Source organism: Dendrobates tinctorius, unplaced genomic scaffold, assembly GCF_039654945.1.
Source record: "Dendrobates tinctorius isolate UK_male_01 unplaced genomic scaffold, ASM3965494v1 ptg000013l, whole genome shotgun sequence".
Lineage (NCBI taxonomy): Eukaryota > Metazoa > Chordata > Amphibia > Anura > Dendrobatidae > Dendrobates > Dendrobates tinctorius.
The window spans coordinates 1,732,511-1,804,599 of record NW_027361681.1 but is presented as its reverse complement, the minus strand read 5'-3'; the positions used below and the strand labels follow the sequence as shown (position 1 = coordinate 1,804,599).

General features: G+C 46.4%; 1 protein-coding gene across 5 annotated transcripts; it reads right to left on the bottom strand.

Annotated features, from left to right (window-relative positions):
• Positions 1-17,579: 17,579 nt before the first annotated feature.
• Positions 17,580-68,554, bottom strand: RNF208 (ring finger protein 208). Of its 5 annotated transcripts, none has more exons than XM_073558253.1 (2): positions 68,534-68,554; positions 17,580-20,034 (listed from the first exon to the last, which is right to left on the bottom strand). In XM_073558253.1, exon 2 carries the CDS (start codon positions 19,372-19,374, stop codon positions 18,577-18,579), a length of 798 nt encoding a protein of 265 aa, XP_073414354.1. In that variant the 5' UTR covers positions 19,375-20,034; positions 68,534-68,554; the 3' UTR covers positions 17,580-18,576. The 5 variants fall into 5 exon arrangements, with proteins under 5 accessions (XP_073414354.1, XP_073414351.1, XP_073414353.1 ...); XM_073558250.1 differs by lacking the exon at positions 68,534-68,554 and adding an exon at positions 32,167-32,309; XM_073558252.1 differs by lacking the exon at positions 68,534-68,554 and adding an exon at positions 31,829-32,137.
• Positions 68,555-72,089: the final 3,535 nt, after the last annotated feature.

Sequence of the window (72,089 nt, the reverse complement as noted above, 5' to 3'; positions counted from 1 at the left end):
AAAATATAAACCTGTAAATTGTGACATGCACTTGTATTCCGCCCCCAAGTCAATACTTTGTAGGACTACCTTTTACTGCATTACTTCTGCGATTCTTTTGGGGTCTGTCTTTACCAATGCTGCACATGTAGAGGTGATATTTTTGCCCTTTTTTTTGCACACTCGCTATAGCTCAGTGTGATTGGATGGAGACATCTGTGAATATTCAATTTTCAAGTCTTGTGACCAGTGGGGTACCGTAGGGGTCGGTTGACACAGTAACATATCGATGTTTGCAGATGATACAAAACTATGTAAAGCATTCAATACAAGAGAATATGGATCTGGATAAGTTGGAAACTTGGGCCGAAAGGTGGCAGATGCGATTTAACAATGATACTGTAAGGCTGAGTTCACACGTGGCGTTTTTTTTCGCATTTCCGCGGCGGTTTTAACCACGCGATTTTGCCACGAAAACGCGAAAAATAAGCATCCCATGCATTCCTATGGGATTCCGCAATGCTGTGCTAATGCTGCGGTTTTTACCGCGGCAGAATCGCTTTGCGGTAAAAACCGCAGCATGCTCATTAATTTTGCGGAATCGCGGCGATCCCGCACCCACAGGAATGCATTGTTCCGCTTACTTTTCGCATGTGGCTGTGCCCACCATGCGAAAAGTAAGCAGAACAATTGCGGATGGTACCCACGGTCCGGAGGAGAGGAGACTGTCCTCCGGGCTTTGGGTACCATATCCCTGTAAAAAATAGAATTTAAAATAAAAAATATTGTTATTATCACCTTCCGACGTCCCGCGCAGCCTTCCCGCCTCTCTCCACGCTCCCATTCCCAGTAAGCCTTTGCGAAAATGCCCGCGATGGCATCCGCTCTCATGGGATCGCGAAGCCTCACGGTCATTCGAGCGACGTCATCGCGGGCATTTTCGCAAAGGATTACTGGGAACGGGAGCGTGGAGAGAGGCAGGAAGGCTGCGTGGGACGTCGGAAGGTAAGAATAACACCTTTTTTTTTTTTATTATATTTTACATTTTATTTTTTACTACTGAGGCCACATAGGCGGCCTTAGTAGTAAAACGTTGGTCACACTTGTCAAACACTATGTTTGACGAGTGTGACCAACCTGTCAATCAGTTCTCCAAGCGATGCTACAGATCGCTTGGAAAACTCTAGCATTTTGCAAGCTAATTACGCTTGCAAAATGCTAGCTTTTCCGCGGGGAAATCGCGGGAATTTAAAATGTGATTTTCCTGCGGAATGGAATTCCGGAACTCTCGCGGTAATTTCCGCGAGAGTTCCGCTACGTGTGAACCCAGCCTTAATGTAAGGTTATGCACATGGGAAGAAGGAATCAATATCACCATTACATTATCACCAATATCACCATGGAGAAGGATTTTGGGATCTTAGTTAATGATAAGCTTACCTGGAGCAGCCAGTGCCAGGCAGCGGCTGCCAAGGCAAAGAGGATCATGGGGTGCATACACATGAAGAGAGCATTATAATGCATCCCTGGTTAGACCACACATAGAGTATTGTGTACAGTTTTGGGCACCGGTGCTCAGGAAGGATATAATGGAACTAAAGTGAGTACAAAGGAGGGCAACAAAATTAATAAAGGCGATGGGGGAATTACAATACCCAGAGAGATTAGCAAAACAAGGATTATTTAGTCTAGAAAAAAGATGACTGAGGGGCGATCTAATAACCATGTGTAAGTAAATAAGGGGACAATACAGGTATCTACAGTTGTGGCCAAAAGTATTGACACCCCTGCAATTCTGTCAGATAATACTCAGTTTCTTCCTGAAAATGATTGCAAACACAAATTCTTTGGTATTATTATCTTCATTTAATTTGTCTTAAATGAAAAAACACAAAAAGAATTGTCCTAAAGCCAAATTGGATATAATTCCACACCAAACATAAAAAAGAGGGTGGACAAAAGTATTGGCACTGTTCGAAAAATCATGTGATGCTTCTCTAATTTGTGTAATTAACAGCACCTGTAACTTACCTGTGGCACCTAACAGGTGTTGGCAATAACTAAATCACACTTGCAGCCAGTTGACATGGATTAAAGTTGACTCAACCTCTGTCCTGTGTCCTTGTGTGTACCACATTGAGCATGGAGAAAAGAAAGAAGACCAAAGAACTGTCTGAGGACTTGAGAAACCAAATTGTGAGGAAGCATGAGCAATCTCAAGGCTACAAGTCTATCTCCAAAGACCTGAATGTTCCTGTGTCTACCATGCGCAGTGTCATCAAGAAGTTTAAAGCCCATGGCACTGTGGCTAACCTCCCTAGATGTGGACGGAAAAGAAAAATTGACAAGAGATTTCAACGCAAGATTGTGCGGATGTTGGATAAAGAACCTCGACTAACATCCAAACAAGTTTAAGCTGCCCTGCAGTCCGAGGGTACAACGTGTCAACCCGTACTATCCGTCGGCGTCTGAATGAAAAGGGACTGTATGGTAGGAGACCCAGGAAGACCCCACTTCTTACCCCAAGACATAAAAAAGCCAGGCTGGAGTTTGCCAAAACTTACCTGAAAAAGCCTAAAACGTTTTGGAAGAATGTTCTGTGGTCAGATGAGACAAAAGTAGAGCTTTATGGGCAAAGGCATCAACATAGAGTTTACAGGAGAAAAAGAGGCATTCAAAGAAAAAAACACGGTCCCTACAGTCAAACATGGCGGTGGTTCCCTGATGTTTTGGGGTTGCTTTGCTGCCTCTGGCACTGGACTGCTTGACCGTGTGCATGGCATTATGAAGTCTGAAGACTGCCAACAAATTTTGCAGCATAATATAGGGCCCAGTGTGAGAAAGCTGGCTCTCCCTCAGAGGTCATGGGTCTTCCAGCAGGACAATGACCCAAAACACACTTCAAAAAGCACTAGAAAATGGTTTGAGAGAAAGCACTGGAGACTTCTAAGGTGGCCAGCAATGAGTCCAGACCTGAATCCCATAGAACACCTGTGGAGAGATCTAAAAATGGCAGTTTGGAGAAGGCACCCTTCAAATATCAGGGACCTGGAGCAGTTTGCCAAAGAAGAATGGTCTAAAATTCCAGCAGAGTATTGTAAGAAACTCATTGATGGTTACCGGAAGTGGTTGGTCGCAGTTATTTTGGATAAAGGTTGTGCAACCAAGTATTAGGCTGAGGGTGCCAATACTTTTGTCTGGCCCATTTTTGGAGTTTTGTGTGAAATGATCAATGTTTTGCTTTTTGCTTCATTCTCTTTTGTGTTTTTTTTCATTTAAGACAAATTAAATGAAGATAATACCAAAGAATTTGTGATTGCAATCATTTTCAGGAAGAAACTGAGTATTATCTGACAGAATTGCAAGGGTGTCAATACTTTTGGCCACAACTGTATATGAGGATCTGTTTATACCAAGGAATGTGACAGTCACAAGGGGGCATTCTCTGCGTCTGGAGAGGTTTTTCCACCAACTGTAGAAGAGGATTCTTTACTGTTAGGGCAGAGAGAATCTGGAATTCCCTGCCTGAGGAGGTGGTGATGGCGAACTTAGTTGAGGGGTTTAAGAGAGGACTGGATGTCTTCCTGGAGCGTAACAATATTGTATCTTACAGTGATTAGTAGAGTTGAGCGAAACGGGTCGAAAAATTTCAAAAGTCGCCGACTTTTGGCAAAGTCGAGTTTCATGAAACGAAACCCGACCCTAGGATGAGGTCGGCCACGAGGTCGGCGACTTACGCGCCAAAGTCACGTTTCAAAAGTTTGTTTTGCGCTCTTTTTCAGCCAATCAGGATCCACGGACACTGTGGGCAACGTGATGACATAGGCAGGGGTCACCACCCTCTTTGAGAAGGGCATGCAAGTGATTGGCTTGCTTTGGTGGGCGTCACAGGGGTTATAAAAGGGCGTGCACGCCGACCGCCATCTTACTTCTGCCGATCTTAACACAGAGAAAACCAAAAGCAAAACACAAAAACAATATCCTGGAATAAAAAAAGTAAAAAAATATATTGCAAAAATTGCATGAAGGTAGTAATAATAGTAATAATAAGGGTATTTAGTTAACATAATTTTGATCAAAATAATGTAGAAGCCATCCCGCCACGTCACGGCAACCCTTGTGGGACAGTCCTAACTCTTGTATTTGCTTTTTCTGCTCAGACCCAGTTTCTCTTCTGCCGATCTTAGCATAGGGAGAGGTTGCTGCTGCTGATTCTGTAGGGAGAGCGTTAGGCAGGGAAGAAGAAAAAAAAACTGCTTCTGCTGCTAGCGATTTTGCCTGTACAACACACCAGTCACTGTGTGTGCAGTGCAAGGGGAGGCTATATAGTGGTGTATCAGTGGTGTTGGTTGTTAGGCTGCCTTCTAAGGCTTCCTGACAGCTGCTTTGCTGTTTACCCACTGCTCTGCAAACTGCTTTTTTAAAAGCAATCCCAATTTTTTTTTTTTTGTCCTGCTGAGGTACTGAGCGTGCATTTTTTCACACCATACAGCTGTGTACGCTCCTCACACAGTACCGTGTAACGGCTGTTATCACAGCCACAGTGAAGCTATCTGTGTGTCACTCTGTGAGAATAAGTCGAGGACATGTTCCGTTCTTACAGACCTGCACCTACTAGTTTTGTCTAGCTTTCAAACAGTTAAATATATTTGCTGTTTGATCACATTCAAAACTATAGAGAGACAGCGTGTGTCAGTCCGTATACTTAAAAAACACGGAGCTTGACAATTTTACGTACACCGGACAGCCGTGTACGTGCACGCTCCTCTCAGTACTGTGTAACGGCTGTTATCACGGCCACAGTGAAGCTATCTGTGTGTCACTGTGGAAGGATAAGTGGAGGACTTGTTCCGTTCTTACAGACCTACACTCTAGGGAGATTCCTATTCTGCCCAATTCTACATACACCTTGTAGTTTGTGATACACTAGCCAATTTCTGCCTGTGACATAGCACTCTGATATTCAGTGGGCCTCACACAATCCAAAAGTGTCCGGTGTCCACTAGTTTGTGCAGAAATTCAAAATCTCTGTGATCCTGTAGTCACTTTTTTAACACCTGTGCCATCGAGCCTGTGACATAGCGCTCTGATATTCAGTGGGCCTCACACAATCCAAAAGTGTCCAGTGTCCACTAGTGTGTGCAGAAATTCAAAATCTCCCTTATCCTGTAGTCACTTTTTTCACACCTGTGCCATCGAGCCTGTGACATAGCGCTGTGATATTCAGTGGGCCTCACACAATCCAAAAGTGTCCAGTGTCCACTAGTGTGTGCAGAAATTCAAAATCTCCCTTATCCTGTAGTCACTTTTTTCACACCTGTGCCATCGAGCCTGTGACATAACGCTGTGATATTCAGTGGGCCTCACACAATCCATAAGTGTCCAGTGTCCACAAGTGTGTGCAGAAATTCAAAATCTCCCCTGTCCTATAGACACCTTGTACCTTGTTTTACATTACTATATAGTTTGTTGGATTTTGTCTACATTTCTACAAAAAATGAGGAAGGCTGGTGGAAGAGGCCGTGGAATTGGGCGGGGGTTGGCAGCTGGTAATGATGGTGTTGGTGGTGGATCTGATGGTAATGGCAAGAGCAAAATAGGACCGAATGCAGGAGGTGTTGAGCCTGCGTCATCGTCTGGCTCCATAAGGCTTCGAAGGCTTAGTTTTCTAGGAGTTGGCAAACCGCTTTTAAAGCCAGAGCATCAGGAAAAAGTTTTGTCTTACATTGCTGACTCAGCCTCCAGCTCTATCACCTCCTCTTCTGAAGTTGTAAAAAGTAAAAGCACTGAGTCGTCATTGGAGGCTCATGTTCATGAACCACACCTTTCCTTGTGTCCTTCACCCCAACCAAGATTGAAGGATGATGCAGGCCATACTACTGATTACTCCATGGAGCTGTTTTCACATACCATGCCTGGATTATCAAGTGAAATGGTGAATTACCCAGGCCAAGATGAATCTGACATGGAGTGCACTGATGCACAGCCGCTGATAGATGATTCTGCTGGTACATTCACTCAGAGCACTACATTGTCCTCGCAGTGTACAGAGCCAGATTCTGACCCTGATGAGACTCAGGTGCCCCTTCCCACACACTATACCACCATACACGGTGACACAGAGGAAGGTGCACATGACATTGAAGAGGAGGTGATGGATGACCCAGTTGTTGACCCAGATTGGCATCCATTAGGGGAAGAGGGTGCTGCTTCCAATAGCTCAGATGAGGAGCATCCACAGCAGACATCGACATCGCAACAGCTGTTATCTGGCAGGCCCGGAGCACTCCAAAGACAGGTTCCAAAAATCAAAAGAGTTGCTGGACAGCTTGTCCAGAGGGTCAAAAGATCACAGCGTGCTAGGCTGCAAAATGTCTGCCAAAGTAGGAAGAGTGCAGTGTGGCACTTTTTTGAACAAAATCCTCATGATCAGGCCAAGGTTATCTGTAAGAAGTGCGCAAAGACCTTTAGCCGAGGGAAAAATCTGAAAAATTTGAATACCAGTTGCATGCTTAGACATTTAACCACCATGCACTTGCACAACACCAAACCTCAAGTGCCACATGTGCAACTGATCACAAAGAAGGTAGTCAGCAACGCTACATTGTTTCCCCCACTGTAAGCCCACCGGTTAGCACAGCAGCAAATGTTGAGGTGTCGTTGCAAGGCCACAGCAGTCAGGGAATCCCACTGTTATATCAACAAAATACTGAATCTAGGCCATCAGAAAGAACACCAACTCCATCACCATCATCAACCCTCTCTCAGTCCGCCCTGTCCACCGCTACTTCCACCATATGCAGCTCTCAAGTCCAGCTCACCCTCCCAGACACTATGAGTAGGTCAAGAAAGTACTCAGTCTCTCATCCGCGTACACTGGGTTTGAACGCCCACATTGCCAAACTAATCTCGTTTGAGATGATGCCCTATCGGTTGGTGGAAAGCGCAGCTTTCCGCGAACTCATGGCCTATGCAGTACCACGCTATGACCTACCCAGTCGCCACTTCTTCTCTCGCAAAGCCATCCCAGCCCTCCACCATCATGTAAAAGACCGCATTGTCCATGCACTCAAGCAGTCAGTAAGTGGAAAGGTGCACCTCACAACTGATGCATGGTCCAGTCGGCATGGCCAGGGCCGTTACGTGTCCATCACTGCGCACTGGGTTAATGTGGTGGATGCAGGGTCCACAGGGGACAGCGGTGGTGGGACAGTGCTGCCTAGCCCATGGTATAGGAAACAGTTGGCTGTAGGCGTTCGACCCTCCTCCTCCTCCAGAAGCGAAAGCTCGTCCACAGAGCGCAGTCGTACGAGCACTCCATCTGCAGCTGCCACTGTTGCACACGAGGTGTCCCCCTATCGAGCAGCTAGTGGAAAGCGTCAGCAGGCTGTGTTGCAGATGATGTGTTTGGGCGACAGACACACCGCCGAGGTGCTGGCCTAGTACTTGAAGCGACAAACTGAGTCATGGCTGGGCAGTGTACATCTTGAGGCAGGCAAGGTAGTTAGTGATAACGGCCGTAATTTTGTGGCAGCCATAGCCCTTTCAAAACTCAGCCACATACCTTGCTTGGCTCACACCTTGAACCTGGTGGTGCAGTGCTTCCTCAAAAATTATCCGGAGTTAACAGCCCTGCTCCAGAAGGTGCGAAGACTGTGCGCGCACATCCGCCGGTCGCCTGTACACTCCGTTCGTATGCAGAAGCTGCAGCGATTGCTCCACCTTCCCAACCACCGCCTCATTATCGACATTGCAACAAGGTGGAACTCCACCCTGCACATGGTTGAGCGGCTGTGCGAGCAGAGGCAGGCCATAATGCATTTGTGGGAGGATACACGGCCAGGCACTTTGAGAGCAGACATGGAGTTGACAGGTGTGCAGTGGTCGAAGCTGAAAGACCTCTGTAAAGTCCTTCAGTGTTTTGAGGAATGCACACGGCTGATAAGCGCAGACGACGCCATCCTAAGCATGAGCATCCCACTTATGCGTCTGCTCATGCAAACTTTGACGCATCTTAAGGAGCAGGCGTCTGCAGCCAATGTTGATGAGGAGGAAGAGGAGGAGGGAATCCTTGATGACATTCAGCCATTGTCTGCTCAGGGACCTCTCCTGGACGAGGTGGAGGAAGAAGAGGAGGAGGAGGATGATGATGGGGATGATTACTTAGGGGAGGAGGATGCATCTCGTGGGGCAAGTGAAAATGTTGGCGTGGCAAGGTCTGGTACAGGGTTTGTGCGTGACTGGAGGGATGTGGATTTGCCAGAAAGTGCTCCTCCAACCAGCACTCGCAGTGCATCATTGACACCGGGAACATTGGCCCACATGTCAGATTATGCCTTGCAGATCCTAAAAAGGGACCCCCGCATTGCCAAAATGATGAATGATGACGACTACTGGTTGGCCAGCATCCTGGATCCACGCTATAAAGGCAAATTACAAAACATCGTGCCACAGGAGAACCTTGACCTAATATTGGCTAATAAACAAGCAACTCTGGTAAATCGGTTGCTTGAGGCATTCCCAGCACACAGCAGCGGTGATGGTTCTCACACGAGCCGTACAGGCCGGGGGCAGCTTGGCAGAGGTGTTCATGGTGCACACAGCAGAAGTGGCGTTGGAGACAGGGGTTTCATGACAATGTTGTGGACTGATTTTTCAAATACCGCTCACACAACTGGTAATACTGCATGGATGGAAAGTGACAGGAGACAGCAGTTGTCAACTATGGTTACAAACTACTTTTCCTCCCATATCGATGTTCTCCCACACAGGTCATTCCCCTTTGACTATTGGGCCGCTAAACTGGACACCTGGCCTGAATTGGCACAATATGCCCTACAGGAGCTCGCTTGCCCAGCTGCAAGTGTGCTATCGGAAAGAGTCTTCAGTGCAGCTGGATCAATCCTGACAGAAAAAAGGACCCGTCTGTCAACCCAAAATGCGGATGATCTAACCTTCATTAAAATGAACCATGCATGGGTTTCCAAGGATTTTGTCCCACCTTCCCCTGATGACACATAGGGTGACAGAAAAATGGCTTGCTTTGGTCCACCTCTTCCTGGGACTTGACCTATTTCGCCTTTTGCATCAGCTGAATGTCCAACATCAACATATGCCACTTTCTAAAACTCCCTAACTGTGCTGCCTCCCCCCCCATGGCCGGGGTCACCACCTAGCGCACGACACCGTGCGAGTGCCGTTGCCCTGGACAGGTGGGTAGGCCGACTCTTGGGTGCGGGCACTGGCACAGGGTCCCTCATAGTGCAATCAAGTGTCTCTGACGGTGGTGGTGCACACCCACCGTCAGACACACCGCTGTACTATGAGGGGCCCAGTGCCAGTACCGACGCCCACCAGTGGGCCCCCCTTGCTTGGGCAGGGCCCCAGCATTTGCAATCTTTACCTCTCCCTGCTCCTCCGCTGTGTAGTCTGGGCCGTCAAATCCATACTGTGCCTGACACCGTCTGAGCCTGCCTCCTGATGTATAGACATATATTTTGAATGTGTACGCTATCCATACATGTTATCCGGGGATACGGTACCCTTTCTCACCTTTGTGCAATCACGTGCAATCCATACTGGGCCTAACACCGTCTGAGCCTGCCTCCTGATGTATAGACATATATTTTGAATGTGTACGCTATCCATACATGTTATCCGGGGATACGGTACCCTTTCTCACCTTTGTGCAATCACGTGCAATCCATACTGGGCCTAACACCGTCTGAGCCTGCCTCCTGATGTATAGACATATATTTTGAATGTGTACGCTATCCATACATGTTATCCGGGGATACGGTACCCTTTCTCACCTTTGTGCAATCACGTGCAAGCCATACTGGGCCTAACACCGTCTGAGCCTGCCTCCTGATGTATAGACATATATTTTGAATGTGTACGCTATCCATACATGTTATCCGGGGATACGGTACCCTTTCTCACCTTTGTGCAATCACGTGCAAGCCATACTGGGCCTAACACCGTCTGAGCCTGCCTCCTGATGTATTGACATATATTTTGAATGTGTACGCTATCCATACATGTTATCCGGGGATACGGTACCCTTTCTCACCTTTGTGCAATCACGTGCAAGCCATACTGGGCCTAACACCGTCTGAGCCTGCCTCCTGATGTATAGACATATATTTTGAATGTGTACGCTATCCATACATGTTATCCGGGGATACGGTACCCTTTCTCACCTTTGTGCAATCACGTGCAAGCCATACTGGGCCTAACACCGTCTGAGCCTGCCTCCTGATGTATTGACATATATTTTGAATGTGTACGCTATCCATACATGTTATCCGGGGATACGGTACCCTTTCTCACCTTTGTGCAATCACGTGTAATCCATACTGGGCGTGAGAACGGCTGGCGAGCTGTTAAGCAAGCTACAGCACCTGTGATTTGCACACGTAAGTTTTTCATTTTTTCAGGAATGACGGTTAGGCCTAATTCCGGAACTGCGGTTGACCTGCACTTACTGGGAAATCATCGTTCGCGGGTAATAATTGTAATCAGTGATCCCCATCACTAACGTTGTTCAGCGGGTTATCTGCACCTGTAAGCGACAAACGCTGGCCTTTTCAGTGTAGCGCACATGCAGCCACGGACATGTAAGGGCATGACACACCAGTTATTGGCCAATCTCATGTGCCAGAGCCTCACGTGTCCCTCTAGTAAGCCGGACTCGGACCGCGGGGCATGACGGAGTCTCGTTCGTTAACGGAATTAAGCTTGCAATGTGTGCATCTTTTCTGTAGCTGGCATGGTTGAGGTTTCCCAGGTGGAGTCGAATTTAACCGTAGGCTCCACTCCTGGTGGTGCCCTTCTGGACATTCCTTTAAGGTTCAGCTTTGCAACCATACTGCCCACGTGAAACAAACACTTTGCCTTCATGAACGCTGTTTGGAAGGTCATGACTCGTGGGAATAACGCCGCCCAATCAGTTAACCTGCTAGAGAGATCCTTCGTTGCTCCCAAGCATGACATCACACTCCCTAGGAGGAAGGTAATGCCACTGTGGCGACCGTACTCCTGGGGGCGACACAAGTGCACTGATGCCCAGCCACTGCTCGATGAATCTGCTGGTACATTGACCCAGACCACTACATTCCCCTAGCACGCTACACGGCCTGAATCTGACCCTGATGAAACTCAGGTTACCCTTCCCATATACAGTTCCATCTTACACGGTGACAAAGAGGAAGCTGCAGATGAAAGTGCAGGTTCGGCCCACCCGCCATCAGACACACCACCGTACTATCAGGGGCCCTGTGCCAGTGCCGTCGCCAACGAGTGGGCCCCCCCTGCTTGCTCAGGATCACAGCACTTGCAAGGTTGAAATACTGTGCAGTGAGATGGAAGATGGGGACGACGAGGAGTCCAGACTAGTACATGGATTCCCTAGCGAGGAGACTTATTTGATTGTTTTCAATGTTGGGACAGCAATTTTTGGGGAGCACTATACTCTGGAGAATGATAGATGGGGCCCACCATACACTGGAACATTCCAAAGGTGGACATCAGACACTGGAGCAGCATTTACAGGGCCCATTATACACTAGAGCATTAGAAATGGGGCCCATTATGTTTGGAGCATTATTTGGGCCCATAAGACAGTGGAGCTTCATCCATGGGGACCAACATATACTGTAGCATTATGTGGAGCTCATCATATACTGTTTCAAACATTATATGGGACCAATGATTCTGTATGGAGAAATAGATGGGCCTCGTCATGAGATGTAAAAAGTGAAGTATTTTTCATTGTACTATACCGCTATTTCTCTGCCGTATCGGAGCATGATGAGTTGTGGTATATGTTAAAGGGGCGCTCTTTCGCCCAGGGCACATGAAAACCTGGAGCCAGCCCCCCCCCCCACAACTTTAGCCAAATAACCCCCATTTTTCAGTGCGTAACTTGTATTATGAAGTTAATTAAGGTTGACAAGCTTAAGTAAGAAGAATTGATGCTTTTGGCATTCAAATGGGCACTGTAGGTGTGTTTCCTGTCCTCCACTCACTGCCGACTTTTATTCCCCATTGACTTACATTGGGTTTCGTGTTTCGGGACGTCCCCGACTTTTCCCTATAATCGGCCGATCTTGCTCGACCCGACTTTTGGAAAAGTCGGGTTTCACGAAACGAAACTCGACCCTAAAAAAACAAAAGTCGCTCAACTCTAGTGATTAGGTTATTTAGAAGGACATAGATCTGGGGATTTATTCTGACGGAATATAGGCCGAACTGGATGGACAAATGTCTTTTTTTGGCCCTGCTAACTGTTACTATGTCACAGATTATCACAGGGATTTCAGTCTGAACTGTGTCTGGGCCATTTACGCCCATGAATATGCTTTAGTCTAAACAATCCATTGTAGCTCGGGCAGAATGTTTAGCGTCGTTGTGCTGCTGGAAGGTGAACCTACACCCCAGTCTCAAGTCTTTTGCAGCATCTAGCAAGCTTTTTGCAGAATTGCCCTGTATTTATCTCCATCCATTTTCCCATCAACTCTGACCAGCTCCGTTTCTGCCGAAGAGAAGCTTCAGTTTAGGTGGATGGCCATGTCTTGGTAGGTTGTTGCAGTTGTGCCATATTCCTGCCATTTATAAATAGTGGATTGAACAATGCTCAGTGAGCTGTTCAGGGCACTGACTATTTTTTTTAACAACCTATCCATGATTTAAGGGCCTGTTACACTAAGCAATATCGCTAGCAATATCGCTATAACGTCACTGGTTTTGTGACGCAGCAGCGATATTGCTAGCGATATCGCTATGTGTGATACTTACCTCCGACCAGCTCCCCCGCTGAGTATCGCTGATCGCGCGAGAACGTCCTGGGCCATTTCTCGTCGGCCACTTCCTGCTGGGCTTCCTGCTGTGGCGACGAGCCACGCGTGGACGCGGGCGGGAGGATGTCAGGATCGCCTCGCCTGACAAGTAGCAACCGCCGACCGCTGCTATGTCGCTGGTGAGATCTGCCTGTTTGGCAGCTCACTAGCGACCACTTAGCGATGCACCAGCGATCCTGACCGGGTCACATCGTAGTCGGGATCGCTGGTACATCGCTAAGTGTAACGGTACCCTTACTCTTCTCCACAACTTTATCCCTGACCTGTCTGGTGTGTTCCTTGGTTTTCATGATGCTGTTTGATCTCTAATGTTATTAAACAAACCTCTGAGGCAAGACAGCTGTAGTTATACTGAGGATAAATTAACCATGTGGACTCAGTTTACTAATTATGTGACTCCTGGAGGTAATTGGTCAGTCAGGATTTTACTTTGGGAAATCATGCTACAGATGGCTGAATATAAATGCAGGTTACAATTTTCAGGTTAATATTTTTAAATAATTAGAAAACTATTTATCCTTTCCTTTATACTTCACAAATACTTGCTAGTTTGTGTTGGTAAATCACATAAAATCCCAATAAAATATATTTTTAGGGTTTATGGGGGTATAACATGAAAAAAGTGGAAAAGTTTAAAAGGTTAAGAATACTTTTTCCAGGATCTATACAGTGATACATGATAGATTCTGGCTACAGACACTGCTAGGGGGAGATCCATGTACAGTGAAAAACAAAAGGGTACCAATGTTTTGGACTTTTGACTTTGAGGCTCCATATCTCACCATCCACGTGAGACTATCATCATTTTATAGACAATCGTTTTGGCTATCTCATACTTAAATTTGACTTGCAACTATTTAGCATATAATTAGTTATACATATTCTTGGCAGGTCACCTAATTGTTACTGTTTTGCTCCAAAAGATCTAAATTTCATGATTCTCTCCTTCATGTAAAATAATCTCTGGAGGCAGAGTTAGCTTCCAAGCAGTGTACTCTCCATAGCCTGAAAGAGGTCATTTATAGATAAGAAAAACTTGGATTTTTCTGGAATAAGACATCAGATTGCAGATATTAAGGTATCGTTTTATTCAGCTTACTATGACCTACAAGCCCATATAAACGGCTTAGGAGGGCTGATCCTACTGACAGACTCCTCTAAGAGCACATTTATGTTTTGTCCTGAGGGCTGATAGTCCATACTGCAGATAGAAAGCCATAATCATCAACATTAGCCGAAATAAACATGTGAAATAGATCACTCTGTGTGTAATGACTCTATATAAGAGTTTCACTTTTTGTATTGAAGAACTGAAATAAATTAACTTTTTGATATTCTAATTTTGTGAGAAGCACTTGCTTTATTTTTGCCCAGAGGTCTTTCTTCAGTCCATCTTTGGGTTGTAGTTGCATAATTTAAGACTTTGCACCTGCCATCTATTCACATACAGCTTCCTGGCCATATTGTTTCACACAAGGCTGACATATGAAGCCCGAGACAGGAAGTCATGTCACCGTTGCCCCCGTCTGCTTGCAGACCACAATGGTTACAACCTTAGTCTGGGTCTACAATGAGAACTTACGAGTCTTTTGTATTAAACGCTTCTCATGCTGCGTTCACGCTCGCTGCCACAAATTGCTCCATCTGTTAGTAATTCTTATGGGTTACAGTAAATTCCTAATTATTAGTCAGCAGCACAGTGTGATACCCAACATTCCCTCTGACTAACGGTGAGTTCACCGCCTATTGTTATGAGCTGTCCTGACTATTGTCCGATGATGATGGGGGTTGTAGGACATCAGGGTCTTCATGGAGAAGACTACACTTGCAGCCCATCACTTCTCTGTTTGCTGAGCAGATGAATACATGCTGTTGACTGCTGATGTCAATTTCTCCCCAGCCTAAAGCGGCTGCTGATGGAGCAGAGTCTGCGACCAAATGTGACATTTGTTTTTTTTAATTTTTTTCAAAATGAGTGTTTTTTTTGTTGCTGCTGTAACGACCCGCATAGTGACATCTGACATAAGGGCTGGGTAACTGTGTTTAGTATACTCGCTGCCTCACCTCAGACATGTTTGTGACCGCTTGGAAGGGATTTATGTTCATCTTTTTATTATTTTGCCTTTTTTATGTCTTTTAGTTTCATGTGGTACTCTCCCCACATAACGTAAAAAAAGAAAATTTTTTCAGCTCACCCCAAAGAAGACAGCTATAAGTCCGATCGGTGCACGGAATGTGGAAACAGGATCCCTCTGCAGCAAAACGTGATATGGAAAAAATTCCAGCATCCAGATCAGTAATTAGATTAAAAAAATTTTTTATTCCTTTATTCCAAAATTTAAAAAAATCATAAGATTCTCCATCATGATAAGAGACGCATCAGGACGTGTAGTTGGACGCGTTTCGGACAAAAAACCAGTCCTTATTCTAAGACCAGGTCTTTATTTTTTAATCTAATTACTGATCTGGATGCTGGAATTTTTTCCATATCTCCCCACATAACGGTATTTGTTATCGAATGGGGAACAAGATTTCTTTTTAATTGGCAACAAGTAAAATAGAAATCCCTTTAAATAATAAACTACCCAGAACCCCTGCTATTCTCCTAAAACACAGCGGGACATCTCATTCCTTCCCACCAGACATTTGCTTTATGGTACACGAACCAACCCTTCATTATATGGACCATCTCAAACGATGCAGACATCACAAACTGTTCTCCATCCGCCTTCATGTGGCATCAACATTGTACAAGATTAAGAAAACATGGCTGCTTCCTTCCAGAAACAGCACTACATCAATCTAAAGGTTGTGTTTGGTATGGCAGCTCAGCTGTATTGAAGTGAACAGCTGATAGGATCACCAAGTGAGGTGAATCCACCAAGCCCGAGGTCGAGGTGGGCACACGGGACACGGGCAGATAGGTGGGGCATCCGGGACATGGACAGCCGAGATGTCCAGGAGATTGATAGTAGGAAGGTGAAGGGCAGGAAACCGCAGGTAGGCAGAGTGGAGGAAATTGCAGGCAAGGAGGAAGACAGCAGTAGACTGCGGGCAGTTAGGTGGAGTGCAGGAAACCGCATGCAGGTCGGTGGAAACCACGACCAGGCAGCAGAGCAGGTGAAGGTGTGTAGTGCAACCAGAGTATAGCAACACTGAAGTCTTAATTCCAAGACCCAGGTATGTGACTTGGTGAGTCCTATATAGGCTCGGGCGTATGCTCACATGGGATCACGCCAGGCAATCTGCAAAGCCCAATGTGGAGCATAACAAAGTCTAGAGGACCTGGGTGAGCAAAGTAAGACACGGATCCGGGACTGGCGCATAGCAATGGGGTTGAGCTGAAATACCATAAACAAACTGTGGACAGAGGTGGCACTATGTTTGGAAGAAAGCATCCATGTTTTCCAGTGCTGTGATATTACATTAAGTATTAGACATGTTAGATGAAGGTATTGGAGGGGTCCTGTGAGGTAAAACTCCCACTGATCCCTAAAATCTTAGTAGACCACAGGGGCATGGCATCCTACATGATCTTAATAGCCAGTATTTGCATCCCTGATCATTGGTGCCGAAACTCACTAAAAAAGGCAACTGCATCGGATACAAATACAGTCGGTTTATCAGTTGAGTGGTGTTATTTGTGCACTGAATGGCGGCAGTAATCATGCATAGTATGGTATGATTATTGTATACAGTATGGGACACTATACAGTAGACAGCAATGAGTTCTGCACAGATTACCACTTATCTTAAAGGCAGCTCTGAGGTACGCGCATGGGAAGCAGGTAACCTTGTCTAGTATCAGCATTGAACATAATTACTAGGTCTCATCTCCATGTTAAACAGGAAATTTTTGCCAACACACCTGAATAAATTTCCTTTACAAGTTAAGCTGTCGCTGAGGGTCACAGGTTGTCCCAAATCTATCTCCTTCATAGAGTGGACAGAACCCCTAGCCTGCTCTATAAAATGGGGTCAGAGCTGATGGCTTATGTCCTAGATGTGGTCAGGAAGATGCACACCTTATTCATATGGTATGTGATTGTACGAGTATAGTGGAGTATTGGAAAGGAATTTTTATCTGAATTATAAAAGTATACAACATTCTGTTACAAGCAGATCGCAAAATTTGCATTCTGGTCCCTTTGAAAGTAGGAACTGATATGAATTGTGTATCAGGCCAGCAATCTTCTGACCTAGCACTGGTGAGCTGGTACTCCCCCGACCATCAGAGAATTTAAAACTAAAACGAATAATGAAAGAGGTGTTAACCTGAAAAGGAATGCTCTACATAAAGTTTATAAGATATGGGGTATGTGGAGTGACACCCTGGGCCCACCATCCCCTATCCTACTTCATGATAAAATAATGGATTAATTCATACTGCTTACATGCAGATGTGAAAGTAAAGGACAATAGTTTCTTGGTAATAGTGTTTAACTATATTTTCAAGTATCTTGCTGCTTTGGCTCTGATCTCCGATACGAAGATTAATAAGGATGGTTAATTGAAACGCTGGAAGGTTTCTTGATGCATTCAACATGTGATTACTTTATGTAAGCCTAAATTATTTTACTTCCTATGTTTAAATGTTTGTATCTTAAAAGTTGGAAATTTGGGGTCTCAGCTCAACACCATGTCAGAGGTATCAGAGTGCACTTTCCCTTTAATTAATGTGCAGACAAAAAAAAACAATAATCAAATCGAAAATAAATAAGAGAAGACAGCAGAGCCGAGTTTGTTGTAGCCATTTATGTAGTTGATGGTTATTTCAGCTGAAGAGGAAGCTTAGCTCTAGCAACAACCGTCCCCGGTCAGCAAGCTATTGAATAGCAGGGTTCTTTGTAAAAAGATCAATACACAGCCTTCAACATAAACGAGAAGTAGACGTCTCCCACTATGATTCTCTCATCAGGACAAAAGTGTTATAAGAAAAATAACCACCCCCTCCGCCAACAAGGTTTTCATCATATCGCACCGCAATACAACGTAGACCTCGCCAACACAGGAGAGGTTAAACTGATGCAAGAGGGACCTGCAAAGTGGTTAACGCAGTCACAGTATTTTTTTTTTTTTTTTTTACATTTTTCAATAACACATACAATAATTTAAAATATATAATTTCTGTTTCAGCGACTGAAATAATAATAATAATAGCTTTGGCAAAACAATTTAGACAAAAGGGAGGCGTCGGATGATGCCCACCGCCCACTGAAGATAGGGGAAAGGTAGATCCAGATCGACCAGCAGCTTTAGCCAACAACCTGTGGCTTTGCCATCCACCATTTATGGTCAGAAGTTGAGTTGTGCTTGGTGCTTCAATTATGGGACACGGCTGGTTGTAACAGACCAGAGTCCACCAATGTGTCCGTTCCTGTACCCGTTCGTCATGCATATTTACATTACCACTTAGAAAAGGTTGATAAGAAAAAGAGAGACACAAAGAGAGAGATCAAGAAGGATCAGGTTAAGGTTAGACAAGAAGGTGCTCGAGTAGACAAAACTACAGGGGGATGCAAGAAGTCACCAAGACGGATAGAAGGAAGATGTAAGCGATGGCCAGTCGGTGCAGGTGTCGCCATCGATCAGTATCTATAATCGCTGATACTGAACATTGTCTGGATATAGAAATGGCTAAATCTGAGAATTGCTGCCCCGGATCCCACATCTCCCACCATCTGTGATAATACTGCACAAGTAATACCAGTTCTCCAGGGCAATCCCAGCTGCAAAGCTACATGATGGTACAGGAAGACAGTGGATTGCGGATTTGACAGCTACAAGCTGCACCACAGTACTGGCGAAAGGTCTGGTAGCAACTACGGTCTGCTTCACTGCTCCATTGTACAGGGTTAGCCGACAGCGCCTCAGTTGGCAGCCTGTTGAGAATGCTGGTGTTCACAGCAAGGGCTGCAAGGCCATAGTCTGTAAACAGCACAGTTTCCCTCTTGCAGGTTGGGCATGAAATGAATTTGTACTTGGGACACGACTCGTAGAGAATCTGCAGGCACTCCTCACACACTGAATGGAGACACGATAAGATCCTAGGCCTCTTGTTTGTAAAATTGTACATGTGGCCACAGGTTGGACATTCCAATGGTTCACATGGGGTAGATGGATGCAGCACATACTGATTTACGATCACTTCATCGGAAGGGGTTTTACGATGGTAACAGATTTCGCTGCTAGCTTTCCGTTGACCCGGGTAGATTTTCTCCCGCCGTGGTGGTGGAGGTGTCCTTGGAAGACCCAAGGTGCTTGGGGTATTATCTAGACTGGGCATCTCCCCGCAGGCCTGATTGACAATAATCTCTGAGTCTGAGGGCCAGGCACGTTTGGCAACTAAAGGAGGTTCCCTCCTCGATGGAGGACCATACCGCGGCTGAGAGTTCTGGCATTCCGAGAACTTCTCGGCCTGTATGATCTTCATGGCCTCCATCTTGATTATGACCTGCTGCCCTTTCAGACAAGACATAAGAATTTTTTTCACATTACTGTCCGCAACTTTGTTTTCTCCTAGAGCCCCCTGCATGTGGCTTGAGAAAGGTTTCCAAAGCTCTCACTTAAAAGAAAAATTAATTAATTTGGCAAAGCCTTAATTTTGGAGTTGTGTAGCTGGATTCGAGTGCAGATGTCCATCATCTCCTACAAGATAACCCAATCCAGAGGGAGACTTTATATAAAGCAGTGTATAATATCCAAGAGCTTTGTATGCTTCAGATCTCAGGAAAATATGATAATTCTCAGCAAGACAGCTGCAGAGTATGTCGAAATTTTACAGGAACACAGTACAATCCGTGCAGACAGGCTGAGGTTTACAATATCTCCACATCAAGGGCATTGTGTACCTTGAGAACAGGTGTTCCACCTTTTTCCTTGTTGTTGCGGTGCGGGGAGGCTGGAGCAAGGTTGTAGGAGGTTTTTTTTTTTTTTTTTTACAAATTCCTTTGTCCTGACTTTTCACTCACTCCCACTAACAGGTCAGTTGCATTCCAGCAGACCGATGATCACTGTACAAGGCTGGCAGAGGTCAGACATACATCCAAACAGATTGCTTTAATGAGGCCTCTTAAGAAGGGGAGGAGGAGACTTGGAACGTGGTTGACTTTAGGAGATGAGAGTTGGGTTTATGTAGATCAATGATTACCACTGGTTTTGCTGAGTTCCCACGTATTGGACTATCTGGTCTTACCTGAGTACAAAATGAAGAAAGCGGGGGAGTTAGTAACTACAATGAAAAAGACAACAACAACATTTTGAATAAACACTTTTTTGTGATAATTGATATCATTCAGGAAAAAAATACAGTGAGGCCCAAGGCAATAGTGTAAAATCCCCCCCATTGCCCCTATGTACAAGAATGTAACTACTATAAGGGATCACTCACACGAACGTAAAACACGGCTGAGTGCTTTGCAATGTTTTATCACACAGCACTCATACCATTGTTATTCTATGGGACAGCTCAGATCTTTGAATTTTTTCTCCTGCCGATTCAGCTTTAGAGCACAATCGCAGTATGCTGCAAGTGCATCTGGTATTTGGATCGCACTCACCCATTCAAGTCTGTGGATGCTTATGAAATATCATCTGAGTGCAGTCTGATTACTGCGGACCCAGGCAATGGAGAAGATGGAGAAATTAATTTATCCATTTATCCAAACTTTGACAGTTTGCTCCAAGTGTCATTAGCATAATCGGCCCCGATTTTCTCAATTTTCTCGCATGAGAGAACATACACTCGTGTGACCCTGGCCTAATACTGTTACCTATGTACAAGAGACTATAAGTTGAACCGGACCATAAGACGCAACTAGGTTTTAGAGGAAGAAATTAGGAAAAAAAATTGAAGCAAAAAATAAGGTCAATTCTGTACTTAATATCCCCTATCCTGCTATACATGGTCCCCTCTTCCCCATCCTGATACACATGGCCCACTCATCCCTACCCTTTTATGCATGGCTCCCTCATCCCTATCCTGGCAGGAATGATTGCCCTCATCCCTATACTAGTAGGCATGGTCCCATCCCTATCCTGGTATGCATGGCCCCATCCCTATCCTGGTATGCAAGGCACCCACCTCATCCTAGTATGATGGACCCATCCCTATCCTGGTATGCAGGGCCCCCATCTCGTCCTAATATGCATGGCCGCATCCTTATCCTGGTATGCAGGGTACTCAGCTCGTCCTAGTATGCATGGCCTCATCCCTATTCTGGTATGATTGGCCCCCATCCTGATCCTGGTATGCATGACCCCCTTATAATTGGCCCCCACCCCTATCCTGGTATACATGGCCCCATCAGAAAACTTTAAAAAATAAAAAACATTACACTTACCTACAAGGTGCTCCCTCACAGCGTCCTGCTCCGGTGCCAGCAACCACATTATGCTTGTAAGCAGCGCATGGCAGGGACGTCATGCGCTGCTCACAAGCAGAGCACAGCTGCCGGAATACTCACCAGGACTGTGCACACATAGAGCAGTGAGTATTCATTGCTTTTCAGTAACGAGCAGTGTCAGCCACCGGCTTCCTGCTGCTGCCGGCGGTCACGTGTGCCACTACTTAAGGAAAATTAATAATCATGAACATTCATATTATATTAATTTTTCTTAAGTAGCGGCACACGTGACCACCGGCAGCAGCAGGAAGCCGGTGGCTGACACCGCGCGCTACTGAAGAGCAATGAATTCTCACTGCTCTATGCATGCACAGTCCCGGTAAGTATTCTGGCAGCTGTGCTCTGCTTGTGAGTAGCGCATGATGTCCCTGCCATGCGCTGCTTACAAGCATAAAGCGGTTGCTGGCACGGGAGCAGGACGCTGAGAGGGAACGCCTGGTAGGTAAGTGTAATGGTTTGGTTTTTTAACGTTTTCTGATGGGGCCATGCATACCAGGATTGGGGACAATTGTAAGGATGGGGCCATGCATACCAGGCCCGGGGTTGGGGGGAAATCATACCAAGATACTATTATTAAAGAGAAATTAATATTAATTGCCTTCCACGCCCATGGGCATGAAATGCAGTGATTAATCATTTCTCTTTAGCAGCGGGAACAGGAGTTAGCCGCATTTGCCGGCTCCAGCCTCCTGTGACCCGCTGCTCCACCGATGCTGTTCCCCCACCTCCCCACCACAGCCAGAGCTGGTTCATCCGGACTATAAGACGCACCCCCCCATTTTCCCCTACATTTTTGGAGGAAAAAAGTGTGTATTATAGTCCGAAAAATACGGTAATAATACTGCTCTTATGTACAGTCATGGCCGAAAATGCTGGTACCCTTGAAATGGTTCCAAAAAATGAAGTACCAAATTTCTCCCAGAAAATTATTAGAATTACACGTTTTGTTATACACGTTTATTTTGATTGTGTGTATTGGAACAACACAAAAAAAGGGAAAAATGAACATAATTTCACACAAGACCCCAAAAATGGGCAGGACAAAATTGTTGGCACCTTTCCAAATTTATAAGCAAACAACTTTGTGCATGCGATGCTCGATCAGTCTCACCTGTGGCAAGTGTAGGAAATATGAAAATCACACCTGAAACTTGATAAAAAGAGAATTTGACTCAATGTTTGCATTGTGTGTCTGTGTGTGCACCACACTAAGCATGGAGAACAGAAAGAGGAGAAGAGAACTGTCTAAGGACTTGAGATCCAAAATTGTTGAAAAATATCAACAACCTCATACTGCCCCCATGTACAAGAACATAACTATTATAATACTGTCCCCTATGTACAAGAATATAACTACTATAATACTGCCCCTATGTACAAGACTACTACTATAATACTGCTCCCTATGTACAAGAATATAACTACTATAATACTGCCCCAATGTACAAGAATATAACTACTATAATACTGCCCCCAATGTACAAGAATATGACTACTATAATACTGCCCCTATGTACAAGAATATAACTACTATAATACTGCTCCCTATGTACAAGAATATAACTACTATAATACTGCTCCCTATGTACAAGAATATAACTACTATAATACTGCCCCAATGTACAAGAATATAACTACTATAATACTGCCCCCAATGTACAAGAATATGACTACTATAATACTGCCCCTATGTACAAGAATATAACTACTATAATACTGCTCCCTATGTACAAGAATATAACTACTATAATACTGCTCCCTATGTACAAGAATATAATTACTATAATACTGTCCCCTATGTACAAGAATATACTACAATACTGCCCCATGTACAAGAATCTAACTACTATAATACTGCACCCTTGTGCAAGAATATAACTACTATAATATTGCCCCCTATGTACAAGAATATAACTAATATAATGCTTTCTATGGTCATGAATTTTGCTTAGCATATGAGAGAATTGTCTTATGACTGGATGTGATGTGACTCAGTGACCATAATTAAATGTTATGGTTTGGATATACATATATACAGTACATACCAAAAGTTTGGACACAGCTTCTCATTCAAAGAGTTTTCTTTATTTTCATGACTATGAAAATTGTAGATTCACTCTGAAGTCATCAAAACTATGAACTGACACATGTGGAATTATATAATTAACAAAAAAGTGTGAAACAACTGAAAATATGTCTTATATTCTAGGTTCTTCAAAGTAGACACCTTTTGCTTTGATTACTGCTTTGCACACTCTTGGCATTCTCTTGATGAGCTTCAAGAGGTAGTTTGTACTGTATATTTAATAAATATCTAATATATCTATTTTATAGGCACATCTTCTTGACCACAACAGGCTATACTGCCTGTGTTGCCCAAAGCAACCAATCACTAAGCATATTTCATTTCACCATAGCTGTTTAAAATAAAGCTGAGCTGTGATTGGTTGCTATGAGCAACAGTTTTCCTTGTAAACAGTTGTGGTAACTGAGGCCTATTATTCTTATCATTTCTATGGTGTTTTCGTCCTTCTGTAAAGCTGGAAATAACACAATTTTTTACCGTGCCGACCCAGACCACCCTCTGACACAGACTGCAGGGGGAGCCCAGAATCAGGAACTTTTCTTTGTCTGGCATGAAGCATCTCATTAACTTAAAAATTCAAACACAGATTTAAAAAAGAAACACAAGATGGATTTCTCCAACCCAGGTATCATTTTAATCGGTGTAACAGCGCCAACCTGACAATGCCTGGTTCGCCTTAAACTTATTTATACAGCTACAACTAATGGCACTCTAAATGAGTCTTTCTTTACAATTTCTAACTCAATGGTATTACACTCCCACAAGGTTGAAATCTGCGTTCTCTAAGAGAAAAGCTGTATTACGCCTCAATGAGCAAGACTTACAGAAAGACGAAAGGGAGCCAAGACTTACAGAAAGAAGAAAGGGAGCCAAGACTTACAAAAATGAGTACAGAAATGGAAGAAAGGGAGGCAAGAGCTGCTTCCTCAAGGGCCACTGAAACATTACTGCGCCTCCACCATGTATAGACGGAAGAGAACCTACGAAACGTACAGATATATACTATATACAGGGGAGATGACATACAGGTATATACTATATACAGGAGAGATGACATACAGGTATATACTATATACAGGAGGAGATGACATACAGGCATATACTATATACTGGGGGAGATGACATACAGGTACATACTATATACAGGAGGAGATGACATACAGGTATATACTATATACAGGAGGAGATGACATGCAGGTATATACTATATACAGGAGGAGATGACATACAGGTATATACTATATACAGGAGGAGATGACATACAGGTACATACTATATACAGGAGGAGATGACATGCAGGTATATACTATATACAGGAGGAGATGACATGCAGGTATATACTATATACAGGGGAGATGACATACAGGTATATACTATATACAGGAGGAGATGACATACAGGTTTATACTATATACAGGAGAGATGACAGATGACATACAGGCATATACTATATACAGGAGGAGATGACATACAAGTATATACTATATACAGGGGAGATGACATACAAGTTTATACTATATACAGTAGGCGATGACATACAGGTATATACTATATACAGGAGGAGATGACATGCAGGTATATACTATATACAGGAGGAGATGACATGCAGGTATATACTATATACAGGAGGAGATGACATACAGGTACATACTATATACAGGAGGAGATGACATACAGGTATATACTATATACAGGAGGAGATGACATACAGGTACATACTATATACAGGAGGAGATGACATGCAGGTATATACTATATACAGGAGGAGATGACATGCAGGTATATACTATATACAGGAGGAGATGACATGCAGGTATATACTATATACAGGGGAGATGACATACAGGTTTATACTATATACAGTAGGAGATGACATACAGGTATATACTATATACAGGAGGAGATGACATACAGGTGTATATACTATATACAAAAGGAAATGACATACAGGTATATACTATATACAGGAGGAGATGACATACAGGTGTATATACTATATACAAAAGGAGATGACATACAGGTATATACTATATACAGAGGATACTATGCCCGGCCGACGCCGGGCTCTTCAGCGAGTTATTTATATGAGTAAACACTTTAATGAAAAAAAGTTTTTGTTCACGTTTCCTTTAATGTTAAATCTTGGGAGTCATAAAACTATTTTCACTTTTCCCTTTCATTGATGATATTGGGGCAGTGTTATAGTGATGGCGCTGAGGAAATATGGACGGGAGGAGCTCGGACAGAATGGAACGTCCATGTACCGGATCACAATGGGAACGTTCCGAGCTTTCTGGAATGTTGCCGGAAATGTATGTGCCTGCTTCTTGTTCAGGAATAATAGTCACGTGACTACAGAGGAAACACATTTGATGGGTTGTTCTCGCCCATAAACAATTACTAAGCATCGTTATAGTAACCTAACCCCCTGTACGCTATGTGGACACCCACCTGCTGCAAGAAATACAAAGCTATAAGGAGAAGCAATCCTGAGGCTTGTAGTGTTCCATTTTTTATATCTAGTCTTTATTAATCTGCTTTCTTACACACACAGATGTAGTGGAGCCGAGAATATCTTCTGGCAGGACCCAGGATAACACATTGTTATTAGTGAGTAAAGAGACTTCAATACCTCAACTCGCTGTTATCACATATGACAAATATAGCTACACGTGACACGTAGAATGGATATTGCCTCTTACTGCAAGACACAATCAGGCCCCACGTTGGGCGAAGCACAGTGCCCTGTAACACAGCAAACCACAAAATGTCCCTATAAGAGCAGATGGTGCCCATATCTGATGAACTAAATACAGTCAACCTCCATAGGAGACAACCAGTGCCCCTGTAGGAAATCGGAGGTGTGTCGCTGTGTTTTTCATAAAGAGACAGGATCCAAAAATGGAAAAAAATCAATGAGAAGTCGCTCTGGTGTCTGGACCATTAACATCCATTATATCGGCCTCACTTACTGGAATAAGGGATGGGAAATAATAGCTATGTGCTGGGCGTCACGCTGCCACAGTAAAAACAACCGTCAAGTAAAGATACAATGGTGTGTAATCATTACAGTGTGCCGCCACATGGAGACAGCAACATTTACATAGAGCTATACACTTAACTGTAGTTTATTGCTTCCGGTTATCAGCCATTTTAGACATACTGATAGGGAATTTAGATTGTGAGCCCCATCGGGGACAGTGATGATAATGTGTGCAAACTGTAAACGCTGCGGAATATGTTAGCGCTATATAAAAATAAAGATTAGTATTATTTTAGGCAGGGGAGGCCGACTTCATTTACACCCACAGCTATCATGACCACTTCATGGTTACACTTGGGCAATACCATTACAATGTACAGTATAGGGAAGTTTAGAATTTTACAAGCGGTGTTTGCGGTTTTGCTATCATGGAATTGCAGAAACGTGCAATGATGGAATACTGAAATGTGTAAGGCTATGTGCCCACGTTAGCGTTTTTAAACGCTCAGAAAACCGGACTCCTTCCCAGAAACCGCGTGTTTTATTTCCGCGCGTTTTTTGCGCGATTTTTGCACAAAAACCGTGCGTTTTTTTCCGTGTGGTTTCTGGGAACATTGGAAATGGCTAAAAACGTGGAACAATGAGGAAAATAATGAGCATGCTGAGTTTTTAGCTGCTTAGCGTTTCCTGAGAGGAAAAAAACGCAGCATTGGCACAAAAAGACCAAAATTCATTAAGTTGAATGGGAAGCTTCTTTTAAGCATTTCTGCAGCGTCTGATCCGGCTCAAACGCTGCGGAAACACTTAAAAAAAACGCAACGTGGGCACACAGTAATGGGCAGTTATTATTACCTGCATGTCCCCCGTTCTGGTAATTGCCCCCATTAATGCCTTGGGGGGTAGGTAAAGTAGAACGCAGCGATCCACGACCAGTTGTATTCATGCAGTGAATTGGGATTTTACGCTCTTTGTGCGCCTTCAATGGCAGCACGTGGCCACGAATACAAACTTGCAATATTACAATGCGCCCGTTCCGAATACTGAAACACATTTCAGTCTTCCCTGACAACCTCTGCCAGCGTGTACATATATATATATATATATATATAAACATATCACCCTCTGACACCCTGCCTGGTGTACACCCAGACAATACAACGATGGGGAAACAATAGATTACGCAGCTGTAGTAAGAAGCACGGAGCGGCAGGGAGGGGGTGATGGCGATGAATAGTTTTCATCTTTTACTGGAAATACATTTTCTATCAGACGATGCCTATGCTGAGGACAATGAAGCATTTTTCCTCAGTGACCACATATCACAGGAAGGATCCGTGACTAATCCACCTTGGTTCTCCACACTTCATTTGGTAACGCTCGGCAGCCAATCAAATTCCAGCTCCGGTGTGGTCATTATTTAATTCCTATGTATTTTATCAGGATTCAAAGGGGTTGAACAGGATGAGAAAAGCATGGCTGCTTTTTTTCCCAAAAACAGCGCCGCACCTGTCCTCACGTTGTGTCTGGTATAGCCCCAATCACTTCAGTGGAGACAAGCTGCAATACCAGACACAACCTGTCCACACGGGTGGCATTTTATTAGGAAGAAGGCAGCCTTCTCTTTATCTTCTGAACAACTGTAAAAATGTATATTCACATGTCCTGAGTAAAGGTGTCGCCCAACAGGGGCAGAGATGGAAATAGTAACACCACAAATCTTTAGGACGTGTGTGTGTATGTGTGTATATATATACAGTGGGGCAAAAAAGTATTTAGTCAGTCAGCAATAGTGCAAGTTCCACCACTTAAAAAGATGAGAGGCGTCTGTAATTTACATCATAGGTAGACCTCAACTATGGGAGACAAACTGAGAAAAAAAAATCCAGAAAATCACATTGTCTGTTTTTTTTTCATTTTATTTGCATATTTTGGTGGAAAATAAGTATTTGGTCAGAAACAAGCAATCAAGATTTCTGGCTCTCACAGACCTGTAACTTCTTTAAGAGTCTCCTCTTTCCTCCACTCATTACCTGTAGTAATGGCACCTGTTTAAACTTGTTATCAGTATAAAAAGACACCTGTGCACACCCTCAAACAGTCTGACTCCAAACTCCACTATGGTGAAGACCAAAGAGCTGTCAAAGGACACCAGAAACAAAATTGTAGCCCTGCACCAGGCTGGGAAGACTGAATCTGCAATAGCCAACCAGCTTGGAGTGAAGAAATCAACTGTGGGAGCAATAATTAGAAAATGGAAGACATACAAGACCACTGATAATCTCCCTCGATCTGGTGCTCCACGCAAAATCCCACCCCGTGGGGTCAGAATGATCACAAGAACGGTGAGCAAAAATCCCAGAACCACGTGGGGGGACCTAGTGAATGAACTGCAGAGAGCTGGGACCAATGTAACAAGGCCTACCATAAGTAACACACTACGCCACCATGGACTCAGATCCTGCAGTGCCAGACGTGTCCCACTGCTTAAGCCTGTACATGTCCGGGCCCGTCTGAAGTTTGCTAGAGAGCATTTGGATGATCCAGAGGAGTTTTGGGAGAATGTCCTATGGTCTGATGAAACCAAACTGGAACTGTTTGGTAGAAACACAACTTGTCGTGTTTGGAGGAAAAAGAATACTGAGTTGCATCCATCAAACACCATACCTACTGTAAAGCATGGTGGTGGAAACATCATGCTTTGGGCTGTTTCTCTGCAAAGGGGCCAGGACGACTGATCCAGGTACATGAAAGAATGAATGGGGCCATGTATCGTGAGATTTTGAGTGCAAACCTCCTTCCATCAGCAAGGGCATTGAAGATGAAACGTGGCTGGGTCTTTCAACATGACAATGATCCAAAGCACACCGCCAGGGCAACGAAGGAGTGGCTTCGTAAGAAGCATTTCAAGGTCCTGGAGTGGCCTAGCCAGTCTCCAGATCTCAACCCTATAGAAAACCTTTGGAGGGAGTTGAAAGTCCGTGTTGCCAAGCGAAAAGCCAAAAACATCACTGCTCTAGAGGAGATCTGCATGGAGGAATGGGCCAACATACCAACAACAGTGTGTGGCAACCTTGTGAAGATTTACAGAAAACGTTTGACCTCTGTCATTGCCAACAAAGGATATATCACAAAGTATTGAGATGAAATTTTGTTTCTGACCAAATACTTATTTTCCACCATAATATGCAAATAAAATGAAAAAAAAACAGACAATGTGATTTTCTGGATTTTTTTTTCTCAGTTCGTCTCCCATAGTTGAGGTCTACCTATGATGTAAATTACAGACGCCTCTCATCTTTTTAAGTGGTGGAACTTGCACTATTGCTGACTGACTAAATACTTTTTTGCCCCACTGTATATATTTTAGTGCGGCTTTCATTTTTGAACCAGCACGGGTAGAATGAAGCTATATTCTGATTGGCCACTTTTTCCTTTGGGCTTGAAGGCGCACAATGCTCATTTCAATAAACTTTATTTATAAAATACAAATTGTAGAAGAGCAAAATAGAAGTAAATGTCACATTGAGCTTCCCCCGTGTTGGCAGCCGACACATCATGCTTCTCCAGATTGTATTATGTTGCACCTCCTGCCGCTCCACAATCTGTGAATAACCTCATTTCTCACAATTTTCAGAATTCAGTAAATAATATTTTTAGGGATCTCTAGCTCTGCCCTATCCTACCCCTTACAGCCCCGTTGCCAGCAACAAAAGCGGAGAGAGAGAGAGAGAGAGAGAGAGAGCTCCGTTTGGAAATCTTTGAGGATGTTGACGGACAGCAACATTATGGCGGATCCTCACAAAAACGGATGCAACGGACGGCAATCAGTCAGGATCCGCCAATAATGAAAGTCAATGGGGAAAAAAACGGATCCGCAAAGAAAAATGGCGGATCCGTTTTTTTCTAATTTGGTGGATCTTCAGGATCCGTCTGAAAACGGATCCTGTGCCATCCGTTCACATCAGTTGACAACGGATCCGCTTGTCCGCCTTTTTGGCGGATTATAACTGATGCAAAAAACTGAAGTGTGAAAGAGGCCTTAGGCCTCTTTCACACTTCAGTTTTTTTGCATCAGTTCAAATCCGCCAAAAAGTCAGACAAGCGGATCCGTTCTGAACTGATGTGAACGGATGGCACAGGATCCGTTTTCAGACGGATCCTGAAAATGAGGAAATTTAAAGAAACCGGTGGCGAGAGAGAGAGAGAATTTTTTTGTCCGGCACCCAGAAAGAATTTCGCGTTAAATGAGTGTCTGGAGGATCCGCCAGAAAAAAAACGTTGCAAGGTCCGTTTTGAAATCTTTGAGGATGGTGACGGACAGCAACTTTTGGCGGATCCGCAAAAAAACGGATGCAACGGACGGCAATCCGTCACAATCCGCCAGTAATGGAAGTCAATGGGGGAAAAAACGGATCCTCGAAAGATAATTGAGGATCCGTTTTTTTCAAAACCTGGCGGATTGTGACTGATTGTAAAAAACTGAAGTGTGAAAGAGGCCTTAGCTGACAGGCATAGCCCACCATGGTGCCTCCACTGGAGCTGGGCAAACCGCTCTTACCAGGCCTTACGTGTGTACCGGGCTCTTGGGTTACCTGCAGGCTCTCCATTTATTTCTTATACAGACTGGCACCACAGTGTGTACCTCAGATGAGACGTTTTTATTGTACTCTCCAATGACAACAGACACCAAATGTGTTGGCCCCAAATACTGGACAAGAGGAGAAACAGATGGGGTAAGCAACAAAGGAAGACCAAAGATGGTGGGGGGTGAGCAAGACTCCATCATCTGGCCATAGATATGGGAAAGTTGTGGGCTGGATGATCATCCAATCGACGACTCTCGCCTTCCACTGGCCAATCAACGTCTGCTCCGCTTTGCCATACAGGCCTGTTCTTTCTATAAGTAGCTACCGGACGACATTACTTTCTAGAGGCCCCGTCACCCAAAGCATATATTAGATTGTAAGCTCTGCGGACCAGATCACATCCCCAGATAAATCTGTAGCCATAACTGAAAAAAATCTCACTCATCCGTAACGAAAACTCACCACTAAGGGAGAGTATAACATCGGGAGCAAGACTCCAGAATGCCCCCCTCATTCTCCTCGCCTGGGCATAGGTCCAGTTCAGGTTCTGGAGGCCCCTCCATGAATGGAATGAGATTGGCTGAAAGGCTCCAAGCATCAGAGCAGCGTCCATATTGGAGGGATGTCTGGATACGTGCATGTACTTTACAATATGAGGGGCACACACCTCCTTCCATCCCCGCAATGTAAGCCATGGCCCCCTCCTCCAGGAGCATGCAGGGTGGGTATGGCCCCCATGGGTTTTGGGAAGGCCACATTTTGCAAAGGTTATCTGAAAGACAGATAGATGCACCGTGCTCTGTCACTGCTCCCCGCCCCCCATCTTCTGCTCACTCATCCTATACAGCTCCAGGCTCATACAATCCCACAGAAACCCCATAAGGTCACCCCTATTTGCATGCAGAAAACAAGAGAAAGATCTAAAATACCAGATGTCAATCACCTCCATTGCGATGAGGTATCACGGGAGAAGAAAGCATTAAAGGCTTGTGTAGATGTCTGCCAGGATCCTTCTCTTATCCTGTAGTAATCCGATTGCAAAAATGGGAAGTTTCCAAAGAGAAACATCGTATTTCTATGGGCTGACATGTCATGAAAGCCTCTCAGAGGAGGGGGAGATGATCAATCCAAGATGGGTGGTCATACAGATGTCATTGCACAAAGAAGCCCTCATCCCTGATGCAAGACCCATGCAATGAGGAGACCCTGCCCCCTATAAGGTGCAGGATCCAGAACCCTCTCCCTGTGACACCCAGCAAACACCTACCAGCTGCAGCTCCTTGGTCCTCCCTGTCTGCAGTGGGCTCTGCAGTGATGCAGGCTGCTCCTGCTTCTCTCAATCAGTTAGCACTAGCCCAGTGGGTTGCAGTAGCTCAGGGTCCACCCTCAGTACAGAACCTCCTCCCCAGGCCATACCCCTTCCCATTCATCCTCTACCTATATGAGCATGCTACAGTCTATACTGCTCTCCCTATGCAGCTGCTGCTAATGACCAGGGAGGGGAGGGGGCTGCAGACACTGAGGCTTTATATATGCACCCCCTCCAGAACAAGCACAGTGCTGTATCACAGGGAACAGGATTCATAGACTGGCCAAACACATTTACAGATGTAGCAGAGCTCATCTAGTCCATTCTGTAAAGCAGCTTTGTTTAAATGCACATCAAATAACAATCTCGCCATAAAATGGAGCAAAAGACCAATTCAGCTCTGCTACATGTGCAGAAGAAGCTGAGGCCCAGGTGCAGAGCATAGGCAGTAGTGAGGGGTGATGTACTGTCCTGGGGAGGCCGGGGGTTCCTGACATGATGAGCCTTCTGGAACAGTGGACGGCATTCACATAAGATCAGAGCCGGAGAATGGAGTTTTAGTTTGGGCCCTTCGGCCAACAATGGTCACTACCGAGCCAAATGTCCCCAATCTGCATCATAAATAAATGACATGACAAGATGTGACACTGCGTACTGTATATGGTAGAGATACAGATGTGAGGCGGCCATACACCAACATCTGGAGGCAGGGCCGGACTGGCCATCTAGCAAATGCCAGAAGGGCCTGTCTGGTCATGGGCTGCCTTGTCTGCTACGTTGTTAACAGAATTGGTGTACTCAAGACCCTCATACTGTTAAGAGTTGTGATGGAGCACAAAGTCACTGACTCCGTCACTTACCCCAGCAGGCCACGGGTATCATTAGAAATATTGGTCTTGTAGTAAATCTTCCTCTTCTCCATCCAGGGTAATATTAGTAATATAGCCCATCGGGTTCATGGGCCTGTGTGATTTCAAATGCCAGGACTGAATTTCAGCCCCAGTCCGTACCTGTCTGGAGGATTAAAGAGTCAGAACATCAACATTTCCTGTGAATCTTACATGGGAGTAGGTAACTAATGCTCCTATCATACAGGAAGGGGAAGGGGCCAAAATACAAGGAACAATATATTATCTACACCGTTTCTCACTAACAACATAAAAATGAATTACAATAATTCTAACATGCAAGAATAATGACATGGACACTTGGGGTACAGGCTAATGACGCCGACACTCAGGGTACAGGACAATGACACTCGGGATACAGGACAATGACACAGACAGTAGAAGTACAGAATAATGACAATGACACTCAGGGTACAGGATAATGACGCTGATTCTCAGGGTACAGGATAATAATGCGGACACTTGGGGTACAGGATAATAATGCGGACACTTGGAGTACAGGATAACGACACTGGGAGTACAGGATAATGACACTGACACTCGGGGTACAGGGATAATAATGCTGACACTCGGGGTACAGGATAATGACGCTGACACTCGGGGTACAGGATAATGACGCTGACACTCGGGGTACAGGATAATGACGCTGACACTCGGGGTACAGGATAATGATGCTGACACTCGGGGTACAGGATAATGACGCTGACACTCGGGGTACAGGATAATGACGCTGACACGCGGGGTACAGGATAATGATGCTGACACTCAGGGTACAGGATAATGATACTGACACTCGGGGTACAGGATAATGACGCTGACACTGGGAGTACAGGATAATGATGCTGACACTCGGGGTACAGGATAATGATGCTGACACTCGGGGTACAGGATAATGATGCTGACACTCGGGGTACAGGATAATGATGCTGACACTCGGGGTACAGGATAATGACGCTGACACTCGGGGTACAGGACAATGACACTGACACTGGGAGTACAGGATAATGATGCAGACACTCGGGGTACAGGATAATGACACGGACACTGGGATTACAGGATAATGACGCTGACACTCGGGGTACCGTACAATGATGCTGACACTCTGGGTAGTGTACAATGATGCTGTCACTAAGGGAAAAGGATAATGACGCTCAGACTCGTACAATACGTATCGTACAATAGCACTGACACTTGTGGAACGGGTTAATGACACTGACATTTATGGTACAAGATAACGACACTAGGAATACCATACAATGACACTTGGGGTACCGTACAATGACGCTGACACTCATTCAGCTGTACAATGAAGTGCATTTTAGGAGAAAGAAGAGTACTCAGGTAGAAGTAATAAAACCAAAATATTTTATTAGAAAAATATATGAAAGAAAAATATATGAGAGTAAACAAGGAAACATATATAGTGTAACATGACACTGAACAGAAAAAAAAACAGATACCAGGGTCACCAAAGGGATGTACAGAAAACGGTGTATTATACACACAAAACGCGCGTCGGGGCTTTATCACCTGGCTCAGGGTCTTTCCCCCTCCCCTCCTACAATCGGTAAGCACCATCCTCTGTTGTAATTACTCTGACTACTTTTTCTTATGCTGTTACCCCTCCGGGGGGGGTGCTTCCACAGGCTTATTTATTACTTCATTGGCACCTTATACACTTATGGGATATGTGCAATGGATTTGTTGTGGGGAGTGGTGACCCTGGTATCTCTGTTTTTTCTGTTCAGAGTCATGTTACACTATACAGTATACACTCACTGGCCACTTTATTAGGTACACCATGCTAGTAAGGGGTTGGACCCCCTTTTGCCTTCAGAACTGCCTCAATTCTTCGTGGCAGAGATTCAACAAGGTGCTGGAAGCATTCCTCAGAGATTTTGGACCATATTGACATGATGGCATCACACAGTTGGCGCAGATTTGTCGGCTGCACATCCCTGATGCGAATCTCCCGTTCCACCACATCCCAAAGATGCTCTATTGGATTGAGATCTGGTGACTGAGGAGGCCATTTGAGTACAGTGAACTCATTGTCATGTTCAAGAAACCAATCTGAGATGATTCGAGCTTTATGACATGGCGCATTATCCTGCTGAAAGTAGCCATCAGATGTTGGGTACATTGTGGTCATAAAGGGATGGACATGGTCAGCAACAATACTCAGGTAGGCTGTGGCGTTGCAACGATGCTCAATTGGTACCAAGGGGCCCAAAGAGTGCCAAGAAAAAATTCCCCACACCATGACACCACCACCACCAGCCTGAACCGTTGATACAAGGCAGGATGGATCCATGCTTTCATGTTGTTTACGCCAAATTCTGACCCTACCATCCGAATGTCGCAGCAGAAATCGAGACTCATCAGACCAGGCAACGTTTTTCCAATCTTCTACTGTCCAATTTCGATGAGCTTGTGCAAATTGTAGCCTCAGTTTCCTGTTCTTAGCTGAGAGGAGTGGTACCCGGTGTGGTCTTCTGCTGCTGTAGCCCATCTGCCTCAAAGTTCGACGCACTGTGCGTTCAGAGATGCTCTTCTGCCTACCTTGGTTGTAACGGGTGGCAATTTGAGTCACTGTTGCCTTTCTATCAGCTCGAACCAGTCTGCCCATTCTCCTCTGACCTCTGGCATCAACAAGGCATTTCCGGCCACAGAACTGCCGCTCACTGGATTTTTTTTCTTTTTCGGACCATTCTCTGTAAACCCTAGAGATGGTTGTGCGTGAAAATCCCAGTAGATCAGCAGTTTCTGAAATACTCAGACCAGCCCTTCTGGCACCAACAATCATGCCACGTTCAAAGGCACTCAAATCACCTTTCTTCCCCATACTGATGCTCGGTTTGAACTGCAGGAGATTGTCTTGACCATGTCTACATGCCTAAATGCACTGAGTTGCCGCCATGTGATTGGCAGATTAGAAATTAAGTCTTAACACACAGTTGGACAGGTGTACCTAATAAAGTGGCCAGTGAGTGTATGCTTCCGTGTCTACTCTCATATATTTTTCTAGTAAAATGTTTTGGTTTTATTACTTCTACCTGAGTACTCTTCCTTCTCCTAAAATGCACGTTTGTTTTGGAGTTGGTATGTATCTTCTACTAGTGTGGGCCACTACTTAGTATCACCACCTGGCATATAGCATGCAGCTGAGGTTACTTCTCGCATTAACTGTACAATGAGGCTGACACTCTGGGTACAGGATGATCACACTGACACTTAGGGTTCAGGATATCAACACTGAAATTAGGCGTACAGGATAATGACGCTGACACTTGGGGTACCGTACAATGACACCGACACTCAAGAGACAAGATAATGACGCTGACTCTCAGGGTGCAGGATAACGATACTGACACTTGGGGTACCGTACAATGACACTGGCAAGGTAGAGGATAATGATGCCAACAGTTGCAGTAAGCGGTACAGGATAATGACGCTGACACTGGGGGAACTGGACAATGATGCTGACACTGGGGGTATGGTGCAATGATGCTGACACTTGGGGTACCATACAATCACGCTGACACTGGGGAACAGGATAATACTGCTTATATTGGGGGTCCATGATAATGTCGCCTGAGGGTACAGGACAATGACGCTAGCACTCAGGTACAGGATAATGACATTGACACTGGGGGTACCAGACAATGGCGCTGACATTGGAGTACTGGACAATGACACTGGGGGTACTGGATGCTGACATTTGGGGAACAGGAAACACCGATTGCCATGGTAGAATACCTGGGCTGTCTCGAGCCTGATTACATCTAGTAGAGGAAACTGATCTTGGGAGGTGTTTGCTTTCACAGGTTCATCATTTTCCAACCACAATCACATCACACATGTAGGCGGGTGACATGCTGTTCTGACACTGTTTTCCTGGCGACACATACAACCAGACACGACTTGCTGGGTGACATTGGATTGCCGTAAAAATGTTGAACACTTGTCAAATACCACTAGTTGTCTACTATAGGTGGGAGAATACTAGTTACATATACAGGTGCATTTAGATAGTAACATAGTTATTAAGGTTGAAGGAAGACTTTAAGTCCATCTAGTTCAAGCCATATCCTATCCTAACCTGCCCTAACATTTGTGTTTTTTACTATGTTTTTCTTTTACACTGTGGAGGGAATTAGTTACAACATTTTCACCATGCTTCCATGTGGTTTTTTTTTGCTTTCCATGGGTGATCTTATGCTTGTGTATTTGGTAATAGTACTTATCATGGCTGTTACAGGGATATGGTGGTGACGGTTTGAGCTGCTTATGTGGATGTGTGCAGTGAGGTCTAGGTGCCATTGTTTAGTGCGGGTGGTGAACTCACCTCTTGAGTTTCATTGGACAGAAATCTCGCCCGTAGCAGAGACGTCATCTGCGCGTTTCCTCGGGCAGGAGACATAAAGACTTTCTCACGGTATCCCCGAGCTTTGTTCCACCTTATAAATATTTAATTCTCTATACAATTTATGTCCCTGGCCCCCGGATTGCCATCAGACCTTATGGCGTGTGACTATTGTCTGAGAGAAGCGTCTGCACGCAAAGGGAATCTCCACATCTGCGTCATATGGCTGCACGCCTGTACCTTCATTTACCGACTATCTGCATGTGAAGTTGCTTTACAAAACAGTTGGAAACTCTCCTACCACTTTGTATCTGAAGCTCTAAATCAGAGCAATGTGTCTCCATGGTTACAGACTACAAACAAACTGTGTAGTCTGATCCGGCAGTCGTGATACTGCTGAGCTGGTGAATCCAATCCTGTCATGTGATACACAGGAGCACCCGTATACTGAATAAGGCGGCATTCACACATCTGTTTGACACGGTCAGAGCATGTACCAGCAATGTGCTGCGCCGACCATTGCCTGGTGTAGGTGTATGGCGATGCGCTGTACATGGCATCAGCACACATATTCCCCTCTTAGGCCGGGATCACACATGCGAGGAATACAGACGAGTCTTATATCTCAATACCCGGCACTGCCGCCGGCACTCGGGAGCAGAGCGTTCAGCTCCATATATTTCTATGCAGCCGCACGCTTCGATCCGAGTGCCGGTGGCAGTGCTGGATATTAACGTGCGAGACTCAGCCGAGCTTCTCGCACGTGCGATCCCGGCCTAACTCTAGGCCCAGGTCTGGAGTCATCTGCCCTCTACCTGGCCGTTCCTCTCTGGTTTTCACCACATTCCTGTGAGCGTCTCCCTCAGTTAGGAAGGGTCCAGGCATCCACGTCTCCTCCGTCCTCCCACATTTTGAAACATTCCTCATTTTATTAATATTGGAGTCAATAAATAAGACTGCGGAGAGGCGCAGATACCGGATGCTGGAGGAGCCTGTAGAAAATGCCTGACTCATCAAAAGAATTAGATTAATACAAAAATTCCTTAAACTCGGTCAGTGTATTGCTGAGCCAGTGTATCTAAGCCAATTGTGATACATTCTGCTGAGCCAGTGTTATGTGATACTGCCTGCTAAGTTGGTGTATCGAAATCTATTATGTGTGATATTTCTGCTGCTCCAGTTTCTAAGCTTGTTTGTGATACTGCCAGTGTACCTAAGACTCTCCTGTATGATACTGTCAGAATATCTAAACCTGTCATTTGTGATACTAACAAGCCCATTATGTGTGATACATCTGTTGAACCTGGGTATCCAAGCTTGTCATGTGTGATGCTGGGATATATAATTGATACTTTTTATTGACTCACTGTATCTAATCTTGTGTTATACAATATGCCGTAACATTGTGCTGCTATGCTGATGCATCTAAGCTTATTATGTATGATACTGTCTGCTGAGCGGCTGTATCTAATACCGTCATGTGTAAGGCTATGTGCGCATGCTGCGTATTTGCTTGCAGAAATTTCTGCATCTCTTGGCAGCAAAAATGCTGTGGAAACGCTGCGCTTTTGGTGCATTTTTTGCATGTTTTTTTCCTGTGCATTCAATGGGTCAAAAACGCAGGCAAAAATGTAAAACGAAAGGACATGCTGCAGAAAGAAATGCTGCAAATACGCGCGGAAATGTACTGATCACGTGCACAACACATCAGGATTGTCATTGAATAAGCTTGCATAAGCATTCCATTGTGCTTTTGGACCATTTACGCGCAGAAAAAAGCGCAGCAAAAAAGCATCAAATAGGCAACGTGCGCACATAGCCTTATACTGTATGTATCTAAGCTTATTCTGTGTGATACTGAGGAGCTGGATGGAGACATTGATGTGTTATGTCAGGGGTTATCCCTCTAACACTGCCATGTAATGGGGCACAGTTTACTTGTCCCAGGAGCTTACAATCTAAATACGGTGAATTCCTATCATTTGTGTTCTGACCGGGGCCGTGGACTTTGCTTCCTTCCGCAAGCTATAATTACTAATTCATCCGACAGTTCTGGCAACTGCACAGAACTCGTTACACCTCAGCCTGATATTGATCACAGGAGATCCGCTACAATCTGCAGGGCAGAGGGGCCGATCACACAATTATGTAGTGCCGCGTGGAAGACCATCATCTGTTTAATGTCAGGCGTAATATGGAGGAAATGAGTGGGCTATAAAGGGCATCACATTTCTCACAAATGTATCACAAGAAATCTACAGCTAGTGTTAAAAGAAGGTCGCATAGACCCCAGACTATGTTCACATGCAGAGTTTTTCTTTCCTGTGTTTTGTGGTATCTGCAAAAGCTATGAGAATTCTGTAACTTCATGCCCATGCTTTTTGTTTCCCGACTAAATTCGAGAACTGCAGCGTTTTTGAAATTTGCAGCATGTCAATTCTTAGTGTTTTTTTCACCCATTGAAAGCAATGAGTAAGTGCAAAAATAAAAATGCAAAAAACCTTTAATAAACATGTACTGTAGATGAAGCCCCATTTAATCTGCACCCAAAAACAGCGACAAAATGGTTGTATTAAACACAGTATTTTTACTGTCAAGAAACCAGGTTTTGGCTGTGTATGAACATAGCCTTAAGGGCATGTCACACTAAGCGATATCGCTAGCAATATCATTATAACTTGTGACGTTATAGCGATATTGCTAGCGACATCATTATGTCTGATACTTACCTATGACCCGCTCCCCCGCTGGTTATCGCTGATCGCGCGAGAACGTTCAGGACTGTTTCTCGTCATCAGCTTCCTGCGGCGCTTTCTGTGGAGAGACGAGCGACGCATGGAGCCGGGCGGGAGGACGCAGGATCGCCTGGTCTGACAGTAGCGATCCCCGTCCCCTGCGATGTCGCCGGTGAGATCTGCCTGTGTGGCAGCTCACTAGCGACCACTTAGCGGTGCACCAGCGATCCTAACCGCGTCATATCGCTGGTCGGGATAGCTGGTACATCGCTAAGTGTGACAGTACCTTTAGAGTTACAGGATAAACTGCTGTCTGCAGCCACCACTAGGAGATGCTCCCTGTATACAGTACAATGATACATTATAATATTCTCCCTGCAGTGACCACTAGGGGGAGCGCCCTGTATACAGAGATACATGATAAGATTCTGTCAGCAGCCACCACTAGGGGGAGCTCCTTGTATACAGCAATACATAATATGATTCTGACTGCAGCCCCCACTAGGGGGAGCTCCCTGTATCAAATGATACATAAGATTCTGTCTGCAGCCACCACTAGGGGGAGCTCCCTGTATACAGAGATACATGATAAGATCCTGACTGCAGCCACCACTAGGTGGAGCTCCCTGTATACAGAGATACATGATAAGATTCTGTCTGTAGCCTGCTCTAGGGGGAGCTCTCTGTATATAGAGATACATGATAAGATTCTGTCTGCAGCCACCACTAGGGGGAGCTCCCTGTATACAGAGATACATGATAAGATTCTGTCTGCAGCCACCACTAGGGGGAGCTCCCTGTATACAGAGATACATGATAAGATTCTGTCTGTCTGCAGCCACCACTAGGGGGAGCTCCCTGTTTACAGAGATACATGATAAAATTCTGTCTGCAGCCACCACTAGGGGGAGCTCCCTGTATACAGAGATACATGATAAGATTCTGTCTGCAGCCTGCTCTAGGGGGAGATCCCTGAATACAGAGATACATGATAAGATTCTGTCTGCAGCCACCACTAGGGGGAGCTCCCTGTATACAGAGATACATGATAAGATCCTGTCTGTCTGCAGCCACCACTAGGGGGAGCTCCCTGTATACAGAGATACATGATAAGATTCTGTCTGCAGCCTGCTCTAGGGGGAGCTCCCTGTATACAGAGATACATGATAAGATTCTGTCTGCAGCCACCACTAGGGGGAGCTCCCTGTATACAGAGATACATGATAAGATTCTGTCTGCAGCCACCACTACAGGGAACTACTTATATACACGGTACTAATCTTAATTACAACACAATACATTATGGTAAAAGATTCACATTTAATACTTCTACCTACTTTATAGAAAAAACTATAGACTGAAAGCAGATACAATCCATATATACCTGAATACTGAACTGTAGCTGTATTACTCAGTCTCAATTCTGTAGAAATAAATCTGGAGAATTTTAAGATTCTGAAACAAAAAAAGTTTTGAGAGCTACTTCTGAATTTATTGTCTTTGCCTATAAATAGAATGTGTTGAGCCTCCATCCTCCTCCATCACAGGTTGTTTTCTTTAAGGGTGGGTAATCACCGCTCGCTGTGAGGTCAAAAGAGGTAATTTAAGAATGAGTGGAAGCGGTAACGCCTGGAGTAGCGCAGCATGAAGTCACTATGTGAGCGCTACACTGACTCCTGTGTTATATCTCAACCATAGTACAGGCCACCAACCAGACGCTGGGCTACAACACTGAGCAAGTGCGCCACAGAGCATCTCACAATCCTATATAGGAGTCAGCCCTATGTACTCAGCTCCTCCTCAGACTGCATCACCCACTAGTGATGATGAATATTGATGTTGAGAGGGACACTGTAGTGCGCCAACCAGTAAAACACCGAGTAGCGCATGAATTCCTGGCACGTGACCGTCCACTAGGAATTACCAAACCTACCATTCATCTAAGAGTGACCCAGGGGTGCAGTATCTAATCCTATCCTGTGTGATACTGTCTGCTGAGCTGTATATCTAATCCTATCCTGTGTGATAGTGTGAGCTGTGTATCTAATCCTATCCTGTGTGATACTGACTGCTGAGCTGTGTATCTAATCCTATCCTGGGTGATACTGACAGCTGAGCTGTGTATCTAATCCTATCCTGTGTGATACTGACTGCTGAGCTGTGTATCTAATCCCATCATGTGTGATACTGTCTGCTGAGCCGTGTATCTAATCCTATCCTGTGTGATACTGACTGCTGAGCTGTGTATCTAATCCTATCCTGTGTAATACTGTCTGCTGAGCCATGTATCTAATCCTATCCTGTGTGATACTGACTGCTGAGCCGTGTATCTAATCCTATCCTGTGTAATACTGACTGCTGAGCTGTGTATCTAATCCTATCCTGTGTGATACTGACTGCTGAGCTGTGTATCTAATCCTATCCTGTGTAATACTGACTGCTGAGCTGTGTATCTAATCCTATCCTGTGTGATACTGACTGCTGAGCTGTGTATCTAATCCTATCCTGTGTGATACTGACTGCTGAGCTGTGTATCTAATCCTATCCTGTGTAATACTGTCTGCTGAGCCGTGCATCTAATCCTATCCTGTGTGATACTGACTGCTGAGCTGTGTATCTAATCCCATCCTGTGTGATACTGACTGCTGAGCTGTGTATCTAATCCCATCATGTGTGATACACTCTTGGGCTGTTGTGACTCTTCCTATTTCTTCACTTTTACAACTGAAGATAAAAGCCCCCAAGTATGGTGAGCACAGTGGCCATGTACTGCAGTGCTGCGGTGGAGACCACCCTCTGTGGATGTGTACATACCTGGCACAGACTGGGCACTTTGGGACGCTTTATCCCAGTAAGGCCTGTACATAACAGGACAATACTGAACACTAACCCCCCATAGCTGTAGCTGGCAGGTGCAGGGAGATGATGAGGGCAGTGGTTGGCGATGCAGAATGTACAGTCAGCATGTGTCATTGCCGGGGATGTGTATTGTCTGCTTCTGTATAACAAAAGATCTGTCCACAGAGGACGTGATGGCTGCACGTCCTGTGCCAGGACCCCACACCAATACAAAGCAACTGGAGGAGCCATCATCCCAGTATACCATGATCAAACCAGTGAGCGAGATCAGGGGTCCCACAGAGCCCAAAGATGCAGGAATTAGGCTTCAAGTTCTAGAACTTTAGTATTTACTCTGCCCGGCAGATTGCTACAATGTAATGTACTAATCACAGTTAATACCACTTGTTCTTAGTGATCTATGTGGATTTAACCCATTCAATGACTGCCTATAGGGGAACTTATGCAGCGGAGACCATCGTCTCCGCTGCCGAAATTAACCTACTGCGGCTCGTAAACTCGCACACTAAAACCGCATCTGGCAGTACCTAAACCCTGAAACCGCATCTGGTGGTACCTAAACCCTGAAACCATATCTGGCGGTACCCAAATCCTGAAACCGCATCCAGCAGTACCTGAACCCAGAAGCCGCACTGGCGGTATTTGAACCTGTAACTGTTTTGTCAGTGCTCAAACACCTGCTCCTGTGTCACTCCTGGTTAGAGTTCCAGAATCCAAATTCAGCCCTGTCTGTTCCTCCATGTCAGTGAAGATCCAGAACCTGTGCAGAACAGTGTGTACCTGACTTGCCAAGTTACTACTCCGAGCCCAGTCCGTGTCAGCGCACCTGACCCTCGGGGTCAGCAGCTGCAGTATTAGGGGCTGTCTAGGAATGGTAACTGGTGGCTACCTGCAGCTCAAGTCTGACTCCACCATCAGGTGCTCCAGTGAACACCAGGTAGCCGCTTAGCTACGCTGCTCCTAGGTAAGCCGTGGGTCCACCAAGCACGTGCGCCACCTGCGGGCGTAACACAGGGAATGGAGGTTGAGTGCATTACTTATAGTTTTCTTTGAAACAATTGTACCTGCTGATTCCAGGTCTTTCTGTGGCTCTCCACAGGGGCTCCTTGACTCTTGGACAACTCTTCTGATAATTCTTTTTACTCCTGTGTCTAAAATTTTGCGTGGAGCACCTAATCATGGCTAGTTTATGGTGAAATGATGTTTTCTCCACTTATGGATTATGGCCCTTACAGTGTTCACTGGAACCTTCAGTAGTTTAGAAATTGTTCTGTAACCAATGCCATCAGTATGTATTGCCACAATAAGGTTGTGAGGGTCTTGCACTGGTTTACCCATCATGAGATGTTTCCTGTGTGGCGCCTTAGTAATGAGATACCTTTTTATAGGCCATCAGCTGAACCAGCTGATATTATTTCTCACTAAGTGGCAGGATTGCTTTCTAGTTACTGATAGATGTCAGCTGGTGTCAGGACTTTCCATGGCTTTTTGCACCTCTTTCTTCATGTGTTTAACAGTTTTTCCCTGTGTAATTTCTCATTATTACCCATAACTTAATTTTGGACATCTATGGTTTGATTTTTTTTGCCTGCGTAGGTTGGATGGGTTATTAGCGACATCTGGTGAAAATTTCATGTCAATAGCACCTTTAGAAATATATTTACTTAGAAAATACTTGACATGTTCAATACTTATTTCACCCCCTGTATCTGTCTGGAGTCCAGGTTTTCCGGGATTGCAGCCCAAGGGTGATTCAAAGAGGAATGGAATAATACTAATAGCTGTACAGTAGATTAGCAATGAAGGGGGGCCACAGATCTGTATGTGTGGGGCTAGTGACCACCACTACATGCCGGGCCATGAGGATCAGGCAGTAAGTGTTACTAATACTGTGGAGGAATCGCCCCACCTGTACTGTAACCTATAGAGGACAGAATAACAGCCACATCACGTCCTCACCTATTTCCATGTAAGATTTTTAGTAACATTTAGAAGTAAAACCTTCTGCCAGACAATGACATGGAGAAGTAACCGAGGTTGTGGAACTACAAGAGCTAGAACACCCTGAGATTCAGTGACATTATATGATGAAGAATGCAGTGATGTTTGGTTCTTTGTAAACATTAATATATCAGACAAATGAGCTGTATCACACTTTACAAGCTTAGATACACTGGACAATGACATATGATTGAAAGTAGATACACTTAGACAGTATCACACATTGGATTAGATACACAGGTCAACCACGAGTATCACAAAGGATTTGATTACATACAGCAGCTCTGCAGACAGTATCACACTTGATGGAATTAGCTACACAGTTTCAAGCATGAAAGGCTTAGATTCACCAGTTCAGCAGACATCATCACACATGAAGGGCTTAGATACACCATGGTCATTCCTCTGCCGCTTCTGTCCGTAAAGCAGAATGTGGAGATCTCATGTTTGTCCTGGAGGAGCAGTAACAGTGAGAGATCAGTGAATGAAAAGAAATGACAGTAATTCCCTCAGACATGCGGAGCACTCCGCCAGCTCTGTTACTGGAAGGCCCTTCTAGATTTGCGTTTGTTTCCCGCTCTGTCCATGGCTCTGGGTAAAGGGAGTTAAAAATAGACAATTGTCAGATGTGATATCTCCCAAATTGTCAGGGTAATCCTCCAAGATGTGACCGCAACTGAGGAGGAGGTGGACGGGAGCTGGGTGAGATCTATCACTGTATGTTATATATCTGTACAGTACAGAGGCCCTCACTAATGTCCCAGGAACAGAAGCCCTCACTAATGTCCCAAGTATAGAGGACCTCACTAATGTCCCAGGTACAGAAGCCTTCACTAATGTCCCAAACACCGATGACCTCACTAATGTTGCAGGTACAGTGGACCTTTGCTAATGTCCCAGGTACAGAAGCCTTCACTAATGTCCCAAGTACAGAGGACCTCACTAATGTCCCAGGTACCGAAGCATTCACTAATGTCCCAGGTACAGAGGACCTCACTAATGTCCCAAACACAGATGACCTCACTAATGTTGCAGGTACAGTGGACCTTTGCTAATGTCCCAGGTACAGAGGACCTCACTAATGTCCCAGGTACCGAAGCATTCACTAATGTCCCAGGTACAGAGGACCTCACTAATGTCCCAAACACAGATGACCTCACTAATGTTGCAGGTACAGTGGACCTTTGCTAATGTCCCAGGTACAGAGGACCTCACTAATGTCCCAGGTACCGAAGCATTCACTAATGTCCCAGGTACAGAGGACCTCACTAATGTTGCAGGTACAGTGGACCTTTGCTAATGTCCCAGGTACAGAAGCCTTCACTAATGTCCCAAGTACAGAGGACCTCACTAATGTCCCAGGTACCGAAGCATTCACTAATGTCCCAGGTACAGAGGACCTCACTAATGTCCCAAACACAGATGACCTCACTAATATTGCAGGTACAGTGGACCTTTGCTAATGTCCCAGGTAGAGGCAGTAGAGGCAGTGAACAAGGGTACTCTGATGGATCCTGGATGAGTTTCGATGTTGCAATGAATCGTGCACACACTGGGAACACCCTTCGAGCCTGGCCGTTTTGGAGATGCTCTGACCCAGAGGTCACAAGTTCAGCCATTCTTAGAGACGCTTGGGTCCTTACTTTTTGCCATGATCACGGTTTCCATCACATCAACTTGCAGACTGTGTTCATTGAGGTCTGATGTCTCCTATTCCTGGCAGACACCACTGTCACCAGATAATGATTTCACCTCCCCTGATTGAGATATACAGAGCGCAGGGAACTCAATGCTGGAGTTTACTGTGTAAATGTAATTTTATTAATGAAACCATGATGGAGATGATGAGGCTTATTGTTTCCTTAGATTTTTTTTTTATTTGCATATTTCTGTACCATTTCTCCCCACATATAAAGAAGGGTTAATAAATATATTGCACCCGTCACAACGGTTGTACGTGGCATCTCATTATCCGGAGAAGCATCAGCATCATTATTTCGGAGGCCTGCAGAGGTGTTACTATGGGAGCGTCTGCTTACTATTCACTACTATCGCCATGAGAACCACCTCCGGGCCATTATGAACCTGGCAGCCAATCGGCATCCCTTCTAGTATCTATGAACCCCCTGCTGACCAATCACAGCCCAGTGATTTTCTTTGGCCCAAATCACGTGCAAACCCCAAATTCTGCTCATATAAGACCCCCTAATTCTGCCTCTGTGGCTGCAGATACTGAAGCAGAGCCTGGACCTGTAACAATGAGACTGGCAGCGATGAGACGCTCTGTGCCTGGCACCATAAGTCATTCTCTGGGTATTTTTGGAACAATTTTTAAAAATGTACTCTGGGAACTCACGGAGTGGGCCGGGAGTCATCCCAAAATAGCAAAATGCTGAATGCACTTATGTCATAGTCTGGAAGGAAGGGAAACCAAATCTGGGACTGTACAGAAGCCCCTTGTCTCTACAGACGGGGGAGGGGGCCAGGGATGTATTGTGGACTCTTACACTCCACCTGCGTCATTCACACTCTTGTGTCACACGCTGGGAGGTGTAGTTCCACAGACTGCTGTACATTGCTGTCCTCACCACTCAATTCAGATTTTTATGGACAGCTGCGTGCAACCTCAGTATCCCACTCCCCCACTTTATGTTTAGGCTATGTGCACACGTATGCAGAAAATTCCTGACAGAAAACCGGACTCCTTCCCAGAAAACTTGCGTTTTTTCCACACGTTTTCTGCGCAAAAAAAGTGGGTTTTTTATGCGTTTTTTTTCCGTGCATCCCAAGCCTCATAGAAAATAGCTAGAAATGCGGATTTTTCCACGAAATTAATGAGCATGCTGCGTTTTTTTACCGCGATGCGTTTTTTTTTACGGGAAAAAAACGCATCAATATGCACAAAAAGTACGGAATTCATTAAAATGAATGGGATGCTTCTTTTAAGCGTTTAAGCGTTTGTTTTGGTAAAAACGCGAAAAAAACGCTTACGTATGCACATACCCTTATAGGGCTGCAGGAAGCTGAGATATGAGGAGCTGTTTGCAGGGTCCTCACACTGCTGTCTGTGACATAAAGGAGTTCCCTACCATGTAATATCCCATATCTCAGCTTCTAGTTGTGTCCACAGTGATAGCCGTGGTCGTGCCACAAGACATCATGGCGCCACAACAATAAGTGCTGTGCATCGTCTGGTACCAGAGGTGAAGTGCTGACTTACATCATGGACAGCACCTGAGAAAAAACGGGCACAGATGCCACAGGGAACAGAGAAGAGCAAAAGACATCATTGCAACCAAACCTAATGCCAGGGCTGGTGTAAAGGAGTATGAGCATTAGGCCAGGATCACACATGCGAGAAACTCGGACAAGTCTCGCATCTTAATACCCGGCAATCCCGGGGCTTGCATTTTGGAGCGGAGCTTGCGGCTGCATAGAAATACATGGAGTCGCACGCTCCGCTCCCGAGTGCCGGAGGCAGTACCAGGTATTGACGTGCGAGACTCGTCCGAGTTTCTCGCATGTGATCCCGGCCTTAGGACGGGACCCAGCGCCAGGGCCGGCGTCAGCACCCAGCGCACCCGGGCAAGTACCAGGGCCCTGGCGAGACGGGGGGCCCACTCACGCTGTCTGGGATACCATATATAGCTCCCAACCGTCGCAGCTAGTGATGTGTCGTTCGCGAATGATCCAACACAAAGAGCCTGCTCCCTGCTGTTCAGCAGGCGTAACGCCGCCCACTCAGCAATTTAATTGATTCCTAGAAAGTGGGCGGGGGTTATGCGGTAGGTGGGCGGGGTTTCCGACGCCTGAACACCTATGCAATAGGGATCCATTTAGGATCCAAAAAGAACCGGCTCTTTTTGGTGAGCGGAGCCGTGAGAGCTGGATCACCAAAAGGAGCCCATCACTAGTCGCCGCCATGCCCCCATGCACCAACTCCATCCTCGCCCTCCCCGAGGGACCCACGCAGCCCCTCACAGCCAGCAATGTCATCGCTACGGTTCTCTTGTGTGCGGCACGGGACCTGTGATGAGGTCACGGGAGGGGAGGCCTCTGTGTCTGCTGTGCTGGTCATCATCATGGTGCTGGATGAGGTAAAGTTTATTTGTAGGTTCAGGAGGGGTTTACAGGGTGGATGTGTGGTGCCCCTGAGGGTTCAGTCGCCACAGAGGTACTGCACCTCCTCCTGAGGTGTGGTATGTGGCGCTCCTGAGGCTCAGTCGCCACAGAGGTACTGCACCTTCTCCTAAGGTGTAGTGCCCCACCACCTAGGTAAGTTGGGAGCTCCTTTCCACACTCCAACACTCGCATCCCACACAACAGGGTAGTTCAGCATAATCACAGTGAGGGTCCTCTCTCCTCCTAGACATTAGGAGTGCCCTGAAGGTTCCCTGCTTGGAACACTGGATGTGGTGGGAGGTGGGTGGAGATGAGACATAAAAAAGGTTGGGAAGGTTTAGAATTACAGGTCAGTCTGACGGGAGGTCAGGCGGGAGTCTGGACAGTCAGTCAGGAGAGTCTGAGGATGGGTCCGAGAAGAAGGAGTGCTGCAGCTGCCTCAGTGATCTGAGACAGCTGGCACAGGAGAGGAACAGAAGGAGAAAGACGCAGAGCTGCAACCTAAGCTTCCCTAGGAAAGAGGAGTAGAGAGAACAGAGCAAGGCCGGGGCCCGGTCCCCGAGGTTGTATGGACACTTATGGTTCTGCAGCAGACACCGGTGGAGTAGTTGGCTGTAAATGCACTACTCCCATCTAAGACTTGGGGCACAACAGCAACTGAATAGAGAGCCAGGACTCCGGAGAAGGGAGTCTCTGAGAGAGGCTACAGCTGTCTGCCATAAAAGTGGAGTTGTTAGGAACATCTGACAGGAGGAACTCCAGAGTACTACAGTACTGGAGCTCTTCACACCTTAAGGTGCAATAGAGGAGTCATTCAGGAAAGGTACATGTTGGCGGAGTGTTGGAGAGGAGAATCCTGACTTGCCCGGGAGGTTGATTGAGTCTCTGCCCCGGGGCACGGCTTTGAGGCAGGCACCAGTGTGTACCACGGACTGTGAGTAAAGCTTTGGAACTGCAAGCCATGGTGTCTTCCATTCATTTGTGCATTAACACCGTCAGCACCGTTACATCTGGGTGCCAGCATTCCTCACACCGCCTGCGCCTATTCTCATCTATTGCCATTACACTGCCCTGGGGTTACAGCTTCACCTGTGGGGAGCTACACCATCTATGCTGCAACACACCATCAGACCCAGAGGATCTGCACGCAGCGTTGGCTTAACATCTTGCTTGCCAAACACCACAGGTGGCGTCACGAACTATTCCATTCCATTAACTTCATATACATTCCACCATTACTTGGGCGCCCAGGGCCACGGACTGGGTCACCGCTGCTGTGACATCCCGCTGACACCAGCCCGGTACCGAGTACCCCAAAGCCCTGGGAGGGCGCCCCAATTTGGCGTCACGAACAGGATGACGAGACCCGATACCATCGGGTTCTGTGCGCCTGAAATTTGTGAGACTTTATACTTTTGAAAATGTGCAGAAGACCTGATTTAATAGACTGTAAAATGGACATTAGAAATGGCCCCTGGCGCGGAGAAGGGCGTGAAGAGATGGGAGGTCCTAGGAAAAGACCGCGAAGAGTATTGGGCCTTCCCTGCCTGAATTACTATGTGACAGCGACATTCGTATACTGGCTTGGTATGGAGGCGCTGGAAGAAGACGCCGCTCCCGGAAGGAGGGGCAGAAGAAGCCAGTGGCGGGAAAGGGGCCGAGGCAGGAAGAACGCCAGAACGCCATGATGGCAGGAGCGCGGAGGCCAGAAGAAAATGACGGTGGGAAGCCACCCTCCCCCAGGCAGCGCTCGAGGAGCGTACCACCGCTCTGACACCCTTTACAGCGCCCGCCGCTGCCGCCAGGCCAGTGCTGTCATTGGATGCGGCCTGCCAGGAGAAGATACATGAGAGTCCCGGAGATCGTGGGACGGGAGCGGAGTCCCAGCCCGAAGCCGGCGCGGCTGCGCTGGCTCCTGCCGGCCTGTCCTGGTCCAGAACTGGAACGGATGCAGCTACCGGCCGTACGACAGACGACCCTGGGGGTTGCGGCTGCCGTCATTCGCCATCCAGTGCCCCCGCAGGAGCCAGAACAGCATCGGGAGATAGCAGGTATGATGACTGCGCCTACCATGATTCTAGTATTAGAAGCCGCATCCGCAGATAGAAACGGTCCAGTGATCGCGCCGACATCAGTGGGTGGCCACCAAATTGCCTTATACCCTCAGCAGCCGGCCGTAGTATCATTTGCTGTGATACCCCCTGCAGTCGCGGAACAACACCTATCGGTACCCACTGCCGCTCTGGCCGAATCACGAACAGCAGAAATACCAGCTGCAATCCCTGCAGATCCCCAAGTAACAGACCCATCAACTACCACAGTATCCGCACATGCAGCTGTCAATCTTATCCCCGAAGGAGCAGAATACATGCGGTTAGCGAGAAACCAGAATCAGGATAAGGACAGTTCCAGTTCGGCTTCCAGAACCCCAGGAGGGAACCAGCATTAAGAAATTTACAAATCTCGTTACCCAGGAGGGTTTGTTTGCATCTGTTGTGCCCTTTTGTTCATCATGTTTTTCTGGTAGCACCTTTGTTGCCTAATTTTTGCAGTGGCGGCGTTCTTCAATTTTGAACTACAGTGATCATGAACTTGGGAGTGTATCACAAACTCTCTTGTAAATAGTTTGCACCTCTTTAGGTGCTCTTTCTTGGTTTTACATAAAAGACACTTTGCGAAGATGCTGTTTTGCATGGACACATTTCCAAGATGATGTCTACCTCAAAGGACACTGCGAGAAATCCCGGCTGGGAGCGGTGTCCAGCACTTACAAGAATAATTGTTGAATGTTTTACTGTGAAGTATTTGATAATGTGTTTTATAAGAGTATTAGTAACTGAGAAATGGCTTTTAGATAGAGAATTGAGAATATTTTGATATAGAATACAGAATAAAGAATTGAAAGTAGACAGGTGACGGACTAGGTACTTGCGGTTAGCGTCTTGCGTCTAGAAGAGAGTAAAATGATAAAGAAATGTGTACTAGGGAAGGAAAGCTGAATAGTACTGAAGTGATAGTGAGTCACAGATAATGGCACTTAGAATGACAAATTGCACTTTTTGATTTGAAATTTAGATAGTTAAATAAGAATTGTTTGTAACGTTCAAGAATAAGTACCTCCTATACTAGGAAGTTTAGTATAAAAATTGTCTATGCAGCATTATAAAAAATTTTGTATGTTCCTGTACTGTCAACTTTGTTGTCTTGCAGCCCGCGGATGTGCTGTGTTTAACGGGGGGGTATGTGGCACCCCTGAGGCTCAGTCGCCACCGAGGTATTGCACCTTCTCCTAAGGTGTAGTGCCCCACCACCTAGGTAAGTTGGGAGCTCCTTTCCACACTCCAACACTCGCATCCCACACAACAGGGTAGTTCAGCATAATCACAGTGAGGGTCCTCTCTCCTCCTAGACATTAGGAGTGCCCTGGTGGTTCCCTGCTTGGAACACTGGATGTGCTGGGAGGTGGGTGGAGTTGAGACATATAAAAGGTTGGGAAGGTTTAGAATTACAGGTCAGTCTGACAGGAGGTCAGGCGGGAGTCTGGACAGTCAGTCAGGAGAGTCTGAGGACGGGTCCGAGAAGAAGGAGTGCTGCAGCTGACTCAGTGATCTGAGCCAGCTGGCACGGGAGAGGAACAGAAGGAGAAAAATGCAGAACTGCAACCTAAGCTTCCCTAGGACAGAGGAGTAGAGAGAACAGAGAGGAGTTGTGGGTCGGAAGAGGAACCCTGCCTATAGGTTCTCAGGGCAAGGCCGGGGCCCGGTCCCCGAGGTTGTATGGACACTTATGGTTCTGCAGCAGACACCGGTGAAGTAGTTGGCTGTAAATGCACTACTCCCATCTAAGACTTGGGGCACAACAGCAACTGAATAGAGAGCCAGGACTCCGGAGAAGGGAGTCTGTTGTGAGCTCATTTTCGGGTTTGCCTCTGGCTTCTGGTGAGGGTTATGGAACTGGCTGTGCTGACAGAGGAGTAGTGAGTTCTCTATCTGGACTCCCTCTGTTGGTGAAGGGAGGTAATGAAGCTGATCTAAATGGCAGAGACCGGCCACCTGAGGAAGAGGACTGCGATTGGACATCAGGAGTTTCTGATTGGATTTAAGGCAGCCGACTCCCTAGTTTCTTGCTGGTGATTTTTCCTGACTGTGGCTTCTGGTTTCCAGTTTGGTTCCTGCCATCCTAAAGCTAAGTTTTCTCTGCTATTGTTCATATGAGTTTTTATCTGGTTTACTTAGTTTTTGTGTTCAGCCAGCCCTGGCTGGGACTGGGCTGAATCCCCATTTTGTCTCTGATCAGTTGATCTCTTTTGCTCTGTCTTCAGAATATACCTGATAGCTGATATAGTGATTTGAAGTCTAGCATCTTCAGGGCCTTTTTCTATCAGACGTGTTGGACATTTTTTTGGGCAGGGTTTTTTGCGTGATTGCAGACAGCAGCTTTTCTTTCCTGTCCTTTCTAGTTAGTGAGGGACCCATCTTTTGCTCAGCCTATCTTTCTATCTGTGTCTGTGTTTTCATCTTGTTTCACCGACAATACATGTTGGGGGCTGTCTATTGCTTTGGGGTCTGCTCTGGGGCAGTTTAGATTTTTTCCTTTCTTTCTTTAGGCTTATTTAGTTCTCCGGCCGTGACAAGGCGTCTAGGACCACCGTAGGCACGCTCCACGGCTACTGCTAGTTGTTGTGGATAGGATCAGGGGTCTGCAATCCACTAGTTACCAACCTCTCCAGTTTTCTGGGCTTAGCTTGCTTTTTGTTTTTCCCTCCTCGGTGACTCATTCATAACAGGAGTCTCCGAGACAGGCTACAGCTGTCTGCCATACAAGTGGAGTTGTTAGGAAAATCTGACAGGAGGAACTCCAGAGTACTACGGTACTGGAGCTCTTCACACCTTAAGGCGCAATAGAGGAGTCGTTCAGGAAAGGTACATGTTGGCGGAGTGTTGAAGAGGAGAATCCTGACTTGCCCGGGAGGTTGATTGAGTCTCTGCCCCGGAGGACACGGCTCGGAGGCATGCACCAGTGTGTACCACGGACTGTGAGTAAAGCTTTGGAACTGCAAGCCCTGGTGTCTTCCATTCATTTGTGCACTAACACCGTCAGCACCGTTACATCTGGGTGCCAGCATTCCTCACACCGCCTGCGCCTATTCTCATCTATTGCCATTACACTGCCCTGGGGTTACAGCTTCACCTGTGGGGAGCTACACCATCTATGCTGCAACACACCATCAGCCCCAGAGGATCTGCACGCAGCACTGGCTTAACATCTTGCTTGCCAAACACCGCAGGTGGCGTCACGAACTATTCCATTCCATTAACTACATATACATTCCACCATTACTTGGGCGCCCAGGGCCACGGACCGGGTCACCGCTGCTGTGACACATCCCACTGACACCGGCCCGGTACCGAGTACCCCACAGCCCTGGGAGGGCGCCCCATGGTACCCCACCATTCAGGTAAGGTGGAGAAACCTGACCACACTCCAACACCTACATCCCACAGAACATAGTAGTGTAGCAAAGCACCCTTTGGTGGCTCTCTGCTTGGAACACGAAGAGTGCTGGGAGAAAGGTGGAGCTTAGTCTGCACCAAAAGATTGGGAAGAGTTTAGGATTTAGTCAGTCTGACAGGGTCAGAAGGAGAGAGAAGATCCCCGGAGTGGGATGGACGAAGGAAGTGCTGCAGCGGACCTCAGTGACCTTGGTCTGCTGGCACAGGAAAGAGACATTGATGGAAAGCCTGACTCTTTATAAGAAAGATAGTTTTGAACGGAACATAAGGAGAAGAGGAGGACTGAGGATTAGGGTTAGAGCAGAACCCTTCCCAAGTTCACAGCGCAAGGCCAGGGTCAGGTTCCCGAGGTTGTATGGATACTAATGGTCCTGCAGCAGACACCAGAGGAATAGAAGTTGTCACCACTTTATTCCCACACAAGACTTGGGGGCACAACAGCAACGTGAGTGAGCCGGGACTTAGCAGCAAGGAGTCCCCGAAGCAGGCTACAGCTGTCTGCCGTACAAGTAGAGTTCATAGGAACATCTGACAGGAGGAACTCCAGTGTAACTCAGTACTGTGAGTACTTCACTATAGGCGCAAAAAGGGAGACGTTCAGAAAAGGCACATGTTGGCGGAGTGTTGGAAGGGAGTACTTCATCTTGCCTGGAGGTTGGCTGAGCTCCTGACCCGGAGGACACGGCACGGATGCAGGCACCTGTATGCACAACAGACTGTGAGTAAAGCTTTGGAACTACATGCCCTGGTGTCATCCGCTTATTCCTGCGCCAACACACTCCGCACCTGCTACATCTCTGTGCCTGGCACTGCACCACTTACGTCTCCTTTCTATCTCTTCACCTACACTGCCCTGGGACTACTGCCCTACCTGTGGAGGGCCACAACATCATTGCTGCACCACACCATCTGTCCCAGAGGATCTGTCGCAGCGTCGGCTTTACACCTCTCTTGCCGAACACCACAGGTGGCGTCACGAATCATTCCTATACCAAATTTCAACCATTGTCCACACGTGCAATGAACATTTCCGCTGTCTATATTGGGCACCCAGGGCCACGGACCGGGTCACAGCAGCTGTGACAAAACCCCCTCTTGAAGATCCGCAGGCCCGGTACCGAGTACCCCACCAGCCCTGGGAGGGAGATCCAGATGTAGCAGAGCTGCGTGTGTGCAAGGTGTACGGAGTGGAGCCGTGTGTGTACGAGGTGTACCGAGCGTAGCCGTGTGTGTTCGTAGCGGCGGAGTCATGTGTGTACGAGGTGTACGGAGCGGAGCCGTGTGTGTACGAGGTGTACGCAGCGGCGGAGTCATGTGTGTACGAGGTGTACGGAGCGGAGCCGTGTGTGAACGGGGTGTACGGAGCGGAGCCATGTGTGAACGGGGTGTACGGAGCGGAGCCGTGTGTGAACGGGGTGTACGGAGCGGAGCCGTGTGTGAACGGGGTGTACGGAGCGGAGCCGTGTGTGAACGGGGTGTACGGAGCGGAGCCGTGTGTGAACGGGGTGTACGGAGCGGAGCCGTGTGTGTACGAGGTGTACGGAGCGGAGCCGTGTGTGTACGAGGAGTGGAGCCCGGAGTCGTGTGTGTACAAGGTGTACGGGGCGGAGCCATGTGTGCACGAAGTGTATGGAGTGGAGCCATGTGTGTACGGAGCGGAGCCGTGTGTTTACGAGGTGTACGGAGCGGAGCCGTGTGTGAACGGGGTGTACGGAGCGGAGCCGTGTGTGAACGGGGTGTACGGAGCGGAGCCGTGTGTGAACGGGGTGTACGGAGCGGAGCCGTGTGTGAACGGGGTGTACGGAGCGGAGCCGTGTGTGAACGGGGTGTACGGAGCGGAGCCGTGTGTGAACGGGGTGTACGGAGCGGAGCCGTGTGTGAACGGTGTGTACGGAGCGGAGCCGTGTGTGAACGGGGTGTACAGAGCGGAGCCCGGAGCAGTGTGTGTACAAGGTGTACGGAGCTGAGCCGTGTGTGTACGAAGTGTATGTAGCGGAGCCGTGTGTGTACGGAGCGGAGACGTGTGTGAAGGGGGTGTACGGAGTGGAGCCATGTGTGTACGAGGTGTGCGGAGCGAAGCCCGAAGCCGTGTGTGTACAAGGTGTACGGAGCAGAGCTGTGTATGTACAAGGCGTATGTAGAGAAGCCATGTGTGTACGAGGTGTACTGGAGTGTAGCCGTGTGTGTACGGAGTGGAGCCGTGTGTGAACGGGGTGTACAGAGCGGAGCCGTGTGTGAACGGGGTGTACGGAGCGGAGCCATGTGTGAACGGGGTGTACGGAGCGGAGCCATGTGTGAACGGAGCGGAGCCGTGTGTGAACGGGGTGTACGGAGCGGAGCCGTGTGTGAACGGGCTGTACGGAGCGGAGCAGTGTGTGAACGGGCTGTACGGAGCGGAGCAGTGTGTGAACGGGCTGTACGGAGCGGAGCAGTGTGTGAACGGGCTGTACGGAGCGGAGCCGTGTGTGAACGGGCTGTACGGAGCGGAGCCGTGTGTGAACGGGCTGTACGGAGCGGAGCCGTGTGTGAACGGGCTGTACGGAGCGGAGCCGTGTGTGAACGGGCTGTACGGAGCGGAGCCGTGTGTGAACGGGCTGTACGGAGCGGAGCCGTGTGTGAACGGGCTGTACGGAGCGGAGCCGTGTGTGAACGGGCTGTACGGAGCGGAGACGTGTGTGTACAAGGTGTACGGAGCGGAGCCGTGTGTGTACGAGTTGTGCAGAGTGGAGCCTGGAGTCGTGTGTGTACAAGGTGTACGGAGCCATGTGTGTACGAAGTGTATGGAGTGGAGCCGTGTGTGAACGGGCTGTACGGAGCAGAGACGTGTGTGAACGGAATGTACGGAGCACAGCCGTGTGTGAACGGGCTGTACGGAGCAGAGCCGTGTGTGAACGGGCTGTACGGAGCAGAGCCCAGTGTGACCGGGCTGTACGGAGCGGAGCCGTGTGCGAACGGGCTGTACGGAGCGGAGCCGTGTGCGAACGGGCTGTACGGAGCGGAGCCGTGTGCGAACGGGCTGTACGGAGCAGAGCCGTGTGTGTAGGAGGTGTGCAGAGCCTCGGAGCCCGGAGCCGTGTGTGTACAAGGTGTACGGAGCGGAGCTGTGTGTGTATGAAGTGTACGGAATGGAGCCGTGTGTGTACAAGGTGTACAGAGCGGAGCCGTGTGTGAACGGGCTGTACGAAGCGGAGCCGTGTGTGTAGGAGGTGTGCAGAGCCTCAGAGCCCGGAGCCGTGTGTGTACAAGGTGTACGGAGCGGAGCTGTGTGTGTATGAAGTGTACAGAGCGGAGGCGTGTGTGAACGGGGTGTACGGAGCGGAGGCATGTGTGAACGGGGTGTACGGAGCGGAGGCGTGTGTGAACGGGGTGTTCGGAGAGGAGGCGTCTGTGAACGGGGTGTACGGAGCGGAGCCGTGTGTGTACGAGGTTTACAGAGCGGAGCCCGGAGTTGTGTGTGTACAAGGTTTATGGAGCAGAGCCGTGTGTGTACAAGGTTTACGGAGCGGAGCCGTGTGTGTACGAAGTGTATGGAGCGGAGCCGTGTGTGTACGAGGTGTACGGAATGGAGCAGTGTCTGTACGAGGTGTACAGAGCCGTGTGTGAACGGGGTGTACGGAGCGGAGCCGTGTGTGTACGAGGTGTGTGGAGCCCAAAGCCGTGTGTGTACAAGGTGTATGGAGCAGAGCCATGTATGTGCAAGGCATATGTAGCGAAGCCGTTTGTGTACGCGGTGTACTGGAGTGTAGCCGTGTTTGTACGAGGTGTACAGAGCGGAGCCGTGTGTGAACGGGGTGTACGAAGCGGAGCCGTGTGTGAACGGGGGTGTACGGAGCGGAGTCGTGTGTGTATGAAGCGTATGGAGCGGAGCTGTGTGTGTATGAAGCGTATGGAGCGGAGCTGTGTGTGTATGAAGCGTATGGAGCGGAGCTGTGTGTGTATGAGGTGTATGGAGCGGAGCTGTGTGTGTACGAGGTGTACGGAATGGAGCCGTGTCTGTACGAGGTGTACGGAGCAGAGCAGTGTGTGAACGGGGTGTACAGAGCGGAGACGTGTGTGAACGGGGTGTACAGAGCGGAGACGTGTGTGAATGGGGTGTACAGAGCGGAGACGTGCGTGAACTACAAGGTGTACAGAGCGGAGCCGTGTGTGTACGAGGTGTGCAGAGCGGAGCCCGGAGCCATGTGTGTACAAGGTGTACGGAGCGGAGCAGTGTGTTTACGAAGTGTATGGAGCGGAGCTGTGTGTGTACGAGGTGTACGGAATGGAGCCGTGTCTGTACGAGGTGTACGGAGCAGAGCCGTGTGTGAACGGGGTGTACAGAGCGGAGACGTGTGTGAACGGGGTGTACAGAGCGGAGACGTGTGTGAATGGGGTGTACAGAGCGGAGACGTGTGTGAACTACAAGGTGTACAGAGCGGAGCCGTGTGTGTACGAGGTGTGCAGAGCGGAGCCCGGAGCCATGTGTGTACAAGGTGTACGGAGCGGAGCAGTGTGTTTACGAAGTGTATGGAGCGGAGCCGTGTGTGTACGAGGTGTACGGAATGGAGCAGTGTCTGTACGAGGTGTACAGAGCCGTGTGTGAACGGGGTGTACGGAGGGGAGCCGTGTGTGAACGGGGTGTACGGAGCGGAGCCGTGTGTGAACGGGGTGTACAGAGCGGAGCCGTGTGTGAACGGGGTGTACGGAGCGGAGCCGTGTGTGAACGGGGTGTACGGAGCGGAGCCGTGTGTGAATGGGGTGTACGGAGCGGAGCCGTGTGTGAACGGGGTGTACGGAGCGGAGCCGTGTGTGAACGGGGTGTACGGAGCGGAGCCGTGTGTGAACGGGGTGTACGGAGCGGAGCCGTGTGTGAACGGGGTGTACGGAGCGGAGCCGTGTGTGAACGGGGTGTACGGAGCGGAGCCGTGTGTGAACGGGGTGAACGGAGCGGAGCCATGTGTGTACGAGGTGTGCAGAGCGGAGCCGTGTGTATACGAGGTGTGCAGAGCGGAGCCCGGAGCCGTGTTTGTACAAGGTGTACAGAGCGGAGCCGTGTGTGTACGAAGTGTATGGAGCACAGCCGTGTGTACGAGGTGTACGAATGGAGCCGTGTCTGCACGAGGTGTACGGAGCAGAGCCGTGTGTGAACGGGGTGTACGGAGCGGAGCCATGTGTGAACGAGGTGTGCGAAGCGGAGCCCGAAGCCGTGTGTGTACAACGTGTACGGAGCAGAGCCGTGTGTGTACAAGGTGTATGTAGCGAAGCCGTGTGTGTACGAGGTGTACTGGAGTGTACAATCAATCGCCGAATTGATTGGGACAATGTCCTCAAAAATAGGAGCACAGAAAATAAATGGGAAATATTTAAATCAGTTTTACACACCCACAGCGAGCTAGCCATACCATACAGAAATAAAAGGACTAGGAACAGGAGAACACCAATGTGGCTAAATAAGGATGTAAAAAGGGCAATAAATAACAAGAACAAGGCATTTAAGAAGCTAAAACAAGGAGGCAATGAAGAAGCATTAAAAAGTTATAGAGAAAAAAATAAAATGTGTAAAAAACAAATACATTTAGCAAAAGTGGAAACTGAGAAACTCATTGCTAAGGAAAGTAAAACAAACCCCAAACTATTCTTTAATTATATAAACAGTAAAATGATTTGATCGCGATTTTGCCGCGATTTTCGCGTGCGATATTTCAAGCACTTTCCAAGCGATTTGAAGCATCGCTTGGAAAGTGATTGACAGGTTGGTCACACTCGTCAAACATAGTGTTTGACAAGTGTGACCAGGTTTTTACTATTGAGGCCGCCTATGCGGCATCAATAGTAAAAGATAGGATGTTAAAATAAAAAAAATAAAAAATTCGGGGTATATTTACCTTCCGGCGTCCCGCGCTGCATCCCGGGCCTCAGCGTTCCCAGTAATGCCTTTCGAGACCTGTGATGACGTAGTCTCGCGTTGCTATAGCGATCTCGCGAGACCGCTAGAGTCACGCGAGACTACGTCATTACAGGGCCTTGCCGCAAGGCATTACTGGGAACGCTTAGGCCGGGAATGCAGCGCGGGACACCGGAAGGTAAATATACCCCGATTTTTTATTTTTTATTCTTTTTTTTACAGGGGGATGGTACCCAGGGCCTGGAGGACAGTCTCCTCTCCTCCACACCGTGGGTACCAACCGCACGAGACGCTTAACTTCCCGCATGGTGGGCATAGCCACATGCGGGAAGTAAGTGATTCTCATGCATTCCTATGGGTGCGGAATCGCGGCAATTCTTTGCGATTCCACACAAAAGAATGAGCATGCTGCGATTTTTTCCGCGATGCGATTCCGCCGCGGAAAAAAGCGCAGCATTAGCACAGGCATGTGCGGAATGCCATAGGAATGCATGGGGGGTGTTCTGTAAACGATTTTTAAACGTTTTCGCAGCGTTTTCGCGCTGAAAATCGCTGCAAAAACGCTTAAAAATCGCTACGTGGGCACACAGCCTTAAAGAACATTGAGGGTGAAATCATAGAGAGCGATGTGGGAAAAGCAAATGTTTTAAATACTTTTTTCTCAACAGTGTTCACACAGGAAAAGGATTTGCCAGGGGAAATGCAGAGTGATAATGTAAACTCCCCATTAAGTATTACCTGCCTAACCCAGGAAGGTGTGTACGGGGTGTACGGAGTGAAGCTGCGTGTGTACAAGGTGTACGGAGTGGATCAGTGTGTGTACGAGGCATACAAAGCGAAAGCGAAGCCGTGTGTGTATGAGGTGTATGGTGGGGAGCATTCATACCTCCCAATCGTCCCGGATCCAGCGAGACAGTCCCGATTTTGAGAGAGAGACTGCCCCAGACGGGAGCTTACTTTTCCCGCAGACACAGGAGTACACGGTGGAGCCCCAAGGAGCACTTTAAAACTCGTACGTGATGCTCTACCGGAAGTGACGTGCTGGAAGCTGACCAGAAATTAGGTAATTTCGGGAGGAGATTGTGACGGAACCATGGAGGCACTTCAGGGAATGCTTCAGATCCATCACCGTGTCCTCCTCTGACAGCGGGATCACCTTGGAATCGAGGATGCCGGCCATGTGAGCGGATCATTATATGTCCTGCACCAGGAGGCTCAGGTGGGCACTACAATGGGAGCCGGGCTGTTAAGGTATCTTTATAGAATATCTCTCTCTCTGTTTCTTTCTCTCTCTCTGTTCACTTTCTTTCCCCTCTTTCTCTCTCTGTTCTCTCTCTCTTTGTTCTTTCTTTCCGCTCTTTCTTTCTCTGTTCATTCTTTCCCATCTTTCTTTCCCCTCTTTTTTTCTCTCTTTCCCCTCTTTCTTTCTCATTCTGTTCTTTCCCCTCTTTCTTTTTCTCTCTACCTCTGTTTTCTTTCCCCTCCTTTTTCTCTCTCACTGTTCTGTCCACTCTTTCTTTCTCTGTTCTTTCTTTCCCCTCTTTCTTTCTGTCTCCCTCTGTTCTTTTTCCCCCTCTTTCTTTCTCTCTCTGTTCTTTTTTTTCTGTCCACTCTCTTTCTGTGTTCTTTTTCTTTCTTTTTTCCTTTCTCTCTGTTCTTTCTCCCCCATCTTTCTTTCTCTCTCTGTTCTTTCTCTCTGTTCTTTCCCCTCCTTTTTCTCTCTACCTCTCTGTTCTTTCTTTCCCCTCCATTTTCTCTCTCTCCCTGTTCTTTTTTTTTGTCCACTCTCTTTCTCTCTGTTCTTTCCCCTCTTTTTCTCTCTCACTCTGTTCTTTTTTCCCCGCTTTCTTTCTCTCTGTAATCATTCTCTCTGTTCTCTCTTTAGGTTCTCTCTCTGTTCTTTCTTTCATACGTACACTACTAATCAATAACCTCCTTCACATGAACGTGTTTTGCCACAGAGCGAGTGTCCGTGTGAATCACATGCATGTCCGTGTGATCCACACGGAGACAAGTCCGTTTTTGGCCAGCACCACGGTGTCATCCTGGTATGTGTTAAAGGGGGGGCCCACTGAGACTCTTTCGCCCGGGGCCCTCAAAAACCTGGAGTCTGCCCTGCCCAGCGCTATAAGTGGAAGGTGCTATGACAATTTGCACAGTGATGTCATTACATTGTGACCACAAAGTTAAAAGAAAAAAAAAAGTTTGTATACTGTGTTAGCCAGTTGGAAAAAGATTAATTGTTCTCAGTGGGAGAAGGAAAATAATATTCTTCATCAATTATTTTATTAACCATTAAAAGGTATCATAACTACAAGATTATTTTGTTTCTCCCACTAAGAACAATCCACTGTGACATCACACATGCCAGCAAGGTGCTCACCAGGTAAGGATCAGTGCCCTGTGTCCTACAGTGGGTGCGGAGAGTATTCAGACCCCTTTACATTTTTTACTCTTTGTTTTATTGCAGCCATTTGGTAAATTTAAAAAAAAAAAGTTGATTTTTCACTCCTTAATGTACACTCTGCACCCCATCTTGACTGAAAAAAACAAATGTAGAAATTTTTGCAAATTTATTAAAAAAGAAAAACTGAAATATCACATGGTTATAAGTATTCAGACCATTTGCTCAGTATTGAGTAGAAGCACCCTTATAATAATAATCTTTGTATATATAGCGCCAACATATTCCGCGGCGCTTTACAATTTAACACTTTCAAACACAACAGTCATAAATAACGTTAACAATAATACAATAATTAAAGCAAAATTAAACGACCCTGCTCGTGAGAGCTTACAATCTACAATGAGGTGGGGAGATACAAAGTACAGGTGTGCATTTACAATGATGGTCCAGCCATCTTGAGGGAGTGGGGGATAGATAGACATAGATAGACATGACATACACACACACTTACACATAAAATGACTTTGATTAGGGAACGTGATTGGCCGCTCTGAACAAATGTGTTTTGAGGGAGCACCTAAAACTGTGCAAGTTGTGGCTGGTCCTAATTTCTCGGGGTAGAGCATTCCAGAAGATTGGCGCAACGCGGGAGAAGTCTTGGAGTCGGGAGTGGGAGGTACAGAATAGTGCAAAGGTTCTGAGCTAGTACACCCATGAGTCTTCTTGGGAATGATGCAACAAGTTTTTCACACCAGGCTTTGGGGATCCTCTGCCATTTATCCTTGCAGATCCTCTCCAGTTCAGTCAGGCTTGATGGGCCAGTCAAGAATGGTCACAGAGTTGTTCCGAAGCCACTCTTTTGTTATTTTAGCTATGTGCTTAGGGTCATTGTCTTGTTGGAATGTGAACCTTCAGCCAAGTCTGAGGTCCAGAGCACTCTGGAAGAGGCTTTCATCCAGGATATCTCTGTAATTTGCCGCATTCATGTTTCTTTCAATTGCAACCATTTGCCCTGTCCCTGCAGCTGAAAAACACTCCCATAGCATGATGCTGCCGCCACCATGTTTCACGGTTGGGATTGTATTGGGCAGATAATGAGCAATGCCTGGTTTTCTCCACACATACCGCTTACAATTATCATCAAAAAGTTCTATCTTCATCTCATCAGACTAGAGAATCTTATTTCTCAGTCTGGGGGTCCTTCATGTGTTTTTTAGCAAACTCTGTGCTGGCTTTCACATGTCTTGATCTGAGGAAAAGCTTCTGTTGGGCCACTCTGCCATAAAGGCCCGACTGGTGGAGGGCTGCAGTGATAGTTGACTTTGTGGAACTTTCTCCCATCTCCCTACTGAATCTGTGGAGCTCAGCCACGGTGATCTTGGGGTTCTTTACCTCTCTCACCAAGGCTCTTCTCCCGCTATTGTTCAGTTTGGCTGGAAGGCCAGGTCTAGGAAAACTTCTGGTGGTCCCAAACTTCTTCCACTTAAGGATTGTGGAGGACACTGTGCTCATAGGAGCTTTGAGTACTGCAGAAATTCTTTTGTAACCTTGGCCAGATGTGTGCCTTGCCACAATTCTGTCTCTGAGCTCTTTGGCCAGTTCCTTTGACCTCATGATTCTCATTTGGTCTGATATGCACTGTGAGCTGTGACGTCATATATAGACAGGTGCGTGCCTTTACAAATCAAGTTCTATCAGTTTAATTAAACACAGCTGGACTCCATTGAAGGAGCAGAACCATCTAAAGGAGGATCACAGGGAAATGAACAGTATGTGACTTAAATATGAGCGTCTAAGCAAAGGGTCTAAATACGTATGACCATGTGATATTTCATTTTCTTTTTTAATAAATTTGCAAACATGTCTACATTTCTGGTGTTTTTTCAGTCAAGATGGGGTGCGGAGTGTACATTAATGAGAAAAAAATGAACTTTTTTGAATTTACCAAATGGCTGCAATGAAACAAAGAGTGAAAAATTTAAAGGGGTCTGAATACTTTCCATACCCACTGTATCTGCCAGCAGGCACGTGGCGCAGGGGAACAGGAGCTCTATTGACTGGTGGCCTGGTGTGGAGTACACAGCCATCCTGTGTGGAGAGTGACCGTCTGCAAAGCAGGCTACGAACACTGCAGCTGTGTAGTGCCACGTACTGCTCCACGAGCTGCAGCAAGGTTTTAAATAGCTGGCAGTGCAGGTTGGCATTAACCGTTCTGTCCCTGAGTAAGGGCTGTATGCACGCTGCCTGTATAATATGGCCGAGAACATCATGTTCTGAGCTCAGGAAGTAGAATTAAGCTGCAAATGATTCTGTTGCCTGATGTCCTGTCCTGTGTCTTCCAAATACATCACAGTGCCACCCCTGCCCACAGGTTGTGCCTGGTATTGCAGACAGTGGTGATGCTGTTATTGGAAGAAAGTAGACATGTTTCTGTATGTGATTAGAAATGAGGGATGAATAAGGCAGAACAGATAGAAAATATTATTTTACCGAAGGTGGAGTAAGCTAGTGTACATAAATCCCTTTAAAAAAACTTGTTTATTATAGATTTTTAAAAACGGCACCTATACACCCCCAGTGCACAGTGAGGAGCTAAAAAATGAACATATCTTGCAAAGATTCTTATGTATATATGTGTATCCTAATTATATCAAAATTGATGAGCGATATAAGCCCATAAATACTGTATCTACAGGGTGGGCCATTTATATGGATACACCTAAATAAAATGGGAATGGTTGGTGATATCAACTTCCTGTTTGTGGCACATTAGTATAAGGGAGGGGGAAAACTTTTCAAGATGGGTGGTGATCATGGTGGCCATTTTGAAGTCAGCCCACCCAGGTGTATCCATATAAATTGTATATATACAAACACATGTATGAACTGACAGAATAACCGAAGTTTGAGTAACATTTCTTAACATACAGTAATGATTGCTGTGTCATATAGATTCACAATTTGTTATCCCAGCTTAGATCACAATTGCAACTATACAACCCATATGATGTCCACTAGGCTGTTCCTGCCTAGCAGTGGAGGTTGGCACCCTAATGATACGAGATTTGGCACCCCCGCTCCACGGCGGCATGCCCTAATGTTCCCTTGATACTAAGGTAAATCACATGCTAATTTAGACAAAGTAATCCTATTCTCAAGATAATACAAGCATACCACATATAGAAAATATGTTATTATTAAAACTTATCGCTTTTTTGTTCTGTCATGATATCAATCACTACATCTCATGCCTCAACGTGTTTCTCCATGTGTAGGCTAATCAGGAGGTCAAGTGCACAAGTTATGACAGATATTAAATGCAGGGTAATGGTATGCCCATTGTGATATACCTGGGCTAGGGAAATCAGTGCTTTAATTATAGTGCCAGATCCTCAAGTACAGGCTCATATTGAAGGCTCATGACTTCCAGCATGCCAAGTTGCATGAAAGTTTTTTTATCAGCCAGGTAGGGAGCACCGCTATATGGTGTGTATGCTCGGTTAGACTAGGGAGCACCGCTATATTGGTGTGTACGCTAAGTTATACTAGGGAGGACCGCTATATGATGTGTACACTCGGCTATACTAGGGAGGAGTGCTATATGATGTGTACGCTCGGCTATACTAGGAAGGACCGTCATATGATGTGTACGCTCGGCTATACTAGGGAACACGGCTATATGTGTACACTCGGCTATACTAGGGAGGACCGTTATATGATGTGTATGCTCAGTTATACTAGGGAGGACCGCCATATGATGTGTACAGTCGGCTGTACTAGGGAGGACCGCTATATGATTACGCTCGGCTATACTAGGGAGGACCGCCAAATGATGTGTACACTCGGTATAGTAGGGAGGACCGCTATATGGTGTGTACGCTCGGTATACTAGGAAGGACTGCAATATGATGTGTACGCTCGGCTATACTAGGGAAGACCGCTATGTGTGTACACTCGGCTGTACTAGGGAGGACCGTTATATGATGTGTATGCTCAGTTATACTAGGGAGGACCGCCATATGATGTGTACGCTCGGCTGTACTAGGGAGGACCGCTATATGATGAGTACGCTCGGCTATACTAGGGAGGACCGCCAAATGATGTGTACACTCGGTATACTAGGGAGGACCGCTATATGGTGTGTACGCTCGGTATACTAGAAAGGACCGCTATATGATGTGTACGCTCGGTTATACACTGGTGGTCTCTAATGACAGGATTTTATGACCACTGGAAAAATGTGAGGTGACTATCACCCCCAACATCTTTTGGGAATCCCTTTTGTATACAGTAGGGAGGTTTTCACTGCTTATTTATTCTACACAATGATCTGAAGATCAGGAAGCTGTCCCCCAGGGCTTCTTCTCCTGCCATTATAACAATACATAAAGGCTGCGGGGTGCAGACATATTTCCGCATTCCTCATTCCTCATATAAGGACCCCCACCCTTTTCCCTAGAAATCATAATTCTGTGGCTTTGGCTCCAAATGTCACCTATAGCGATCGCTCATCTGGTGACCTCTCTTCTGCCCATGTGACACTACTCACTGCAATTCTATCAATGAACCAGGAGGCTCAGAATGAGCAATACTTTAGGTCCTGCCTGGATAGGGGATTGGTGTAGACCATGGCACTCCAATAACCATCAGCCACTCTGCATCCGTTGATTTTTGGGCTCTTTGAAATATTTCACGGCCTAGTTAAATTCCTCTGTGTAAAATTAATGCTATAAGGATTCTGAGCCGTGTTTATCCATCTCATATTATTTTCTGAACTGTCACGTCTAATTTTTACCGTTCACTTCGGCATGGATCTAATTAGGCGTTCAGAGAGCAATTAGTCCGGACTGTGAGCCTGACAGGAGAAGGGGGCGCTGCGTCCAGTCTGTCAGTAGCAGGAATAATTGGAAGAGGTGGAACTCGATTCTCTCCACAGACGCCTGAATTTAATCATCAGCTGCTGATTGTGTGCACCGTCCTCCGCAACCGTCAGCAGGGGAACAACCAGAATGATCGCGAGGCGACGGGCTCGTCCAGTCTGAGGTTATTCCTGAGGGGGTGGAGTATGACCCAAAGACGAAATCCCTGTGCCTTGCTTCGCCCTTTCTGGACTTGCACATGGGAGAAGACCACACATTATCCAGTTTGAACGTTCCCTTGAAAATTATCTAATTCACGGTCTATGCGGAGAGCAAATTCATACAATGAAAAGTTTTGCAACTTTCCCATAAGCTCCAAGTGTCGACCTCTCCAGAAACTCTGCGTGCTGTCAGTGAATAGACGCAGCTGAGGAGCAGCTTTCACCTAACTATGTCTCGCAGCTGAGAGTTTCTAGCAAACCATTAGAACTGTACAGATACTTGTTTAGTAGGGAGTCGAACCTGATGTTTAGCTCACAGAGTATTAGACTGGATACAATGGAACCACACATATATCTATTAAATGGTAAAAACCCAGCGCTAGCAGTGCATGCAGCTTTCAGTGGTCTTACCTGTGTCCCCCCCACCCCACCAAACACATTTGACCTTACCTTGGACCCCCCAGTTTGACTGGATTCATCTGTTCTCCTTACAATGTAATGATAATAGTGCCGTATTCGGGAAGTGCAGTGCGTAACATCACTGGTTAGGTAAGAGTGTGGTTAGTGATGTAACATACAGCCACTCCACATGTACCAACAGTCAGGACCATGATGCTTTGCTGCAAAGGAGGAGGTGGGGGTAATAATTAGCCTGAATATCCCAAAATGATGTTGGTTCTCTTGTAGTTTGGAAAGCCTAAACTAAAAGGTAAAGCGCTGTGGAATTAATGGCGCTATATAAATGAGTAAAATAAATAAAATATTGTTGGAGTGGCCCTTTAATTTTCACTTGATGATTTTTATGGGTGATGAACTATAACTTACAAATCTTCTATTTTTACACAAGTTTCTCCCAATCCTAGTCCTTCCCTCTTTAATCAGATTCAGGGTCAGGGTCATATATCATCTGAATCCTTTGACATGACGCGCCATCTAGTGGTGAGCCTTAGAAAGTTCAAGGTGGAAGTGACCAGCAGAGTTATGTTTATATTTATAATGTCTGTCATTTGCTTCACCAAAATATAAAAAATGATCTTGAAGGTTAAGTATATGTAATCTTCAGTAACGGCCCAGACTTTTCTAGTTACGGTACATGTTGATATCACAAATATTCACAGGCTGGGAACAAAAGGGATAATCTGGCACAGTCGGATCCTTTAGACGGAACCTGAAAACCCATCTCTTCAGGAAAGCCTACAGCCTTCAATGATCCCCGCTACCTCCTCACCACTACCGGAGATACCACCTCACCATCATTGGAGCTGCTGCACCCCCCCCAACCTACTGTCTCCCTCATTATCCTGAAAGCCCAAAGGGCTGGGTCCCCTTCGCACTAGCCTGCCATTGTTAGGCTAGTTTCAGACTAGCATTCTTTGGCGCAGCTCAGGGCCGCCACCAAGCCCCGCCCCGGGCCGTGCCCCCTCCGGTCAGTTCCCCCTCTGATCGCATGAGGCTGCATGCGATCAGCGTATCCTATATTTAGCGTTGGATACGCTGACCGTGCGCTGGTGTGATTTTGCTGGCGCTGCGCCCTTTTGGCGCTGCGTCCAGCGCACAAAAATGTGCTGTGTTGCATTTTTGTGCTCCGGGCGCAGCGCCAGCAAAATCAGACCAGCGCACGGTCAGCGTATCCAATGCTAAATATAAGATACGCTGATTGCATGCAGCCTCATGCGATCAGAGGAGGAACTGACCGGAGGGGCGTGGCCGGGGCGGGGCTTAGCGGCGGCTCTGCGCCCAAGAACGCTAGTGTGAAACTAGCCTTAGTTTGTTCATGGTATTTTGTATGTAGTGCCTTCTCATGTACAGCACCATGGAATCAATGTTGCTCTAAAAATAATAATGAATAAGAAAAAGGATTGAAAATGTATTTGTTCACAGATGGAGGTTTGTTACAATGTGCTAGCAATAATACCAGCGAAATACCACAGGATTTGGGGTTTTGGTCTCTGTAACTTCCTGCTACATATATAAACACACATATACACTGCTTTCATTTTCTCAATTCCTAATTGGCAGGTTACTCATAGTATTGCCAGTTAACACCACAAGGTGGCACACACGACAATTGCATCCTTATTACATTTCAGAAATCTCAGGCACATGCTTGTTTTTTTTGTCCTCATAGAATTGCAAAACTGCTTCTTTTTGGAAAACTGCAGCACGTCAATTTTCAGCATTTTTGCAGCATAGACAGCAATGAGTACAAAAAAGCAGTAAAAACACAGCTAAAAAAAAAATGTTGCTGTCAGTTTTTAGTTAAAAAAAGCAGGTGCAGCAGGATGTGAAACCCATTTATTTTTGTGATTTTCCCAAGTTTAAACCAAAATGTCTTGGTCTCCTCATATGAGCTATTAGTACAGTTTAGTGATATGTGTGAAAGTAAACTAAGCCTGACCAACTCAATGCCTGACAAATGTGTAAAATTGAACAATAGACAACCATTGGTACAATGGTGCAGCCGCACAAGGGCCCAAAAGATAAGGAGGTCCATATCCACCTCCAAAGCATTTGGAATTATTATTATTACTAGCTGAAGAGCTTGGTGTTGCCCGGGCATAGTAACTAACTTGAGGCCAGAGCACCAAAAAAAAAAAAAAAATCCGCATACTGGCACGCCCGGAGCACCAGCATCTCATTAACTGAAAACTTCAAACACAGATTATAAAAGAAACACAAGACTGATTTCTCCAACCCAGGTATAATTTTAATCAGTGTAACAGCGCCAACCTGACAATGCCTGGTTCGCCTTAAACTTATTTATACAGCTACAACTAATGCCACTCTAAATTAGTCCTTTAAAATTTCTAACTAAATGGTATTACACTCCCACAAGGTTGATATCTGCTTTCTCTAGGAGAAAAGCTGTATTACGCCTCAATGAGCAAGACTTACAAGAAAGAAAGGGAGGCAAGACTTACAGAAATGAGTACAGAGATTGAAGAAAGGGAGCCAAGACTTACAGAAAGGAGAAAGGCAAGACTTAGGGTATGTTTCCATGGTCAGTAAACGCTGCGAAAAGCTGTATTACGCCTCAATGAGCAAGACTTACAGAAATAAGAAAGGGAGCCAAGACTTACAGAAATGAGTACAGAGATTGAAGTAAGGGAGCCGAGACTTACAGAAAGAAGAAAGGGAGCCAAGACTTACAGAAATGAGTACAGAGATTGAAGTAAGGGAGCCAAGACTTACAGAAAGAAGAAAGGGAGCAAAGACTTACAGAAATGAGTACAGAGATTGAAGTAAGGGAGCCAAGACTTACAGAAAGAAGAAAGGGAGCCAAGACTTACAGAAATGAGTACAGAGATTGAAGTAAGGGAGCCAAGACTTACAGAAAGAAGAACGGGAGCCAAGACTTACAGAAATGAGTACAGAGATTGAAGTAAGGGAGCGAAGACTTACAGAAAGGGAGCCAAGACTTACAGAAATGAGTACAGAGATTGAAGTAAGGGAGCCAAGACTTACAGAAAGGAGAAAGGGAGCCAAGACTTACAGAAAGACGAAAGGGAGCCAAGACTTACAGAAATGAGTACAGAGATTGAAGAAAGGGAGCCAGACTTACAGAAAGGAGAAAGGCAAGACTTAGGGTATGGTTTCCATGGTCAGTAAACGCTGCGTACAGCTGCAGCGTCCATCCCGCAGCGGCCAGATGTTACAGAATAGTGGAGGGGATTCTCTAAGGGTAAGTTCACACAGGGCATTTTTGCTGCTTTTTTTTCTGCAGAGAAACCTGATTTCTTGGCAGGTGAGAAGCTGCGTCAAAAACACAAGTTTTGGTACGTGTTTTTCATACGTTTTTTGTGTCTCTTTGTGTAAGCTAATAAAGTTGAGTGGCCTCAGAGAAAAAAAAATAACTTCCTGTAGAACCGTACCTCCTTTGAAAAGCCGGCAATTCAAGTGCAAATCACACTGACATGGAAGGGGGATGGTAAAATCAGACAGGGAGGGGGATGGTAAAATCTCACTGACAGGGGATGGATGGATGGATTTTCCCCTCACACCTCTC

Bases quoted from the DNA above. Each gene is read 5' to 3' on its own strand.
- RNF208 (XM_073558253.1), bottom strand. From the start codon at position 19,374: ATGCAGGGGGCTCTAGGAGAAAACAAAGTTGCGGACAGTAATGTGAAA.